The 72089-nt window shown below is 41.9% G+C and overlaps 2 protein-coding genes across 2 annotated transcripts; both read left to right on the top strand.

The window, feature by feature from the left end:
• The first annotated feature begins 4335 nt into the window (after positions 1 to 4335).
• C7H4orf36 (chromosome 7 C4orf36 homolog) lies at positions 4336 to 8856 on the top strand. The gene is made up of 3 exons (XM_068974815.1): positions 4336 to 4400; positions 8337 to 8491; positions 8723 to 8856. The coding sequence occupies exons 1-3, from the start codon at positions 4336 to 4338 to the stop codon at positions 8854 to 8856; spliced, it is 354 nt and encodes a 117-aa protein (XP_068830916.1).
• A 36358-nt stretch (positions 8857 to 45214) lies between these two features.
• Positions 45215 to 71025, top strand: SLC10A6 (solute carrier family 10 member 6). Its single transcript, XM_068975605.1, has 6 exons — positions 45215 to 45591; positions 57453 to 57571; positions 59126 to 59214; positions 62283 to 62458; positions 69353 to 69510; positions 70811 to 71025. Exons 1-6 carry the CDS (start codon positions 45215 to 45217, stop codon positions 71023 to 71025), a joined length of 1134 nt encoding a protein of 377 aa, XP_068831706.1.
• Positions 71026 to 72089: the final 1064 nt, after the last annotated feature.

The raw sequence follows: 72089 nt of genomic DNA, 5'->3' as shown, positions 1-72089 counted from the left end.
CCCTGTGCCCTCTGCACTGGAAATGCAGAGTCTTAACCACTGCACCACCACAGAAGTCCCTGTTAGGATTATGTCTCCTTTGCAGTCCTCCTTGTATTTTATCACTAGATGGCGGCAATGCTCCCTTAACCAATTTAAATGAAAAGGGACAACTTTCTGGAGGAGTTGAAATTAGTGAAGGTTTACCCAATAGGAAGATGTGTGTAAGGCATCAGAAAAATAAGGGGTAGCGGTTATATAGAGTCAGAGAGAGAAGAGGAAGGAAGGGAGTAGGGAGGGAGGGAGGAAGGAAAAAGAGGGCAAGGGAAAGATGGAGAAGAAGAGAGAAATGTTTAGAAATAACTTGATATTACAAAAGAAACAATGAAATAGTGATTATGGGGTGGGGATAGAACCAGATCTTACTGAATATCGTTTCACATTCTATAGGATCTAGTGTTATTTTTGTTTATAAATACACATAGGGAGTGGTGGTTACTATATACTGTTGATCCTTGAACAATGCAGGGGTCAGGGCCACTGATCCCCACACAATCAAATATCTGACTATAACTTACAGTTGGCCCTCCATACCTGTTTCCTCTGTATTCAGAGATTTATTCGTCCTTGGATCATGTGGTACTTATTACTGAAAAAAATCCACAAATAAGTGGATATGCACAGTTCAAACCCATGTTGTTCAAGTTTCAAGTGTATTTTCTGTGTTGACAGTTTTTAAAGATCTATAGTGGTCCTAGGACTTCCCTTAAATAATCTGCCTACAATGCAGGAGACCTAGGTTTGATCCCTGGGTCGGAAAGATCCCTTGGAAAAGGAAATGGCAACCCACTCCAGTATTCTTGCCTGGAAAATTCCATGGACAGAGGAGTCTGTTGGGCTACAATCCATGAGGTCCCGAGTCCGATAAGACTTAGCCACTGGACCACCACCATGGTGGTCCTAAAGAGATTTAGCAATATCAGCTGCCCAGTAAATGTCAGTAAAGCATAATGTGTTTTACTGTTCATTTAAATCATTAACCTCAATTGTAAAAATGTGGCTATTTTCCTCTTGGAAAATATTCCTTCTTCATTCAGACACTTAATGGTACATTAGTTATCTATTGCTCTGTAACAGATATCTGTAAGGTTGGTGGCTTAAAATGATGATTTATTATCTCATTTTTTTCTGAGGGCCAGGAATCCTGAAGTGACTCAGTGAAGTGGTTCTGGCTTAGGCTCTCCCATGAAACTTCAGTGAAGACATGATCTGAGGCTACAATCATCTGAAGACCTGCCTGAGCCTTGGAGGATCTGCTCCCAAGATGGTTCAGTCACATGGTTGGTGTCAAGAGGCCTCAGCTCCTTACCAATTGTTGGCCAGAGGCCTTCATCCCACCGCATATGAATTTCTCCATAAGTTGGCTTGGGCATCCTTCCAACATGCAGCTGACCTCTTCCAGGGTTAGTGATCCAAGAGAGACCACAAGAAGGAAGCCACGACAGCTTTTATGACCTGGTTTCAGAAGTCATGCTCTAACTTCCATCATATTTGTTCAAACTGAGTCACACAGAAAATAACTATGATTGTCAGCAATATATACATATATAAAAGAAATGGGGGTTCCCATATGGAGAAATCACAGTCTGATCTCTCTCAGTATGACCACATCCTCTCTCTACATCTTGATTTGTTCATCTATAAAAAGAATACAGGCCAGGAAACCATGGCCACTTCAACTCTAAGGTACTCTATCCCTGCTCCATCTGGGTGTGACCTTAGTTAACAACTTGGTCCTCTATCAGTGTGTCAACCCTACCAGCTTGTTCTAATTAAGGTGGGAGCTAGAACCAGAAGTGGGCTTCCCAGGTGGCCCTAGTGATAAAGAACCCGCCTGCCAATGAAGGAGATTTAAGAGATGCTGGTTCCATTCCTGGGTCGGGAAGATCTCCTGGAGGATGGCATGGCAATCTACTTCAGTATTACTGCCTGGAGAATAACATGGACAGAGGAGCCCCACGGGCTACAGTCCACAGGGTCCCAGAGAGTCAGACAGTACTTAACACAGTATCAGAAGTAGCTAGTCAAAGTGAAAAGCATACTGGGTTTGGATTCAAAGAGAAAGTTGCTCAGTCGTGTCCGACTCTTTGCGACCCCATGGGCTATACAGTCCATGGGATTCTCCAGGCAAGAATACTGGAATGGGTAGCCTTTCCCTTCTCCAGGGGATCTTCCCAACCCAGGGATTGAACCCAGGTCTCCCGCATTGCAGGCGGATTCTTTACCAGCTGAGCCACAAGGGAAGCCCTTAGCTTCAAAAGTTGGCCCTGAAACTCACTTAGCTACCGGACCCTAGGCAGTCCTTCAGTCTTAGTTCAATCAACTGGAATGCTAATCCCTCGCCCATCCCATAAAGTTGTCAATAGGCTCAAAATTAGGTAATTAGGCATTTACCCTGTGGCAGAGTTTACAGACCCGACCTTTGATCATCGCAACAACCCTGTAAGATATAGAAATATTATACTTGTTTTACCGGAGAAGGCAATGGCACCCCACTCCAGTACTCTTGCCTGGAAAATCCTATGAACGAAGGAGCCTGGTAGGCTGCAGTCCATGGGGTCGCTGAGAGTCGGATACGACTGAGTGACTTCCCTTTCACTTTTTACTTTCATGCATTGGAGAAAGAAATGGCAACCCACTCCAGTGTTCTTGCCTGGAGAATCCTAGAGACGGGGGAGCCTGGTGGGCTGCCGTCTATGGGGTCGCACAGAGTCGGACACGACTGAAGTGACTTAACAGCATACTTGTTTTACAGGTGAAAGAAATTGCGGCGTAGACAATTCACGTAGGCAAGATTAACTTAAAAGTGGCGGAAATAGGAGTCTAACCCAGTTCTGACTCCAAAACCTGCGCGCAAAAGAGGTAAACTACTTTCGTTTGACATTAAGCGGTGACCATCTGACATAGTAATATAGATTCGTCTTGAGTCACCACCCTGTAAGGACTTCAGAAACGTTTCCATCAGACCATGCTTTCGCAAGCCTACTTTGCCCATATGGCTCATCAGATGTCTGGAGTATCACTGTTTGAAGCGGCCCTGACGCATGAGGCGTGCGGGAACTAACGCGGCTTCCGCGCCCTCAGGGCACGCGGGAGACTCACGCAAGTCCACAGGTCAGAACCCGGCACGTTTCTCTAAGTGCTGCCCCCAAGTCCCCCAGGTCGCTGCACTCAACCCCTCCCTGTCAGAAGCGTCATCTTCAGGGAAAGGCCTAGCTTACAAGCGCTCTCGTTCGCTGTGGGCTTGGTTCCGTCAAGCGTGAGCCGGCCGTCGGCTGTGGGACGCCGAGCCCCGGGCCTCTCGCGGGCGGGGCCGGCACCACAAAGCCCTTTATGGAGGCTCTGGCCTGACGCGGGGCCGCCTGCACCTCCAGGCGCGAGCAGGAAGGAGGCCTGTGCGCGCGGCCATGGGCGACTAAATGGGTGTGCGCTCGGCCCTCGACCCACGGGCCCCGAAACGCTCCCACACCCCGGCGAGGGTAATCAGGCGCCGGCGTCCTCTCGGGGGCAGCAGTCTCGCGAGGCTTGGGCGGAGTGGCCGCGCCCGCCGCGTGTGTGGCGTGTGTGGGAGGCGGGGCGGAGCTAGGCGTGGGTGGGGACGGCGCGAGGAGGGCAGGCCCTTCCTCCTCCTCGCAATCTTCCTTCCCTCTCCTCTCTTCCCTCGTCTTCACCCCCTCTTCCCTCCCCTCTTCATCTCTCCTCCCTACCCCGGGCTCTGGAGGACCCGGGTCCTCCCGGGATCCGCGCATCCAGCGGGGAGGATACCCATCCCGAAGCCTGAGCTAGAGGAGGCATGGGAGTGGTGCATGAAGTGGGTCACATTTTAAGCGCAGAAGGGAAAACCTGGGAGGAAGGTCTGCATTCTTTAAAAGGATGGAGGACGGAAAGTCCCTGTGCCCACCCGTGCTTTGTGGCTTAACACTGTCACGTTTGAGACACGTTTTGCTGTTGAGGTTTTTTCAGCCCATTTGGCAGGCTTTAGGCAAGGACAGAGTACGGGGCCAGAATGCTGATGCTGTTTACCTGGCATTTTCTCCTAATGTGGCAAGAAGTGATAAAACGAGTTTGTGGAAAATAGAAGAGAAAAGAGGTTCAGTTCATGAACATCGGTTAGGGAGGTTCTTAGATTCAGACTTTTTTTTTTCTGGATCTTTTTATTATTTGGATATTAAAATAGTCAAGTGAACACTTTATCTTAATTAGGTGCGTTGCAATCATTTCAGGCAAAGTGAACAAGAATATCTGAGTCATTACATCAGGCACCTGTGTTAGGAAATTGGACTGCAATAATTCACCATGGCTTATGGCTTGCAAAGAAAGAATGGAGTAGAAAAGCTTTTGCGGTGCAATTGTTATAAAGTGTAAGTATTTTTATCAGGTAAGCACTGACTCAGGGTAGGGGAGGGGTGTCCTTGTTAAAAGTACTGGACATCCTTATGTTCCCGGTGAGATACTGGACTGTATGAGGCATTTTCTGGTGCCTGGATACTGATTTTTTTTTTTTTTGATACTGATTTTTAGAAAGGAAAATGATTTTATAAGGATTGTTAAGTATTCTTACTTGGTTTTTTACAACAAAACATTTCAAATGAGAAGACTAAAATTTGGTAATATGATCAAAGTCCCTCAGTCATGTAGTAAGGGAGTGACAAGGATTGAAGTCTGAGTTTTCCTACTCCAAAGCAACATTTTTTACTACTGACAACAACCTTAAAATACCTCTTTAGATAGTGTGAATCTAACTAAAAATGCCTTGGTGTCTGATACATCTTAACAGAATACTAGATTAACTGGTACAGAGAGTCAGTTTTGAATTCTGTGTGTTTGGTGGGTAGTAAATGGACAATATGGGCTTTCCAATCAAAAAGACTGGGGCTCTGGAAATGTAAATTGGTACAGTCAATGTGGAGAACAGTATGGAGGTTCCATAAAAAACTAAAAATAGAACTACCATATAATCCTGCAGTCTGACTCCTGGGCATATATCCAGAGAAAAACATGATCTGAAAGTATACGTGCATGCCCCTGTTCACTGCAGCTCTATTTACAATAGCCAAGACATGGAAACAATCTAAATATCCATTGAAAGAGGAATGGATAAAGAAGATGTGGTCCATATATACTCAGCCATTAAAAAGAATGAAATAATGCCATTTGTAGCAACATGGATGGACCTAGAGAGTGTCATGCCGAGTGAAGTAAGTCAGACAGAGGAGGAGAAATGTGTGTGACTGTCCTTATACACGGAATCTAAAAAGAAATAAATTTACAAAACAGAGACTCACAGACTTAGAAAATGAACTTATGGTTGCTGCGGTGGGGGAGTTGAAGGGGGATAATTAAGAACTATCTTAACTATTTTAACTAAGGGATAGTTAACTTTAGGAAATACTTCATGTATACACTGCTGTATTTAAAATGGATAACCAACAATGACCCATTGTTAGTAAGAGGAACTCTGCTCAAAAAAAAAAAAAAAAAACCTACCAAGAAAACCAGGGCTCAAAGCCTGGCTCTGCATCTGGCTGCCCATGCTGCTTTGAGTAAATTACTTAACTTCTTTGTACCTTGGCTTCCACATCTGTGAAATGAACAGATCAATACCAAGCCACATGGTATGGAATACAAAGGAAGTAATGTAGGTAAGATACTTGTATGTTGTCTGAAATAATAGTAAACCCATAGTGAACATTGGTTGCTACTACATGAGAGTTTCACTCTGTAGTACTGTTGTGCTACCTTGTTTTAAATTTTTGAACTTGTTTTTTAACCTCTCTGCCGCAATCTATGATACATTTATCATTGTGAGTCAATTGAATTTTACTTTTTGACAATATTCTAAGAAGGAAATGGAGACATCCACAGGGTTATAAAACCAGAGTTATGGGAAAACTCATTATTGTAACTCTGCTTAGATCTGTTAGTTCAGTATGACTTTAGACCTTGAACTATAGGCGAATAACCACTATAGTCATTGTTGCAAGCATAATTTTCATAACAAAGATATTCCTGTATTTGGAGAATGATTTAAAGCACTGATTCTGTGGTTTTGGCTATATAGCATTTTATATCATGAATAATATTTGCAAAACTAGTGTCTTCTCTGTCAGTCTCACAAGAAAGTATTTGATATCATTCTGTTTATAAAAGCAGCTAAGTTAAGAGGAATAGAATGGTGTTCTGTGTCACTCAGTCGTGTCTGACTCTGTGACCCCATGGGTGGTAGCCTCCCAGGCATCTCTGTCCTTGGGGATTCTCCAGGCAAGAATACTAGAGTGGGTTGCCATGCCCTCCTCCAGGGGATCTTCCTGACCCAGGAATCGGACTGGGGTCTTCTGTATTACAGGCAGATTCTTTCATTTGCTCAGGCAGTTTTTCACTTTGGGCTTTTTTTGGTTAAACAATTTTAGAAGATCAAAACCATTTGACATTTTTATTTTCAAAAGCTTTGAAAGGAAAATAAAAATGTTATCTCTCATATCTCCATTCTCATCCCTATGCCACCTGCCCAGTCCCACTCAGGTAAAATGTTTTATGTTTTCCTACAATTTCTGTCTCTTGTATATGATACACATATGCACACATATGTATATACACACACATTTTTGCACATGGGGGATTATATTAAACTTTGCTCCATCCCCTATTTTATCTTGTGTAGCCTAGTGAGCACAGATTCTAGAATCTGATTTTCTGATTTGAAATTTCAAACTCAAGCCTTGTGATCTTGAGTAAATTGTAGATTTTAGACATTTATGTCTTAGATTTTAGAACACTTTTGTTCTTTTAGTCCATAATGCCATCAGTGTCTCAACTGTATTCACATCATTTATATAAACCTGTAGTATGCATGTGTGCATACATATATGTATATACACACTCCTATATATGTATACATAGATATATCTGTACATGCATGAAAATTTCAAACCCAAGCCTTGTGACCTTGAGTAAATTTTTCTCTGTTCCTGCTTCCCAACCTATAAAATAAGTATAATAGCACCTTGCCTACTTCATGGCAATTAAATGTGTTTATATATGTAAACTGATTAAAAGCATATCTAGCATGTAGTAGGTGCTAGATAAACATTAGCTGTTTGATTGCTCATCTTTCCAAATCCATAGATAAAGATAAACCTCATTCTTTCATTACATATGTGTACTACAGTTTAGCCAGGCTCTTCTTTGTAGACATTAAGACTATTTTGTGAGTTTTTTTGGATAAGCAATGCTTCACTGAGGAGTCTTGTAAATACATCTTTGTGTACTTGTTCAAGTGCATTTATAATAATTGTAGACTTCAAGTCACGCCTTAAGATTAGATGATAAAGTAACAAGGAAGCTGGAGGAGGAAGACAGATGGCATGTATGTAATAAGCTCATTTCATCTAGTTATACCAAAGCAGGTCTTTCCCCTTTCCTCATACATATGAATTCACATTGACTGTAACTGAGAAACATAGCTGATATTTAAAACTTCCAAAGTAGGATACATAAAACAATCCATTAAAATTTCATTGTGATTATTTTTAAATACTGTAGTTTAGGATTTCATTCCTTTTTCCTGTTTTCTAAGGATTCTGTTGATACTTCTAAACACACCTGGGTTACATCTCAGCTCTGGTTCTCAGTTAACTTCTGAGTCTTTGTTCCCTTGTCTTACCTCCATGGTGTTGTAAAGATTAAAATCAGATCATGGACTTCCCTGGTGGTCCAGTGGCTAAGACTCCATGCTCCCAATGCAGGGGGTATGGGTTTGATTCCTGGTCAGAAAACTAGATCCCACATGCCAAAACTAAGAGTTTGCATGCTGGAACTAAGATCCAGCACAGCCAAATAAATAAATATTTCTAAAAAATTAAAAAAAAATCAGATCACACACTCAAAGCTTTACTGTGTGCCAAGCACCATATTCATAATATTCCATTTGTTCCTTCCCTAATGTGATCATATTTTTGATCAACCAAGAAAAACTTGGAGCTTGCAGTTTTTAACTACATCCTCTTTAAAGACATGGAAAGATTGGATTGACTGCATGGAGTCTGTTTTTTGAGCTAAAGTTCCTATCATAATTTATGGTTATTTTTCAATATATTAATATTTCTACATTGAAAGATTATAACATGTTGATTAAAGGCTCCTTCTCCTGGCTAGATTTGCAACTCTGGAAAATCCTGAATACTCCTCTGCAAACCAAAATCTCTAGTGGGAAATGGAACTGAGAACACAAATGTCTTATTTATATCCTGTCATCAATGTCAAGAAATGTTTATTGAATGAGTTAATTTATGCCCCAGACAGGAACCCTGGGAACTTGCACTACTCACACAGACGTGGTACACGAAACTAGCCAACATCAAGTTGCCTTTCTTGGAAGAAATTGCATTTGGTAGCTGTGTACACCTCAAAAAATGCAAAACCATTAAGGATGGTCTGCTCCCTTCAGCAGAATGTAAGTTCTGTAGGACCTACTTTAATAAATTACAAATTTTGTGTGTTATTTTGATTATTGGACATGTGTTTGAATCTGCTCACTCACACCCAGGCTCCCTTCTGTGTAGCTCTGTCTTCTTGTTTGGTATTCAAGAATGTGGATTTTTCTGTGTGATAAATATTCATTTTGGACTAAACTATGCCTGGTAAAAAATGTCAGTTGGATTGCTTCGTGTGTTTTATTTTTCAGCCATCCAGTGTGAAAGGGAGTATGAAATGAAGCGCTTGAATAACCTGAAATGTCAGGAAAATGCAGCTAAGAAAATTCAGTTTGCCCTAAGGAAAAGGCCAATTGGTTTGAGAAGACCTCTTCCACCTAAGTGACTGTCATCTCATAGTTGAATCTGTTCTCTGTGGGTTTTGCATCCAAAGAGGATGAAGGACTCTGACCTTTCCCTGTGTGCAGTCGGATGCATTCATCTGAATGCCCCCTGGTGGATGAGTCAGCTCCTGTGGGTTATGGACAGCTCTTAGCCAACAGCTCTCAAAGATCTGTGTTCCAGCTACGTATTTGTACCGTTGTATCACAGACAACAGCACTGTAAGTAGATGAAAATGTTGCTGGCATTGAGTCACTTGTGCTATTCATTTTGATTTTTGTAAAACTGCACCAAGGTAAGGGGAAACTCCTTGTCAGAGGCATTGCCCCCTGCCCCCAAGAGACATTATTTTGAAGAATATTTTGAATTTTCATCTTTGAGATCCCCAAGGAGGTGCCAAAGAAGGAGAGAGACAAATTATTTTTAAAGCATAAAAAATTTTGTTAAAGAAAAATTGTGGGTTTCATTTTAGTAACCTAGTTTCCAGTTTTCAATGAAACATCATTTATTATTCTCATGTGGTACTTTATTTTTTAAAAAGTATTTATTTGATTGTACCAGGTCTTAGTTGCAGCATGGGGGATCTTTTAGTTGTGGCATATGGGATCTATTAATAATTCCCTAACCAGAGGTCAAACGTCACCCCCCCCTGCATTGAATGGAGCATGGGGTCCTGGCCACTGTACCACTAGGGAAGTCCCTCTCCTGTGGAACTTTAAAGTGGCAAGATTAAAGTTTTTGTTCTCCAAAAAACCATTTTTTTCCTTTTGCCTATTTTCATACTGTCTCTCTGGGATGCCCTCTGGAGCACGTGGAACGCACATACATATGTGAAAATGACATGAAAATACAAAGACAGCATCTGTGAGGAAAACTCACTTGTACAGAGTGGTTGGAGAATGGGGAATTGACTAACTGGAAAGAATTGGATTTGCGTAAACCAATTTTCCTAGAATTTGAATCCAGTAAAGTACACTTGGATATGAAGGCTATATTTAAGCACAATTAAGTGTTTATTGTAGGCTTCTCAGGTGGCTCAGCAGTTGAGAAACTTCCTGCCAATGCAGGAGACCTTGGTTTGATCCCTGGGTATATCACCTGGAGAAGGAAATGGCAACCCACTCCAGTATTCTTATGGGGAAATGGCATGGACAGAGGAACCTGGTGGGCTACAGTCCATGGGGTTGTGAATGAGTCAGACACGACTTAGCAACTCAACAAGAACAAACAATGTGTGCAGTATTTAGCAACTGACTTCAGTCTAGTCGCTCAGTTGTGTCCGACTCTTTGCAACCCATGGACTGCAGCATGCCAGTCTTTCCTGTCCATCACCAACTCCCAGAGCTTGCTCAAACTCATGTCCATCGAGTCGGTAATGCCATCCAACCATCTCATCCTCTGTGGTCCCCTTCTCCTCCTGCCTTAGTCTTTCACAACATCAGAGTCTTTTCCAGTGAGTCAGTTCTTTGCATCAGTGGCCAAAGTATTGGAGCTTCAGCTTCAGCATCAGTCCTTCCAACGAACATTCAGGACTGATTTCCTTTAGGATTGACTGGTTTGATCTCTTTGCAGTCCAAGGGACTCTCAAGAGTCTTCTCCAACACCACAGTTCAAAAGCATCAATTCTTCAGTGCTCTGCTTTCTTTATGGTCCACGTTTCATATCCATACATGACTACTGGAAAAACCATAGCTTTGAGTAGATGGACCTTTGTTGGCAAAGTAATGTCTCTGCTTTTTAAAATACTGTCTAGGTTGATCATAGTTTTTCTTCCAAGGAGCAAGCGTCTTTTAATTTCATGGCTGCAGTCACCATCTGCAGTGATTTTGGAGCCCAAGAGAAGAAAGTCAGTCACTGTTTCTATTGTTTCCCCATCTATATGCCATGAAATGATCGGACCAGATGCCATGATCTTAGTTTTTTAAATGTTGGGTTTTAAGCCAGCTTTTTCACTCTCCTCTTTCACTTTCATCAAGAGGCTCTTTAGTTCCTCATCACTTTCTGCCATAAGAGTGGTGTCATCTGCATATCTGAGGTTACTGATATTTCTCCTGGCAATCTTGATTCTAGCTGTGCTTCATCCAGCCTGGCATTTCACATGATGTACTCTGCATAGAAGTTAAATAAGCAGGGTGACAATATACAGCCTTGACATACTTCTTTTCCTATTTGGAACCAGTCTGTTGTTCCATGTCCAGTTCTAACTCTTGCTTCTTGACCTGCATACAGATTTCTCAGGAGGCAGGTAAGGTGGTTTGGTATTGCCATCTCTTTAAGAATTTTTCACAGTTTGTTATGATCCACACAGTCAAAGGTTTTGGCATAGTCAGTGAAGCAGAAGTAGATGTTTTTCCATAACTCTCTTGCTGTTTCTATGATCCAACAGATGTTGGCAATTTGATCTCTGGTTCCTCTGCCTTTCCTAAATCCAGCTTGACCATTGGAAGTTCTTGATTCATGTACTGTTGAAGACTTGCTTGGAGGATTTTGAGCATTACTTTGCTAGCATGTGAGATGAGTGCAATTGTGCAGTAGTTTGAACATCCTTTGGCTTTGCCTTTCTTTGGGATTGGAATGAAAACTGATCTTTTCCAGTCCTGTGGCCACTGCTGAGTTTTCCAAATTTGTTGGCATGTTGAGTGCATCACTTTCACAGCATCATCTTTTAGGATTTGAAATAGCTCCACTGGAATTCCATCACCTCCATTAGCTTTGTTCGTAGTGATGCTTCCTAAAGCCCACTTGATTTTACATTCCAGGATGTCTGGCTCTAGGTGAGTGATTACACCATCATGGTTATCTGGGTCATTGAGATCTTTTTTGTACAGTTTTTCTGTGTATTCTTGCCACCTCTTCTTAGTATCTTCTGCTTCTGTTAGGTCCCTACCATTTCTGTCCTTTATTGTGACCATCTTTGCATGAAATGTTTTCTTGGTATCTCTGATTTTCTTGAAGAGATCTCTAGTCTTTCCCTGTCTATTGTTTTTCTTCTATTTCTTCGCATTGATCACTTAGGAAGGCTTTCTTATCTCTCTCCTTGCTATTCTTTGGAACTCTGCACTCAAATGGGTATATCTTTCCTTTTCTCCTTTGCCTTTCACTTCTTTTCATTTCTCAGCTATTTGTAAGGCTTCCTCAGACAACCATTTTGCCTTTTTCCATTTCTTTTTCTTGGGGATGGTCTTGATCACTGCCTCCTGTACAATGTCATGAACCTCCGTCCATAGTTCTTCAGGCATTTAAATCTAATCTCTTGAATCTATTTGTCACTTCTGCTGTATAATTGTAAGGGGTTTGATTTAGGTCATACCTGAATGATCTAGTGGTTTTCCTTACTTTCTTTGGTTTGAGTCTGACTTTGGCAATACGGAGTTCATAATCTGAGCCACAGTTAGCTTCCGGTCTTATTTTTGTTGACTGTATAGATCTTCTCCATCTTGGGCTGCAAAGTATATAAACAGTCTAATTTTTGACCATCTGGTGATGTTCATGTATAGAGTTTTCTCTTGTGTTGTTGGTAGAGGGTGTTGGCAAAACTCTGTTTTCCTTTGCCCTGCTTCGTTTTGTACTTCAAGGTCAAATTTGCCTGTTACTCCAGGTATCTCTTAACTTCCTACTTTTGCATTCCAGTACCCTATAATGAAAAAGACATCTGTTTTGGGGTATTAGTTCTAGAAGGTTTTTTAGGTCTTCATAGAACTGTTCAACTTCAGCTTCTTCAGCATTAGTGGTTGGGGCATAGACTTGGATAACTGTGATACTGATTTGTTTGCCTTCGAAACGAACAGGAATCATTCTGTCATTTTTGAGATTGCACCCAAGTACTGCATTTTGGACTCTTGTGTTGACTATGAGGGCTACTCCATTTCTTTTAAGGGGTTCTTGCCCACAGTAGTAGATATAATGATCATCTGAATAAAATTCACCCATTGCAGTCAATTCCTAAAATGTTAATGTTCACTCTTGCCATCTCCTGTTGGACCACTTCCAGTTTAGAGAGTCGTGTCCAGGTCTTTAGCGACCACATGGGCTGGGCCTGCCAGGCTTCTCTGTCCATGGGATTCCCAGGCAAGAATACTGGACTAGGCAGCCATTTCCTTCTCCAGTGGATCTTCCTGACTCAGGGATTAAACCTGCATCTCCTGCATTGGCAGGCAGGTTCTTTACCACTAAGCCAACTGGGAATTGCTTTTCAATGTATTTATCACTCAATCAATCTCAAGCTCTTTGCCAGTTGCTAACGTTCTTAGAACGTTCCTATACAGTCTATCATTTCATCCTTCTGAGAAGTCCTCTGAGAAAGACTTGCTGTAACCTGAGCTGTTAATTTGTACACTCAGAACTAGCTCTCCTGTGGTTTCTACATTACCATCGGGGATCTATTTCATACTCTTAGTGTAGGTACTTTCATTTCCTATGTCCCTCATCATCTTCTTTCTTGCTTTCTTCCTTTATTATCATGGAATATGTCCTCCAGTAGTCACCTGAGAAAGGGTGCATGTGGGTAAAAAATTTAAGGTCTTATTGTCCAAAGTCTTTATTTTACTTAGAATTCACTGACAGATTGGCTTGGTATGGAAGTCTAGGTTGCAAATATGTTCCTGTAATATTTTAAGTGTGCTCATTTCTGTCTGACTCTTTGGGATGCCATAGACTGTAGCCCGCCTGGCTCCTCTGTCCATGGAATTTCCCAGGCAAGAATACTGGAGTGGATTACCATTTCCTCCTCCAGGGGATCTACCTAGGGATCAAACCCAGGTCTCTTACATTTTGAAGGCCTTGTTTAGTTCTGTTTAGTATTTGATATTGTTAGTGAGCATTCCTAAAGCCGGTTTTACTCCAGATCCTTTCCTTAGAACCTGCTTTTTTTTTTTCCTCTCCCTCTCTGCAAAGTATGGCGTCTTCTCCTGGATCCCAGTATTCTGATAGGAATCATGGTGGAAGACTATTTATATCCAATGTAGCATAGATATTTAGAGCACTGAGTGTAGAGCATGGGTCAAATGGGTTTTCATGCCAGCTCCATCACTTATTAGCTGTGTCATCTCAATTTTTTTTTCTTGCTGACTACACCCCAGGGCCATGTGGGGTCTTAGTGCCCTCTTAGTTCCCTGACCGGGGATTGAACCTACATCTCCTGAATTGGAAGTCTGGAGTCAGGCAAATCATTTAACTTCTCTGTCCGTTAGTGACACTTGTGAGAAGTAAATGAGTTAATATGTAATGCACTTAGACCAGTGCCTGGCATAAGAGGAAGCGCTAACACTGACAGCATTAGCTATCAATACTCTTACCAGAACTCACTGTGCTTGGCACCCCACAGGTCTTTCCAAGCTGGAAATTCATGTCCCTGAGTTCTGGGAAATTAAATTATTTCATGGGCAGTTCCATCTTTTCATTTCCTTTTTTATTTTTTAAGATTATTTTTCTTTTAAAAATGTATTTATTTTTAGTTGAAGGCTAATTGCTTTACAGTATTTTGTTGGTTTCTGTCAAACATCAAATAATTCAGTTGGTGTTGGCCATCTTTTCAGTTTATAAATTTTCTTTTTCTTACTTTTTTGTCAAGACTTGCAGCATGCAGGATCTTAGTTCCCTGACCAGGGATCGAACCCACCCCCCTGCAGTAGAAGTGTGGAGTCTTAACCACTGGACTGCCAGGAACTCCCTATTTCTCCTCTCTTATTTCTTATTTTAGTTATTTGGGTCCTCTCTTTTTTCTTCTTGTTGAGCCTGGACAGAAGTTTGTTGATCAAAAAAATTTTTCTATTGAAGTATATTTGATTGAAAAGTTGCCACTTTTGGAGAGTGATCAGGGGATTTGATACCAGTTGTTTTTTCTCTGTATATACTTTGACATTCGTTATTTGTCACTTTTATTGGTGTGTCAATGGCTATACCAGAAACTGTGTATATTTAAAATACAATTTGAGTTTTGACACTTGTAGGATCATCGTCACAGTTAAGACAATGAACATATCCATCTCCTCTAGAGTTTTCTCATGTGCCTTATAATCCATTCTTTCTCACTGCTTGTTTCCCATCTCCAGTCCCAGGAAACCACTGATCTAACTGCTTTCCAGTACTATAGATTGAGTTGTGTTTTTGAAAATTTCCTATACATGCAAAATACAATATGTAATATTTTTTTAGTCTGGCTTCTTTTGCTCAGCATAATTATTTTGAGATTCAGCCATGTTGTTGTGTATATAGTCCTTTTTATTGCTGAGTGGTGTTCTGTTGTATGAATATACCCCTGTGTTTATCCATGAATTCATTGATAAATGTGTGGGTTGTTTCCAGTTTTGCGTGCTTACACATGAAGCTGCTTTGAGTATTGTGTGGGCATATGTTTTAATTTCTCTTGGGTGGAAACTACAAAGAAAGGAATGCCTGGATTGTATAGTAGGTGTATGTTTAACCTGGCACGTTTTCAAGTCCCTATTTTAGTTCTGAAGGAATCAGGGGCTAGATGAAGGATTTGTAACTTCCCCAAAGTGACGCAGCTTTTAAAGGAATGGAATTCAAAGTCCAATATCTTCCAGAAACCTATGCTGTTAAGCCACCTGCTTGGTCCAGTTTGGCCTGGATGCCTGTTTGACCTATTAGTAAAGCTGCGATCAGAGAATATGGCTGGTTTGGGGCAAGTAGGAATTTGGAACGAGACAGGAGCGAATGAGACAGGATGGAATGAGACAGGTTTGATCCCTGCCTCATCTTATTATGGTAGCTCTGGACCACAGCAGGCCTTCTGGGTAGAAGGGTGATTTCCAATAAGTGTGCTGAGTTAAGAATACATATTTTCTAGGATGTTAGCTTCCAACGGGAAGAAAGAAGGAAACAGTTGGATCACATGTACCCACTTTATCCTTCCAGACTTATCAGTCAGCTCCACTTCCCTTGAGGTGGAGTGAATAAGGGGGCAGAAAGAGGCCAGGAGTGTAATGCTGTTGGAATTCCCTTCACATGGAAGGGAACGCCCAGGATAGAGGTGTTCCTTCTCAATACTTTTATGTGTGATAACATACAAGACAGATAAGGTCTTCTCGAGACAGAATAGGTAAAATGATGGTCAGCGTCAAGGTGAAGTTTAGCAGATAAGATCCCTTGACTTTTGTTGTGTATATTTGGACAGTTCCCAGATGGTCTTCTATATGAAGAATATATTGAGGCCATTATTAAATCATTTGGGATGTTTAGGAGAGCCACTTACAGGAGAACTGGCAAGAACCACAGTGTTTTAGATCTCATATGACCCTGAAAGTGAAAAGTGAAAGTTTTAGTCGCTCAGTTGTGTCTGACTCTTTGCGATCCCATGGACTGTAGCCCGCCATGCTTCTATGTCCATGGAATTCTCCAGGCAAGAATATTGGAGTGGGTAGCCATTCTCTTCTTCAGGGGATCTTCCTGGGATCGAACCTGGGTCTCCTGCGTTGGCAGATGGATTCTTTACCGTCTGAGCCACCAGGGAAGCCCCCACATGACCTTTCTTCTAAAGATTCTTTGAGTATTTTGGTCCAGTCTCGTGTATCTTTTTGCTTTTGAACTACTCTCTTGAGAGTCCCTTGGACTGCAAGGAGATCAAACCAGTCTATCCTAAAGGAATCAGTGCTGAATATTCATTGGAAGGCCTGATGCTAAAGCTGAAGCTCCAATACTTTGGCCACTTGATGCAAACAATTGACTCATTAGAAAAGACCCTGAAGCTGGGAAAGATTGAAGGCAGGAGAAGAAGGGGATGACAGAGGACGAGATGGTTGGATGGCATCACTGACTCAGTGGACATGAGTTTTAGCAAGCTCCGAGAGATGGTGAAGGACAGGGAAGCCTGGAGTACTGCAATCCATGGGATCACAGAGTTGGACACAACCCAGAGACTGAACAACAAACCTGTGTATCACTCCCTGGATAATTTCTGACTGGTAATTCATTCAATTGCTGTTCATTTCAACAAGTATTTATTTGGTTCTGATAATTTGTCAGCAGTGCTTGGTACTAGGATTTAAAGATGAACAAGACCCAGTCTTGTCCCTTTGTTAAGTGATAAACCTTTAACTTGTTTCCAGTTCTCATTATTACAGATAATGCTTCTGTGAACATACTTAAACAAGTCTCTTTATGCAGTTGTGTGGGAATTTCAATCCAGACTCTATGCCTAGAAATGGAATTTCTGCATCATAGGATGCACATTTTTGTTCTGCAAAATAACACCAAATTGCTCTCCAAATGGCTATACCAATATATACTTCTAGTGGTTTATGAGTATATTGGACATTTGCCTTTTTGTTTGTTTGTTCATTTTTGGGGCTGCCCAGAACCAAAACCTCATGTCTATGGTTTTGTGAGCTGAAAAGCCAGAGTTTTGCTCTGCCTGATCCCAAGAGCCTGGGCGTAGGCATGCAGCCAAAATATACCAACTGAATGCTTTCTCCTGGGACATTTAATCAGGAGTGAGAAAGGCACAGAAGCCAAGCTGGTCTGGCATTGATTTCAGTGACAGTGTCATGGCATCCAGTGTCCAGAGGCAGAGGTGGAAGTAATATTGATGGCATCAGGTTCATCTTAACAGGCCCTTCCCATGATATTATTTTAGCTGTGATTCTGGGTTTCTTGAAGTTGCTGGACTGACCTGTTTTCTGAATTTGATTCTTCAGCCTTCTTATTCATATAGTTCATACTGTGAGCTCTCCAATAGTCTTTCAAGCTCTCCTACCAGAATTGAGTGTGGTGCACTGTTTTCTAACTGTTTATCTCAATACATCGAGGCTTATGAAATCAGTATAGTGGGTCTTAGCAACATTTAAAAAATGAAACACTATAGAATAGAAATATTGGTATTCATTGACTGTGATAAGGGTAGGGATTGTTTCATGAAACATATACACGTATAAACATGCACTATGTGTCCTAAGTTGCTAAGTAAAATGCTTTTCTTATTTTAGGTTATCATTCAGAGATTTGAAAAATAGTGACCTAGTGTTTAAGATCATGAGCTTTGGAATTGACTTGCCAGCCATATGGCATTGGGCAAGTTACTTAACTCTGTACTTTACTGTCCTAATTTGTAAACTGGTAGTATTCAGAGACTGCTAGTTTTCCACAAAAATTATTTTCCCCTTTTTTCAAAGCTATGGTATTTTTTGAAAGTCAGTTCAAGCTGCTGCAAGAGGATGCCAAAGACTGGGTGGCTTAAACAACAAGCGTTTGTTTCTCACAGTTCTGGAGACTGGAAGTCCAAGATCAGGGTGCCAGCATTGTCAGATTCTTGATGAGTGCCCATGTTCTGGTTTATAGATGGTTACCTTTTGTTCTGTCTCACATGGTAGAGAAAGAGATCAGTTCTCTTGTATCTCTTAAGGGCACTAATCCTATTCATGAGGGCTCCACCATCATGGCCTAAATACCACCCAACGGCCCCACCTCCAAATAATACCATAGTGGGGAATCCCACTTCAACATGAATTTGGGGGGACACAAACATTCAATCCATAGTTGTGTTATGGCTGAGCACATGACTGTACAGGTAGGCCATATTTGCTAGTTGACTTATACTAAGTGTGGGGATGCAGCTAAGTTCTTGCCAATGGAATATGTACCATTTTCACATCTGAACCTTGAAAGGCATTGTGTATACCTCCTCCATTACCCTTTGCCTTTCTTGGTGGGTGAAACCCTGATGTGGTTGTCATCCAGCTTTGGCCATGTAGACAGTGATAATGTAGACCAAATAGACAACAAAATGGAGGGGGCTTGGGTCTTTGAATTCACCAATGTTTGCTACTCACATCAAGATTATTGAATATGAGAGAAATGTCTTTGTTTTCTAAGCAATTGCATTTTGAGTTCTTTTTGTTGTATAAATATTGTCTTTACCCCACCTAGCGCACTATCTCATGGAGCTATTGAGGATTATTTGAGCAATTCCTCATGTATAATAAGTGGTGCTGCTGCTGCTGCTGCTAAGTATGGTTAAAGTCAAAACGTTAGTCGCTCAGTCATGTCCGACTCTTTGCAACCCCATGGACTATATAGCCTGCTAGCGTTCTCTGTTCTTGGAATTTTCCAGGCAAGAATACTGGAGTGGGTAGCCATTCCCTTCTTTTGGGGATCTTCCCAACCCAGGGATCTAACGTGGGTCTCCCACACTGCAGGCAGATTATTTTACTGTCTGAGACACCAGTAAAGACTCAATAATTAATAAATAAGGTATACCTGTTATTAATTTTTTTGAAATCAAGAACTCTGATTAGTAAGATGAAGGGTAAATTTAGCTCAGTGGTTCCTTATGAGGGGTGATTTTCTTTCCTCCTCCCTCTCCCCCTCAGGGGATGTTGGCAATGCCTAGAAACATTTTTGGTTACTTTAACTGAAGGATATTACAAAGGCCTCTAGAGAGTGGGTAGAGTTCAGTGACGCTGCTAAATATTCTACAATATACAGGACAGCACCCCTCCCCCAGCCCCCACACATAGTATAGAGCTCCAAATGTCAATAGTTTCAAGGCTAAAACCCTGATCTGGCTGATTGGTTTAAGCCATTCTGAATACAGCAACAGAAGTTTGGGTCAAATTGTGTGACTGAGAATTACGAGGTGGGGTATTTCCCCCAAAGAAATGCTGTGCTCTTTTACCACGGCAGGAGGAAAATGACAGCTGGGCAGCAGTGAATAGATGTCTCCAGTTACCTTTTTGACCACTCTCGTTCATTTACACCCTTCTTTTTATATATAAACCCACTCACTTATTCCTCAAAATGATAACCAGTTCCAAGTCCAGGATTTCAGAGTGATACACAGTTGTTGTCTTTAGCATGGATCTTGTGACCAATAGCTAAGTAATATTCCATTAACTCTAACATAATTGTTATATCATGATGGAGAGAGAACAGAATGGATACATATAAGACCAGCTTTCATCCTACAGATAGACAGTCTTGGATCATAGCACTGCCATTCCTTCCTTGGTGTTTGGGGGCAGATAGCAAGGAAGTTGCTGAATCTATTCAGACTTCACTGAGCCACCAATCCACCATTAGGGAGCCCAAGGTGAAACTGAATTACAATTTTCTTTTGCTTCACTTGGGAGTTAAAGGGGCAGGAAGCAAGACAACAGAGGCACTGACAGGAAGGCTTAGTGATGTTTTCATTGTCTCTCAGAACAGATATACCCTATGAAAAGAACCTAGTGACCATGGTTTATTTTATTTTTAATCATGGGCATATTCTTCCCATGTAGCTTAGTTGGTAAAGAATCTGCCTGAAATGCTGGAGACCTGGGTTTGATCCCTGGGTTGGGAAGATCCCCTGGAGATGGAAATGGCAACCTACTCCAGTATTCTTGCCTGGAGAATCCCATGGACAGAGGAGCCTGGCAGGCTACAGTCCACGGGGTTGCCAAGAGTCAGACATGACTTAGCACTGTCTTAGAGAAGGAAAAAGTTGCCGGTGTATCAGGCATCTCAGTCTGTTTTGGATTTCCTACTAATAGGCTCGTGTCCTCCATTCATGTACTCCTTTCAGTTTCAATCTCTCTCCTTCTCTTCAAGTCATCTACTTTCACTCTAAAGACTTGTTTTTCACTTTGAGACGTTCCCAGTATTGGAATGTAGGTGTAGCCTCCTTCATACACTGCAGTTGTAGGTGCCATTTTTCCTACATCAAATCAACTCTGTCAGAACGACTCCTTCCAAGTGCCGGAAGCAAACTCCCTCTCGTCATTTTAGAGATTGCTCACCCAGTGGGCATTTCCGTTGGGATTTACTCTCTGGCTCTCACCACATGTGTAGAACAGCTATGAAGAGAATAACCTGAACCCAACAAATAACCAAACATTTCCTGAGCTTCATTACCTGAGCCACCTCCTTCCCCAGGAGCTCTGTTGCATCAAACTTTGGGTGTTCCCACGAGAGTGACTGTCAGAACTCGAGCACTGCAGTTTTGTTGTTGTTGCTCAGTTGCTATGTCGTGTCCAACTCTTTGTGATCCCATGGCAGCCCAACAGGCTCCTGTGTCCTCCACTGTCTCCTGGAGTTTGTTCACATCGATGTCCATTGAGTCAGAGATGCTGTCTAACCATCTAGACAGAGTGCCTGAAGAACTATGGATGGAGTTTGTAGCATCATACAGGAGGCAGTGACTAAAATCATCCCAAAGAAAAAGAAATGCAGGAAGGCAACGTTGGTTGTCTGATGGAGGCTTTACAAATAGCTGAGAAAAGAAAAGCAAAAGGCAAAGGAGAAAGGGAAAGATACACCCAATTGAATGCACTGCAGTTGAACAATATCAAAATTACTTTACATACATTAAAATTACATACATAGCTGACTTCATTTCGTTCAAGAGAAAAGGCAGGTAGTTTCATAATGATGGTCTCCTTTCATCATGGAATTGCATGACTCTTGGTGGCTCAGACGGTAAAGCGTCTATCTACAATGCAGTAGACCCGGGTTCGATCCCTGGGTTGGGAAGATCCCCTGGAGAAGGAAATGGCAACCCACTTCAGGGCTATTGCCTGGAAAATCCCATGGTCAGAAGAGCCTGGTAGGCTACAGTCCATGGGGTTGCAAAGAATAGGACACAACTGAGCTACTTCACTTTCCTTAGCATTTGAAAGAAATTATTAAATTTTATTAACAAAAGTCTTTGAAAAGCAAATCAGAAAACTGTAAGCAGGAGCAAAGAACTATTTATTTTTGGTACTGACATAGTTATTTTTCTCAGATGTAACAGATGTTAGTAATAATAATAACTAATAATAATTACAAAAATAATTACAAAAATTATAAAAGCTAATATTTAATGAGCACTTAAATGTCCCAGACATGGTAGCTAAAAATGGTCTGATCAAAAAACCTAGAAATTTATACCAGATGCTTGAGATTGATCCCTGGTTGTCCTACAAAATACTTGAACTCAGCGGCACTGTATATTTTTATTAATTTTGGCTACTGTACTATGTATGTGAGCTCCTGGTTGAGCAGTTAAAGGAAGAGAAAAAATAGCCATGGCTTTAGGGTTTAACCTCTGCTAAAAGTGTTGAAGGAAAAGATAAATGGCCACTTTCATCATGACTGTAGAATGTCTGACTTTTCTGCTTCCACCCATTTTTGGTAGTTGATTGCTGAGTTTTGCTAATGTGTTTTTTTTAGGAAGACCTCTATAAAGTAACTTACAACCTACAGTGAGTGCTAGGAAATAGTCTTTATATTTAAGATCATGAATGTTTGAATCATGTAATTTCTTCAAAACAAAGGAGTTATTCAGACATGTAAATTAGGACATTACCTTTTTAGTAACATTTGTATCATTTATATCATTACCTTTTCATAAACATTTATATCAGTTAGCAGATGTTTACTGTGCACCTGTATTTCAGCACCTGAATTAAGGGTTTAAGAAAGTGAATAACAGCAACCAGGATGTGATTTTATTTTATTTAACTTTTTTTCTTTTATTTTTTCGGCTGCATTGGGTCTAGTTGCGGCATGTGGGATCTTTTGTTGCAACATGCAGGCTTCTCTCTGGTTGTGGCATGTGGATTCCAGACTGGGCTTGCTTAGTGGTAGCGTATGGTGCTTGGGGTTAGTTGCCCTACAGCATGTGGGGTCCCAGTTTCCCGACCAGGGATTGAGTCCACGTCCCCTGTATTGGAGGGTGGATTCTTAATCACTGGACCACCAGGTAAGTCCCCAGGATGTGATATTTTGTTTCAATAGCAAGAATAATATTTTGTACAAAGGAAGTTCATGAACTTTTATTATTTTATTTTTCATATGTAGTATGGACCCTGAAGTCAATTCCCATCATCTTGCCTTGTCATTTATTAGCTTAGCCCACGGTAGGTTGTTTAACTTCTATAAATCTCTCTAAATTCATGGGTAAATGAGACTAAAAAATGGTACCTACATGACAGGATTGTTGAAAAGACTAAATGAGATGTATAGGGGAGGAAAAAATTATCTTTTTCTCTCCCCATCTTTGAGTTCTCCAGCTGGAACCTTGTAAATTAGACTTAGGCAAGACTAATGAGAGAAAAACAAGTTTATTAACATACGTGTCACACGTACACATGGGAGTACTCAAAAATTAGTGACTCAAAGAAGTGGTTAGAACTTTGCCTTATGTACCACCTTAAAGGAACAATATGTTGTTAGAGACATGACAAAACAAAGGAAAAGGACTTTTAGCTTCTAGAGGTGGAAAGGCAAACATATGGGGAAACCAGTGGTAGCTAAGGTTTGTTAGGTAGGTTCCTCGAGGCTTAAAAGGGCCTAGAGTTGTCTCCAGCGACTAACTCCTGTCCTACTGGTAGAGAGGGGAGAGGAAACACTTTTATCACTTTATGTCCTGCTTTTAGGCAAATAGCAGGAATGCAAGGAACTCTTCTTGTATCTGCTTCTTCTTAATTGATTTCTGCTCAAAATAATCTTTATGCCAAAGTGGTATATTTGGGGGTGTCAGATTTTGTTCATCTTCATATAACAGAAGGCTTGACACTTATAGGAAAACCTAAATGGTGGCTACTTTTACTGTTATTATCATGGAAAATCAGAATCAGTCATTTACTTTCATGGCTGACAAACTCCATTAATCACATTTGTTACAATTTGTGGATTTTCTTCTTATAATTCTAGGGTTTAGACTGGCTATAAGAATGTATGGTTATAATCTTAACTACATCTGATTTGATGAGCTGAGGCCAGAAAAGATCCTAGGAAAAGGACTGTCAGTACTATTATAAATAGCAGGGCACCAGTGCAGGGTAAACAGGTATTTCCAGTTGGTTTTGAGATGCTTCATTTTCCCTTTGGGTTATTTTATTCTGAAGGTGGAGCAGGTGCGGTTTCAGGCTAACCCCATTACCATCCTTCTCTAGGTCCTGACTCTGCCCATCAGTCCTTCCCACACCCTTGCATTCCATTTTCTGCAGGTATCTCTTACCTGGAAGCTTCGGTATTTATTAGGTTTTCTTATAAAAACCTATGAACAAAGACAATGGTTGAGTCATCTCAACAATCTGGCTCCTCATGGAGTCATCAACTTTTAGAAAGCTGTCTGAAATAACCACAGCTTCAGATATAGGGAACAAATTTAGAGTTACCAAGTGGGGAGGGGAAGGCGGGATGGACTGAGAGATTGGGATTGACATACACACACTACTATGTGTAAGTGAAAGTCGCTCAGTTGGGTCCAACTCTTTGAGATCCCATGAAATAGTCCATGGAATTCTCCAGGCCAGAATATTGGAGTGGGTAGCCGTTCCCTTCTCCAGGGGATCTTCCCAACGCAGTGAAATAGATAAATAATGAGAATCTACTGTATAGCACTGGGAGCTCTACTCAGTGATCTGTGGTGACCTAAATGGGAAGGAAATCCCCAAAAAGAGGGGGTATATCTATACGTATAGTTGGCTGCCGTCTATGGGGTCGCACAGAGTCAGACACGACTGAAGCGGCTTAGCAGCAGCAGCAGCAGCAGCAACATAGTGGATTCACTTTATTGTACAGCAGAAACAAACACAACATAGTAAAGCGACTCTACTCCAATAAAATTTTTTTTAAAGGGGGGAGGTTGGGAGAGGGTTGGATTGGGAGTTTGGGGTTAGCAGATGCAAACTGGTGTATATAGAATAGGTAAACAGCAAAGTCCTACTGTATAGCATGGGAAACCATATTCAGTACCCTGTGATAAACCACAATGGAAAAGAATATGAAGAAGAATGTATATATATGTATAATTGAGCCACTTTGTTGTGCAGCAGTACTTAACACAACGTGGTAGTTGAACTTTATGTTGATTAAAAAGTAAATTAAAAAAAAAAAAAGAAAATCATATTACCCCGTCCCTCTCATATAATAGATTTTCTGGAATTTTTTACACAAGGCCTGATTAGATTAATTGTTGATTAAAATAATCTTCATGTAAAACATCTATGTGTGCCATTCTAAATTCTCTGTAATTCACCTACCTGCTCTGTTTATAAAACAAAGAATGTCTTCTTAAACAAACAAACAAACAACCACAACTCACTCTTCTTTTACTCTTCTTTTCTTTCAGTTCCCTTTCTCTTGATTATACAAATAGTAATTCATAGTTATTTCAAAGATGTTAGATGGTAGAAAAATAAAGAAGAAGAAAGATCTTACATGTAGAAGCCATCACTGTGAAGGTTTTAGAGCCTTTCCATGTGGTCTCTTTTGGTGTTGTTTAACATGGCTGGGAGCATTCTGTCTATGTCACTTGATCTAGATTTGTTTTGCTTAACCTCCTAACATAAACATTTCTCACTGTTAGAATGTTTACATTTTAAGAACTCCATCTGTCTCATTGTACTGTAAACTTACTTAAATTAGACTCACTTTGGGCATTTAAGTTGTTCTCAGTTTTCAGCTTTTATAAATAAGAATGCTATTATGAATAAGAATATATTTATAAATAACAGTGCTATTATAAACAGGAACATTTATAATAATAATAAAATTTTGCCAGTATTTCAGCTTATGTATTACAACACCTGCTTTTGTTTTGTTTGTTGGAAGATTTTTAACCACAGTTTCAATTTCATTATTTGTGATTGGTCTATTCATATTTCCTGTTTCTTCCTAGGTCAGTCTGAGAAGCGTGTACCTTTCTAAGAATTTGTCCATTTCTTCCAAGTTGTCCATTTTATTGGCATATAGTTGTTTGTAGTGGTCTCTTATGATCCTTTGTATTTTTGCGGTGTTGTAACTTCTCTTATTTATTTCTATTTTTATTGATTTGAGTCCTCTTCCTTTGTTTCCTTGATGAATCTGACTAAAAGTTTATCAATTTTGTCAGTCTTCTCAAAGAAACAGCATTTCGTTTCATTGATCTTTGCTATTGTTTTCTTGGTCTCTGTTTCATTTATGACAACTCCTTAGACTTACAGTGATGAGGCTGTCAGTACATTATTGCCAGACATTTTCCTGAAAAATTGTATGAGTTTTCACTCCTACCTGCAGCATATGAGAATGTCTTTTTCACTCAACTCTTATTTACTAACAAGTGACATTCATTTTAAAATAGTTTTGTTTTCTTAGGAAACACAAAGTTATCTTTCTTTTTTTCAATTAAAAAAATTTTTTTTCAGCCGGACTACATGTCATGTAGGATCTTAGTTCCCTGACCAGGGATCAAACCCGTGCACCCTGCACTTCCAGCATGAAATCTGAATCACTGGACCACCAGGGAAGTCCCTACATGTTAATTTAATGTACTTAAAAAATTACTAGTGATTTCTATGTGTGTTAACTCTTTTCTGAATTTTCTTTTCAAGTATTGGGTTCTTTTTTTCTCTGCTAGTATGTTTTTCCACTGGTTTCTGCAACCTTATTGAAGAAAAATAAATCAATTACTAGCAAAGCTATTAGTTGATCACTCATCCATTGACAACTTGCATTATTTATTCTGGGCTGTATTAAACAGTATATTATTGGAAGAATAGATTAATAGCTTCAAGCGTCCTATAATTTAAATGAAAATTACAAGATGTTTGAGGCCCTATTTTGGAATACAAAGGATGTTTGACTTCCAATTTGCACTGTCTGTAGAATAAAAACAGGTCATTCCTTTATTGACATATATAAAATATATCTCATTTTCTGTTCTGCTGATGCTACCAGCTCAATACCAATTCTCCAGCCACATCTGTGATGGGCATAAAGTATATCATGTTATCAGGTCTCTAACAGTGGAAGGTTTAAACAAGAATGGCATGGATGCTGCTGGAATAATGCTGCTTCATTTGACGTGACAACCAAGCCTCCATCTCTCTCTCCCTCAGATGATTCTTCAGCATGTTGGAACCGTGAAGAATGGTTTTAGCCTCATAGCCACATTAGAGTGAAGACTTTGGCCATATAATATGCATCTTCCATTTTTTATAAAACTCCGACTCTTGGGCAAGTGTTCTCTTGTAACTACTTCACAGTTTGTAAGAGCAGTTATTGTCCAAAGCTGGGAGGACTTATAAGTCTTCTCAGGTGAGTATGTGAATGAATGGAGGGAGATAAATAAAAAAGAAAATTAAAAAAGACAAGGTCTGAGAGGGGAGCAGCTGATAAGAAAATTTTTTAAAAAAATGTAACAACTTTATTCCATCTATCATGTGGGTTATTCTGACCTTAAGGCAGCATCACATGGCATACTTCTGAGTTTATTCCTGAGATACTCTGTTTTGCTTATCTCTGTGTAGATCCATGCAGGGATCTATAGTACTCAGGAATTTAGTTCAATTCAGTTTAGTCGCTCAGTCATGTCCGACTCTTTGCGACCCCATGGACTGCAGCACACAAGGCCTCCCTGTTCATCACCAACTCCCGGAGTTTACTCAAACTCATGTCCATTGAGTCGGTGATGCCATCCAACCATCTCATCCTCTGTTGTCCCCTTCTCCTCCTGCCTTCAATCTTTCCCAGCATCAGGGTCTTTTCAAATGAATCAGTTCTTCGCATCAGGTGGCCGAAGTATTGGAGTTTCATCTTTAGCATCAGTCCTTCCAATGAACACCCAGGACTGATCTCCTTTAGGATTGACTGGTTTGATCTCTTTGCAGTCCAAGGGACTCTCAGGAGTCTTCTCCAACACCACTGTTCAAAAGCATCAATTCTTCTGTGCTCAGCTTTCTTTATAGTCCAACTCTCACATCCATACATGACTGCTGGAAAAACCATAGCTTTGCCTAGATGAACCTTTGTCGGCAAAGTAACGTCTCTCCTTTTTAACATGCTGTCTAGGTTGGTCATAGTTTTTCTTCCAAGGAGCAAGAATCTTTTAATTTCATGGCTGCAGTCACCGTCTGCAGTGATTTTGGAGCGCCCCAAAATAAAGTCTGTCACTGTTTCCATTGTTTCCCCATCTATTTGCCATGAAGTGGTGGGACCAGATGCCATGATCTTAGTTTTCTGAATGTTGAGTTTTAAGCCAACTTTTTCACTCTCCTCTTTCACTTTCATCAAGAGGGTCTCTAGTTCTTCTTCACTTTCTGCCATAAGGATGGTGTCATCTGCATATCTGAGGTTATTGATATTTCTCCTGGCAATCTTGATTCCAACTTGTGCTTCTTCCAGCCCAGCATTTCTCATGATGTACTCTGCATATAAGTTAAATAAGCAGGCTGACAGTATACAACCTTGACATACTCCTTTCCTGATTTGGAACCAGTATGTTGTTTCATGTCCAGTTCTAGCTGTTGCTTCTTGACCTGCACACAGATTTCTCAGGAGGCAGGTCAGTTGGTCTGGTATTCCCATCTCTTTAAGAATTTTCCATAGTTTTTTGTGATCCACACAGTAAAAGGCTTTGGCATAGTCAATAAAGCAGAAGTAGATGTTTTTCTCGAACTTTCTTGCTTTTTTGATGATCAAATGGATATTGGCAACTTGATCTCTGTTTCCTCTGCCTTTTCCAAATCCAGCTTGAACATCTGGAAGTTCATGGTTCATGTACTGTTGAAACCTGGCTTGGAGAATTTTGAGCATTACTTTGCTAGCGTGTGAGATGAGTAGAATTGTGCAGTAGTTTGAGCATTCTTTGGCATTGGGGATTAGTACTCAGGATATTAGTACTCAGGGATCATCTGGGTTTCGATCTCAGAGCAGTGAACAAGTGAGTAAAAGAACTTAAGAACAGTCAAAGCAGGTGACCACTGTAATCTTAGGATTTTGAGACAAGGGCTGCCATTCCTGTTGATGTTTGGATGATAAAGTCTTTTTTGGAAAAAACATTTATTCTTTTGGCTACCTCAGTTTTATTGATAGTTGCAGCTCTCAGGTTCCTTGCTACGTCATGTGTATCCTTTGTTGCGGTGTACACGGTCTCTAGCTGTGGCACACAGACTCCAGAGCACCCAGCGTTCACTGGTTGTGGCATGTGGGCTCCCTAGTTGGGGCTCACGGGCTCCAGAGTACATGGACTCTGTTGCTCTATGACATGTGGGATCTTAGTTCTCTGACCAGGAATCAAACATGTGTCCCCTGTATTGCAAGGTGGATCCTCAACCACTGGATCACCAGGGAAGATCTCGATGATAAATTCTTAGGGTAAATGTAGCCTTAGGTGGTTTGAAGAGGTAGTGTTAGGAAAATGAATTGTCAAAAAGAATATACCACCTTGATATGGACTGTCATTAGGTCCCATAATTGTGGCTTGCCAATGAAACATCATCCCCAGCTTGACCTGCCGAACATTGTGCTGGAGGGTCATGGGCCAGATCACTAAAGTGAAAGTTGCTCAGTCATGTCCTGCTCTTTGTGATCCCATGGCTGTAGCCCGCCAGGCTCCAATGTCCATGTGATTCTCCAGGCAAGAATAATGGAGTGGGTAGCTGTTCCCTTCTCCAGGGGATCTTCCCAACCCAGGGATTAAATCCAAGTCTCCTGCATTGCAGGCACATTCTTTACCATCTGAGCCACGAGGGAAGCCCCCAAATCACTAAGTTCCTTATTAATTCATTACCTTAGTCTGTGCTTTTTGTCTGGCTCCTCAGTGTCAGTGTCTGACAGTGTCTCCTCCTATCTCAGTGTCTGCTCAAAGGTCTGGCCCAAACTCTTAATTATCTGGGTGCTAGGGTTGTCTTTTCGTCTCACACCGGCTCTGCCAGACACAGGCACAGAGGGCCTTGGAACCTCCTCAAACTGCGGCTGTAGCCTCCTCCCTGCCCGCCTGACATCTGGTGTCTCCCTGGCCCTATGTACTCATACACACAACACGAGGTGATAGTATTTTTATTTTTAAGGTTTGTTTTTTTGGTCATACCATGTGGCTTGTGGGATCTTAGTTCCCTGACCAGGGACTGAACCCAGGCCACAGAAGTGAAAGCCTGGAATCCTAACCACTAGGCTACCAGGGCACTCTCTGTAGGATTATCTCAGTTCAGTTCGGTCGCTCAGTCATGTCCGACTCTTTGTGACCCCATGAATCGCAGCACGCCAGGCCTCCCTGTCCATCACCATCTCCCGGAGTTCACTCAGACTCACGTCCATCGAGTCCGTGATGCCATCCAGCCATCTCATCCTCGGTCGTCCCCTTCTCCTCCTGCCCCCAATCCCTCCCAGCATCAGAGTCTTTTCCAATGAGTCACCTCTTCGCATGAGGTGTCCAAAGTACTGGAGCTTCAGCTTTAGCATCATTCCTTCCAAAGAAATCCCAGGGCTGATCTCCTTCAGAATGGACTGGTTGGATCTCCTTGCAGTCCAGGGGACCCTCAAGAGTCTTCTCCACACCACAGTTCAAAAGCATCAATTCTTCGGCACTCAGCCTTCTTCATAGTCCAACTTTCACATCCATACATGACCACAGGAAAACCATAGCCTTGACTAGATGGACCTTAGTCGGCAAAGTAATGTCTCTGCTTTTGAATATGCTATCTAGGTTGGTCATAACTTTTCTTCCAAGGAGTAAGCGTCTTTTAATTTCCTGGCTGCAGCCACCATCTGCAGTGATTTTGGAGCCCCCCAAAAAAGTCTGACACTGTTTCTACTGTTTCCCCATCTATTTCCCATGAAGTGATGGGACCAGATGTCATGATCTTCGTTTTCTGAATTTTGAGCTTTAAGCCAACTTTTTCACTCTCCTTTTTCACTTTCATCAAGAGGCTTTTTAGCTCCTCTTCACTTTCTACCATAAGGGTGGTGTCATCTGCATAACTGAGGTTATTGATATTTCTCCCGGCTATCTTGATTCCAGCTTGTGTTTTTTCCAGTCCAGCGTTTCTCATGATGTACTCTGCATAGAAGTTAAATAAGCAGGGTGACAATATACAGCCTTGACGTACTCCTTTTCCTATTTGGAACCAGTCTGTTGTTCCATGTCCAGTTCTAACTGTTGCTTCCTGACCTGCATACAGATTTCTCAAGAGGCAGGTCAGGTGGTCTGGTATTCCCATCTCTTTCAGAATTTTCCACAGTTTATTGTGATCCACACAGTCAAAGGCTTTGGCATAGTTAATAAAGCAGAAATAGATGTGTTTCTGGAACTCTCTTGCTTTTTCCATGATCCAGTGGATGTTGGCAATTTGATCTCTGGTTCCTCTGCCTTTTCTAAAACCAGCTTGAACATCAGGGAGTTCACGGTTCACGTATTGCTGAAGCCTGGCTTGGAGAATTTTGAGCATTACTTTACCAGCGTGTAAGATGAGTGCAATTGTGTGGTAGTTTGAGCATTCTTTTGCATTTCCTTTCTTTGGAATTGGAATGAAAACTGACCTTTTCCAGTCCTGTGACCACTGCTGAGTTTTCCAAACTTGCTGGCATATTGAGTGCAGCACTTTCACAGCATCATCTTTCAGGATTTGAAACAGCTCAACTGGCATTCCATCACCTCCACTAGCTTTTTTCGTAGTGATGGTTTCTAAGGCCCACTTGACTTCACATTCCAAGATGTCTGGCTCTGGATTAGTGATCACATCATCATGATTATCTGGGTCACGAAGATCTTTTTTGTACAGTTCTTCCGTGTATTCTTGCCACCTCTTCTTAATATCTTCTGCTTCTGTTAGGTTCAGACCATTTCTGTCCTTTATCGAGCCCATCTTTGCATGAAATGTTCCCTTGGTATCTCTAATTTTCTTGAAGAGATCTCTAGTCTTTCCCATTCTGTTCTTTTCCTCTATTTCTTTGCATTGATCGCTGAAGAAGGCTTTCTTATCTCTTCTTGCTATTCTTTGGAACTCTGCATTCAGATGCTTATATCTTTCCTTTTCTCCTTTGCTTTTCGCCTCTCTTCTTTTCACAGCTATTTGTAAGGCCTCCTCAGACAGCCATTTTGCTTTTTTGCATTTCTTTTCCATGGGGATGGTCTTGATCCCTGTCTCCTGTACAGTGTCACGAACCTCATTCCATAGTTCATCAGGCACTCTATCTATCAGATCTAGACTCTTAAATCTATTTCTCACTTCCACTGTATAATCATGACGGATTTGATTTAGGTCATACCTGAATGGTCCAGCGGTTTTCCCTATTTTCTTCAATTTAAGTCTGAATTTGGCAATAAGGAGTTCATGATCTGAGCCACAGTCAGCTCCCGGTCTTGTTTTTGTTCACTGTATAGAGCTTCTCCATCTTTGGGTGCAAAGAATATAATCAATCTGATTTTGGTGTTGACCATCTGGTGATGTCCATGTGTAGAGTCTTCTCTTGTGTTGTTGGAAGAGGGTGTTTGCTATGACCAGTGCATTTTCCTGGCAAAACTCTATTAGTCTTTGCCCTGCTTCATTCCGCATTCCAAGGCCAAATTTTCCTGTTACTCCAGGTGTTTCTTGACTTCCTACTTTTGCATTCCAGTCCCCTATAATGAAAAGGACATCTTTTTTGGGTGTTAGTTCTAAAAGATTTTGTAGGTCTTCATAAAACCGTTCAACTTCAGTTTCTTCAGCGTTACTGGTTGGGGCATAGACTTGGATAACTGTGATATTGAATGGTTTGCCTTGGAGATGAACAGAGATCATTAATTGATTTTATTAAAGTACAGTTGATTTACAGTGTTGTATATCAGGATTCTTCCATGTCTGCGTGCACATCTCTCAGCCAAGATGAATTCCACCAAAGAGGCCTATGGGTAGTTAGCATCATTTAGCATCACTGCCCTTTTGACCTCCAAGGAGCAGTTCTGCACATATGTAGTCAGGGAGGTCTTCTGACGTACAGAATGAGAAATATGTGGTCTCCCATCTGGGTAGGGCACAACCTCCTCCCTAATCATCCTATTTTCATATTGGATTGTCTACCCTGAGGGGGCCCATCTACCTCCTGCCTCAAATCTCTGAGAGACGTAGACCCTGAGAAATCTTTATTGGGAAGACTTGAGGTCTGTTTTCTGTAGCTTCTTCAGGCTGGCAAGGGGCTTTAGACCCTACCTAGTTGGGGGTCATGGAGCTCTTTCCCTGTCTCATTAAAGGCCCCCAGGGTGAATTACATTGTTATTTTGACAAGATCTGCTCTGGGGAGTGTCTGGAGTCCCTGTATCACCATTGTCCTGTGATGCCCAAGAGAAAACAAAGTAAATAGTTTGATTGGAGAGGCAGGAGCTAAAGACTAGTAAAAGATTATTATAATCAGAGACTCAAATAAGGGTAGATATCTGGTTATACAAGGTCAGCATATGTTTGTTAATCTCAGGCTTAAAATTTTAGTATTTTTCTATTTTTCTAGTAATTCTCTATTTCTAAAATGGAAGGTCTGATCCTGTTGGTCCCAGGCCTTCTTCTTGGACTGAAAGGTCTTAGTTTCAAATTTGCAACAAGTATGGAAGACAGAAGAGCATTAGGCAAAATGTAACATAAATTAGTGTATTAAAAAGCAGAGACATAACTTTGTTGACAAAGGTCCATATAGTCAAAACTATGGTTTTTCCAGTAGTCTTGTACGGATATGAGAGTTGGACCGTTGAGAAGGCTGAGCACTGAAGAATTGATGCTTTCGAACTGTGGTGCTGGAGAAGAGTCTTGAGAGTTTCTTGAAGGAGATCAACCAGTCAATTCTAAAGAAAGTCAACCCTGAATTTTCACTGGAAGGACTGATACTGAAACTGAAACGCTGCCAATACTTTGGCCACCTGATGTGAAGAGCTGACTCATTTGAAAAGACTCTCATGCTAGGAAAGATTGAGGGCAGGAGGAGAAGCGGGCAACAGAGGATGAGATGGCTGAATGGTATTACCTACTTAATGGACATGAGTTTGAGCAAACTCTGGGAGACAGTGGAGAAGAGGGAAGCCTGGCTTGCTGCAGTCCATGAGGTTGCAAAGAGCTGGACATGACTTAGTGAACAACAAGGCATAGAAAAACCAAGGCAATCAATAGCTTCATAGCACCAGTCAGGGACATATTTAAATCACCCACCATGGACACAGAAGCTCAGTCAATTCTCAGAGCAAGGGTCAGAGCAAAGAAGAGAATAATTATCTAAATCTACCAGAGCATGTCAAATATTCTGTAAGTGGATTGAAGTACTGAGAGGCAAAAGGAAGATAGTAGCTATGGATACTCAGCCTAGGGTCTTAAGGTTTTTTTTTTTCCTTTTTTCTTTTGTCCTTTTTGAACAGTAGTTTCAGGAATTTTCAGGTTCTGGGTCCTCTGGATCCTGGAGAAAGGGGTGGATATTTATATCAACTATATCACAGAGATAGTTGGAATGTGGGTCTTCAGCTTCCTGTAATATATCAGCAGAGAACAGGTTTAACCCTGGACAGATGAGCCCAGCTGGAAGCCCCTGGAGTTTAACTGTCATAGGAGCGCATAACAGGCCTTGCTAAGGACCTTTCCATTTTGGGAGTAGCTAGTCGCTGGGGGACTCATTTTTCCAGGTCTATAAGAGTACCCAGTCTCCAGGTTTTACAACAGGGTGACTCAGACGGTCATCTGCAGCAGGCTGTACTTGGTTGCCATATTCTTTTGTGGCCTTCTGGACCTGGTCCAGATTTATAATGTGTTAATATTTAAGATGAGCCGGGGTTTCTTAATCAGTTAGCATGTCCAGAGTAAGGAATGGCCTTCTGTCGGTCATTTCAAAAGGGCTTAACTTGGTGGTGGTTCTAGGAGCTGCCCTGATCCTTAAGTGGGCTGTTGGCAGCAGGTGATACCACAACTCTGACATATCTTGACAGAGTTTGCCCAAGGTTTTCTTTAGTGTGTGATTAACCTATTCCACTTTTCCTGAGGACTGAGGTCTCCAGGATAAATGGAAGTGGTATTTAATTCCTAAAGCCTGTGAAAGCTCTTGCGTGACCTTTGTTACAAATGAAGGTTCATTGTTGCTCTGAAGGTGATGAGGCAACCCGACTCTAGGAATAATTTCCTTTAGGAGCAACTTAGCCACTTCAATTGCCTTCTCTGTTCTAATGGGGACAGCCTCTATCCATCCAGTAAAGGCATCCGTAAAGACTAGTAAGTATGTGAAGCCCTGAAAAGAGGGCATCTGAGTGAAATCTAATTGCCTGTCCTCTCCTGGGTGAGTCCCTCATCACTGGACTGGGCTAGCAAGAAGGGGAGGCTTGAGGGTACCTCCTGGATTATGGGTCGCACAAAGGGCACAGGCTCGAGTAACTCTTACCGTTGTCACCAGGAGCCCTTTCCCTGTAAAACGTTGGAAAACAATCATAGACCTTGCATCTCCCCCAGATGGAGAGAATCATGTAGCCCTTTACTAATTTTCCACTGGTCAGAGAGAGAGAAGAGCGATTTCTGATCTATGTGCCGCCAGCCATCTGCTTCCTTAGTTCCTTTTCTAGGGCCTGGGTGAACAAGTGTGGGCTGTCCTGAAACCCCTGAAGCAATACTGTGCAGGTCTATTGTGGTATTTGACCTCAGTTGCGGTTGATCCACTTGAAGACAAACAGATAGATGATGAGGAATGAACTGGGATGCAAAAGAAGGCATCCTTAAGGTCGAGTACAATAAACCATTTAGCGTCCTTAGGGATTTGCGTTAATATGATGAAAGTGAAAGAGGAGAGTGAAAAAGTTGGGTTAAAGCTTAACATTAAGAAATCTAAGATCATGGCATCTGGTCCCATCACTTCATGGCAAATAGATGGGGAAACAGTAGAAACAGTATCAGACTTTATTTTGGGGGGCTCCAAAATCACTGCAGATGGTGACCGAAGCTATGAAATTAAAAGACGCTTACTCTTTGGAAGGAAAGTTATGACCACGCTAGATGGGATATTCAAAAACAGAGACATTACTTTGCCAACAAAGGTCCATCTAGTCAAGGCTATGGTTTCTCCAGTGGTCATGTATGGATGTGAGAGTTGGACTGTGAAGAACGCTGAGCACCAAAGAATTGATGCTTTTGAACTGTGGTGTTGGAGAAGACTCTTGAGAGTCCCTTGGACTGCAAGGAGATCAGTCCTGGGTGTTCATTGGAAGGACTGATGCTGAAGCTGAAACTCCAATACTTTGGCCACCTCATGTGAAGAGCTGACTCATTGGAAAAGACTCTGATGCTGGGAGGGATTGAGGGCAGGAGGAGAAGGGGATGACAGGGGATGAGATGGCTGCATGGCATCACTGACTCGATGGACATGAGTTTGGGTAAACTGTGGGAGTTGGTGATGGACAGGGAGGCCTGGCGTGCTGTGATTCACGGGGTCACAAAGAGTTGGACACGACTGAGTGACTGAACTGAACTGAACTGGAGGATTGGCCATGAGGGATGTATAGGGACCACCACTTGGTTTACTGCTGTCAGGTCTTGTACCATCCCGTATTCCCTGTTTGGCTTAACAACTCATAGAGTAGGAGTGTTGTACAGAGATGGCAGAGCACCAAGAGGCCATGCCTTAGGAATTTATCTATGAGGGGGGTTGTAAACCCTTCTTCATTTTCAACTTTATAGGATATTGTCTGTTGTTAGGATAGGCAGTTTCTGGCCTAAGGCTAATTCTTACAGGTTGAGTGTTCATGGCCCTTCCAGGGGTTCCTTTGTCCCATACAGAAGCGTCTACTGCCTATAGGATATGGCTGGAAGTAGAATCTTGCTCTTCTGGCTGGTGTGTCTTAGAGTCAAGATAAGGGGCTGCTTAGGACCTTTTAACCAGAGAGTGACCCCGAGGGAGCTCAGAAGGTCCTTTCCCAGGAGTGGGGTAGGACACTGAGGCACAGCTGGAAAGTCATACAAAATCAACCGTTGCTCAAATTGGCAAGTGAGAGGCCCAGTAAAGTCATGAGTGCCCGGCTTTCTGTCGACACCAGTCACAGTACAGCTTTTGGAGCAAAGAGGTCCAGTGTTAGAAATTAAGACAGAGTAAGTGGCTTCCATATCAATTAGGAAATCGATTTTCATATCTGTCATGTCAAGGACTACCCAGTGCTCCTCAATGGATATAGATGTCTTGTTGGGGAGAAATACCAGAATCCCCAGGCCACCTCACTCCTATAGCATGGCCATCTCGGGAGCATCCTGCTTCCCCTTCAGGACTGGGGGCACTCCCTCTTCCAGTGATCTGTTTGTTTGCATGTTGGGCATGGCCCCGGGAGTTCCTTCTGCCAATCTCAGCGGGCTGTTGGCTTGCATTTTAGCATTCTCCCTTGTTGGTCTTATCTCCAGACGGATAGTCAGACTTTCTTGGCCCCCTTGGGTTGTTCTGAAGTCACAAGGCATGACTGACAGCAACAACTATCAATTTTGCATGAACCCTGGCCTGTCTTTCTTCATGTTGGGTTCTATCCTTCTCTGAGCTTGATCTTGATTATTAAAACCCCAAAGGTCACTCTAAGAGCTGGGGGATGGGCGTTTGTGGGCCAAACTGTAACTTTTGGAGCTTCTGCCTAATATCAGGGGAGGCCTGGCCCAGCAAGGACTGACCTTCAGCAGAGGAGGGGGTCTGTGTTAGTATATTTCCTTAAATGGCTCCGCAAGCCACCCATGAAAGAGGGCTGGATTTTCTCTTTTTTCTTAGGTCATTTCTTTAATCTTTTCATAGTTAACTGACTTTTTGATATACTTTCTCATCCTTTCTAATGCACACTGGATCATGTACTTCCTGATTTCTATTCCCTCCTGGGAATTATAATTCCAAGAGAGGCTTTTCAGGGTGACCAAGACAGGGATCTATACGGCATTGTTCTGGATTCCCGTTGTAACTTAAAAGGGAAATATTCACTGTGTCCAGAACTCTTGATATCTTGTGAACAGATGATCAGGGTGTCCCTCAAATTCCTTGCAGCAGGAAGCCCCTTAGGTGGCACCAACCTTGACTTCCTCAGCCTGCCACTGAAGACTGGTTTGCATCTCACACTGTGGAGGCCACTGCATGGGTAGGAAGAACCACTGAGTGATCTTAAGCTGTTCAAATACAAACTCTTAAAATGAAAATTCAGTTGATGGAAAATAAGCAGTTTCTGAAAAAAAAAAATTCTAAGAGGGTTCCTGATTTGAGACTGCTTCTCCACCCATAGCATAATGTTTGGGTTGGTCTTTGGCAAGCTGGTCAGCCTACCCCTGGGCTGCTTCCAGATTCTCCATTTTCCCTCATGGGTACAAGTAGATAGATAGGACTACCCGAACATCCTTCCAGGTTAAATCATAGACCAGCCTTAGGACATGAAACCCTTCAACAAACTTACTAGGGTCTTCAGTTTCTGTGTGCATTGGACTAAGCCAGTTAAAGAGAAAGGCACATGTAATCTGATTGGCCCTTTGCCATTCACCACTTCCCTAAGAGGGGCATACTTCCCCTTATCCTGGTGATAGGAAGCTCCACTGTGAATTACCCCAGAGGGCCTAGTCTCTCTTTTTTGGGATAACAATGTATGGAAGGACATTGGGAAGGTGGAGTTTGGGTCAGTCAGAGGGACCAGGAGAAGTAGGTGGCTCCCGAGATGCAGAGATACTGTCAGAAGTAGGAGGAGCTCGGTTTTCCCCCTGAAAGATAAGAGAGCTGAGAAGAGGATCATCTGAAATGTCAAGAGTGTCTTCTGCTTGTTCCCAGGCTTTAAATTACAAGAGTTGTATAGGGCAGGGTTTGGGTAAAGGATGATGGAAGCCTTTATAGAGAACCTGACCTCACCCATTTTCCCATCCTGTGGCAAAGATCCAGTTGCAGAATGGTATTGTAATTGAGAGATCAACTTTCAGGCCATTTTTCTACATTTCCCAACTTACACAAGGCCAAGCCCTGTTAGAGTAGAATTTAAGTTTTTCCTTTTTTGGCCCATCCATTAAAATATTTCCAATTCTTAAGGATATACTGCAGAGGTGTCTCTTCTGGCTTGGAGGGGGATTCTCCCATGTTGAGAAACCTACAACAAAGAGTGAGAGAGCACTCTGAAAATGGAATCCAGTGTCCCAGAAACAGTTAACAGGAGGCTTTAACCTGAAGGAGTTCCGGGTGTCCCTCAAATTCCCTTTGAATTTGGTGGAGGTTCAGGCATCCTTTACTCTCCCACTGATTGCTGACCAGACACGTCTGGCCTTCCTTGTGTATATGCAAAGCTCCTCCCTCAGCACGGCCAGAGAGGGGCTTTTGAACCAATTCAGACTGGTTGCCTGGACTTTCCTTAGGAAGGATCCATAATCTATAGAGTTCATGTCCTGTGATAAGTTTTCCTGTGCTGGGGTGTATTCCTCGTGACTGAGCATCTGTGATGTTTATGATTTGGGATTCTGGGTAGCAGCCAGTCTGATAGGCTGTCCATAATAGGGTATGTAGACTGCCAAGGCCTGGCTTGTAGAGACCCAATAGATGCAAAGAAGAACCCTTGATGAAATTGGAGTTGGGCGCAATAGAAGATGGCACGGGGTTCAAGACTTGAGGGCTGAAAGGCAGAGAAATTCTCAACGTAGATTTCTGGGCATTGAGTGAGGTGAGAGACTAAACAACAGAAGAACCCCAAATCATTTTCTCTGTCTTCCTGGCAGCTGAGATACGATCAAGAATCATCTGATGATTTTGTCTGACATAGAGAGCACCAGGGATGCAGTTAAGGAATGATATCTAGGAAATCCTTCCCTAGAAGGGCACGGCAATAGGAGTGAGAAAGAGACCTTGTTGTGGGAATAATGTGGAAAAGAAAACTGTAGTGGAGGGTTCCATATGGGACAGTGAGAGAGAGAGACCCCCTCGGGCTCCTGCACTGTTGGAAATCATGTTTCCACCATGTCTCAGAGGACAGCATCAGCTATCACCCACGTATTATTAGAATCAGCATGGCCTGGGGAATTAGCCTGCCACCCCCATGTTGGGGGATACCCATAATGCTGTGAATGGGCAGAGATTATGCCCTTGGGTCTTGAAAGCAAAGTGGAGAGTGAGAATCAGAAAGCAAGAGCAGAAGTTGGGGGCCTCAAGCCGCAGCTGGGCAACGCCTGTGGTTTACCTTGACTTTCTGAATTCCCAGATTTTGGTACCAAATATGATCTTAGGTGGTCTTGTCCTGCAGTAGCTTGAAGCCAGGCTGGGTTTCCCCGCTAGAGACTGAGGCTGGGTCACGGCAGTGAAAGCACCAGGTCCTAGCCACTAGATCAGTGGTTAGTGACAAGGCCCTGGCTCCTTGGCTTTCAGTTCAGTTCAGTTGCTCAGTCATGTCTGACTCTTTGCAAACCCATGGACTGCAGCACGCCAGGCTTCCCTGTCCCTCACCAACTCCTGGTGCTTACTCAGACTCATGTGCATCAAGTCAGTGATGCCATCGAACCATTTCATCCTCTGTTCCTTTCTCCTCCTGCTTTCAGTCTTGCCCAGCATCAAGGTCTTTTCCAGTGAGTCAGTTCTTCACATCAGGTGGCCAGACTATTGGGGTTTCAGCTTCAGCATCAGTCCTTCCAATGAATATTCAGGATTGATTTCCTTTAGGATGAACTGGTTGGGTCTCCTTGTGGTCCAAGGGACTCTCAAGAGTCTTCTCCAACACCACATTTCAAAAGCATCAATTCTTTAGCACTCAGCTTTGTTTATAGCTTTCACATCCACACATGACTACTGGAAAAACCATAGTTTTGAGTAGATGGACCTTTGTTGGCGAAGTAATGTCTCTGCTTTTTAATATACTGTCTAGGTTGGTCATAACGTTTCTTCCAAGGAGCAAGCGTCTTTTGATTTCATGGCTGCAGTCACCATCTGCAGTTATTTTGGGGCCAAAGAAAATAAAGTCTGTCCCTGTTTTCATTGTTTCCCCATCTATTTTCCATGAAGTGATGGGACCACATGCCATGATCTTAGTTTTCTGAATGTTGAGTTTTAAACCAACTTTTTCACTCTACTCTTTCACTTTCATCAATAGGCTCTTTAGTTCTTCACTTTCTGCCATAAGGGTGGTGTCATCTGCATATCTGAGGTTATTGATATTCCTTCTGGCAATCTTGATTCCAGCTTGTGCTTCTTCCAGCCCAGCATTTCTCATGATGTACTCTGCATATAAGTTAAATAGGGTGAAAATATACAGCCTTGATGTACTCCTTTCCCGATTTGGAACCACTGTGGTGTTCCATGTCCAGTTTTAACTGTTGCTTCTTGACCTGCATACAGAGTTCTCAGGAGGCAGGTAAGGTGGTCTGGTATTCCCATCTCTTTAAGAATTTTCCAGTTTGTTGTGATCCACACAGTCAAAACTTTGGCATAGTCAATAAAGCAGAAGTAGGTGTTTTTCTGGGACCCACTTGCTTTTTTGATGATCCAGCAGATGTTGGCAATTTGATCTCTGGTTTCTCTGCCTTTTCTAAATCCAGTTTGAACATATGGAAGTTCATGGTTCACATACTATTGAAGTCTGGCTTGGAGAATTTTGAGCATTACTTTGCTAGTATGTGAGATGAGTGCAGTTGTACAGTAGTTTGAGCATTCTTTGGCATTGCCTTTCTTTAGGATTAGAATGAAAACTGACCTTTTCCAGTCCTGTGGCCACTGCTGAGTTTTCCAAATTTGCTGACATATTGAGTGCATCACTTTCACAGCATCATCTTTTAGGATTTGAAATAGCTCAACTGGAATTCCATCACCTCCACTAGCTTTGTTCATAGTGATGCTTCCTAAGGCCCACTTGACTTCACATTCCAGGATGTCTGGCTCTAGGTGAGTGATCACACCATCATGGTTATCTGGGTCATGAAGATCTTTTTTGTACAGTTCGTCTGTGTATTCTTGCTACTTCTTCTTAATATCTTCTGCTTATGTTAGGTCCATACCATTTCTGTCCGTTATTGAGCCCATCTTTGCATGAGATGTTCCCTTGGTGTCTCTAATTTTTTTGAAGAGATCTCTAGTCTTTCCCATTCTATTGTTTTTCTCTATTTCTTTGCATTGATCACTTAGGAAGGCTTTCTTATCTCTCCTTGCTGTTCTTTGGAACTCTGCATTCAAATGGGTATATCTTTCCTTTTCTCCTTGGCTTTGCAGAAAAGAATTCCCACAAAGACAGAAGTTGTGAAACCAGAAAAGTGTTTATTTAGGAGGCAAAAGAGTACAGTACCTGTAAATAGACTTGGGTCGACTCAGAGAGTTGAGCCCTTGTGGTAGTTTGAATCACTTTTATGGGGCATTTCTTCTGACTTTTTCTTTGGCCAGTCACTTTGATTTGCCTGGCTCAGAGTTCATATTTGGTATATCTCAGGATCCTCACGTATCTCTTGGCCAAGATGGATCCCACAAAAGAGGCCTATGTGTAGTTAGCATCACTTAGCATCACTCCTCTTTTGACCTCCAAGGAGTCTTTCTGCACATGTGTAGACAGAGAGGTCTCCTGACTTTGAGAAGGAGAAATATGTGATCTCTTATCTTCTCTCTGGGCAGGGCTCAGCCTCCTCCCTGATTGTCCTGCTATTTTCATCCTGGACTATCTATACTGTGGTTGGGGGGCCCATCTACTTCCTGCCTCAGGATGTTTTGAATAAGTTGGTTCTACCAAGGCCAGTGGGTCCTCTCTCACTGCTGCCTTGCACACATCATGGTGGTGCCCAAGCTTGACCTCTCAAGGCTACTTCTTTTCCAGCTGCATCCATGTACTCAATCACCAGTCCAGACATCCCTTTCTAGGTGTGTAATTAGATTTTAATATCTATTCCTGTCAATGGACCTCAGTTGGAATCATCCTAATTCATTTGAGAAATTCAGATAACACTATATTTTAAAAGGCAAGTGGCCAAGGTCACCTTCGCCTTTGGAGACTACTTAAGTTTACTTTGCAAATTTAGCTCTCTCTTCAGGGCTTCCCTTGTGGCTAAGACAGTAAAGCTTCTGCCTGCAATTCAGGAGACTCGGGTTAGTTCAATCCCTGGGTCAAGAAGGGAATGGCAACCCACTCCAGTATTCTTGCCTGGAGAATTCCATGGGCAGAGGAGCCTGGCAGGCTACAGCCCAGGGAGTGGCAGAGAGTCAGACATGACTGAGCAACTAACATTTCATTTCATTTTCCAGCTATTAGAGCTGAGTAGCAAAACCAATCACTATTGGGTATGGCTTACTAAACTTAAATTTGTATAACTAAGAAGAGTTGTTCAAGTGAATCTTTCAGTAAGAAAGGTCTACCAAGGGACTTTTTGACATTATCCAAACAGAAATAATCTGATACTTTCTTATTCAGATGGTAAAGCATCTGCCTGCAATGCGGGAGACCTGGGTTCGATCCCTGGGTTGGGAAGATCTCCTGGAGAAGGAAATGGCAACCCACTCCAGTACTCTTGCCTGGAGAATCCCACGGATGGAGGAGCCTGGTAGGCTATAGTCCATGGGGTCTCAAAGAGTCGGACACGACTGAGCAACTTCACTTTCACTTTCTTACTAAATAAGGTTAGAAAAATGTTCTGCTTCACCAGACACAGCCACATATGTGCAAATAACCTAGCGTGTGTCTGTCACTTTTTTGTTGAGTTGCTCCGTCGTGTCCGACTCTTTTGTAACCACATGGACTGTAGCCCACCAGCCTCCTCTGTCCTTTGGGTTTCCCAGGCAAGAATACTGGAGTGGGTTACCATTTCCTCTTCCAGGGGATCTTCCTGACCCAGGGATCAAACCTGCATTTCCTGCTTGGTAGGTGGATTCTTTTCCACTGAGCCACCTGGGAAACCCCCTGTCACTTAGTCGGTGCTCAAAAAAATGTTAATTCTTTCCTTCCTCCATTCCTCTTCAGCTTGACCACACCTTAACATCTTTCAGCTGAGAATACCAGCTTTCCAGAGTCCTAACCCACTCCTAAATATCCATTTCTCTGCTTGTGAGTGAAAGTCACTCAGTCGTGTCCAACTCTTTGGTACCCCCATGGACTATACAGTCCATGGAATTCTCCAGGCCAGAATAATGGAGTGGGCAGCCTTTCCCTTTCCCAGGGGATCTTCCCAACCCAGGGATCGAACCCAGGTCTCCCTCATTGCAGGCAGATTCTTTACCAGCTGAGCCACAGGGAAGCCCATTTCTTTGCTTGACTCTGCATAAACACAATGCAGATGGTTCTGGATTGTCTCCTGATAAGCTCACCAAGCTTGCTGTAGATGTTAGCTTGTTCTTGGGCATAAAACAAGCCCTGTGAATGGCCTCCAGCAAGGTTCTCCCTTCAGAGCTGCTTTTGGGGTGTATTGCCTGCGTCAGTTTATACTTCCTGCAGATAGTGAGATTTCATTTCACATTTGCATTCAGCTTGTTTTTGTATACAGCAAGCATGCCCAGAACATTTTGTCATGGAAAGTAATTTGCTAATCTAGAAATAATGCGGAGCTAGTGTCACTCTGAAGACACGTGGGACCATTTATAAAGTGTTCCCTGTCCTCAGCCTCTGTGCCACAAATATACTTCCTGCTTTCAGTGAGAAAGGGTGTGGTGTCTGCTGTTTTGGAGCCTAAGTTTCATGGGACCATTCTTTTCTCGCCTGGTTTTGCCAACAAAACATGTGATTGTGTGGTTAAGACACACAGAGAGGCCCCAGGCCATTTGCGGTCACAGGCTGACCTCAGACTCTGTCTCGAGCCTTCCCCAGACAAGCTCTGTATCACATTTCATTGCTGAATTCCCAGACCTCACCTCAAGACCGAGGGGTGGGGCATATCAAAGCCGACTCTATTCTCCGAAGGAAAGTGACATTTCTCTTGAATTATTTTGGGTTCAGATCAGAAATGAGTTTCCACATGTTTCATGTGATGCAGCAGGTGCTTAACACCGTATTACTCTCCCAGGCATTTAACCACTGGTTTTAGACATGCATTCTAGTAGAAACAGAAAGAACGAAAAGTGAGACTAATTCCAAAGCTCTCTTGAAATGATCTTTATTCCCTCCTGACATTTCTTTAACTGGCCTTCTTTTGTTTTAATTTCTTCAACAGAAATTGAAAGTGTTAGTCACTCAATTGTGTCCGCCTCTTTGTGACTCCATGGACTGTAGCCTGCCAGGCTCCTCTATGCTCCTCATAGAATTCTCTAGGCTGAAGTATTTTGCTCATGCTATGAGGTGTGGCTTTGGCTTAGCTGCCTTTGTTTTCTTCTTTTCCCCCAGAGTTAGCCTTTCTCTCTGCAAAACATTGCATCTTGGCTCTTGGAAATCCCCACTGAATCTGGAGAAATTATGTCTTGTCAACCAGCCTCCTTTCCTGGAACCCGACATGATTGCTGATGGTACACCAGTTGCTCCACTTGACAGTAAGTTTGCTTGTCTCATTTTGCTTGAATGTTCACCGGTAAATATCAGTAGATGTGGAAAGCCTTCCTTACCACAGTTTATTATGTTTCCTGGCCATGATAATTACTGTTATAATACTACTTGTGAATAAATTGACCAATTCAGGATGAATCACCTGGCTGGCCCTTGGCCCCTGGAATGATCTTCCACGTGTGACTTGGTGGCATTATTACAAAATACAGCAGGATAGACCTGCCCAGCCATTACAGCAGGACGTTCATTTGTGATGCTGCCTTAAGGAGATAAGGAGATGAGAGCAAATTGTTCCAGCAGCTCGGCCTGCCCGGCCAACAGTTCGGTGGAGGAGCTGCCAGAGGGGTTGAAGGCCTACGGGAACCTGGAACTCGTATTCACAGTGGTGTTGGCCCTGATGATCGGCCTACTGATGTTCTCCTTGGGATGCTCTGTGGAGGTCCGGAAGCTCTGGGGACACATCAGGAGACCCTGGGGCATCGCTGTGGGACTGCTCTGCCAGTTTGGGCTCATGCCTCTCATCGCCTACCTCCTGATCATCAGCTTCTCTCTGAAGCCGCTCCAAGCTATAGCTGTCCTCATCATGGGGTGTTGCCCAGGGGGAACTGTCTCAAACATTTTCACCTTCTGGGTGGATGGAGATATGGATCTCAGGTAAGTTACATGAGGGAAGCTCAGCTGTCTTCCCCTTCCTGGGGTGGGTGTGGGAGGCTTACATGGTTGTGTTAAAAACTCTGCCAATCTAGATAGAGTTTCCAGTGGGAAACATTTTACAGAGACTTGTTCAGTCCCAGAAGGACTTTCATTTTTTTTCCGCCTTGATTTTTGGCCACACCACACAGCATGTGGGATCTTAGTTCCCAGACCTCAGATCGAACCCACACCTCCTGCAGTGGAAGTGGGGGGTCTAAGCCCCTAAACCACCAGGGAGTCCCCAGGACGTTCCTTTTTGAATTTAAGATTAACTTTGCTGTGACTGTCCTCTGTTTTACTGGCAACTGTTATTCTTTTCTGAGTAAAGGGGTTGGGCTCATACACAGTAGTGAAGTCACGTCTCCTCCTTACCCAGTGGCCCTTCCTAGGCATGAACTCATTCTCACCCACGCTGGTGGCTTTAACAACAGTCCTAATTTCACAATAGGATCAGACTCCCAGGAAGCGGTTGCTATTGTAGTGGTGGTGATGGTGGTGTCCGCACCAGCACAATGAGGGCCTCGGGACCCTCATGAGCATCTACTTTGTGAGATCAGTATTTTGGGGGATTGGATAAGGGCGCTTCAGGGGTATCCTGTTTTAAGAGGCCTGTTGAGTTGCCTTGTGGAGTAACACAAAGATTCTTATGACTAAAACTTTTTTGTGGCTTAGCATTCACTACTAGAATCTCATTCCTTCCATTTAGGTCAATGACCTTGTTTCCAGTTACAGTGTAGTTGAATACCCCCGGGGGAGTATCCTTCATTTACATTTTAATGAAAATGAGTTAATCACATATATTTCGGAGTACTTGTTTCGATGAGGGGGAGAAAAAGGGCATTTGAGGAAATGATGGAGTCACAATTATAAAAATGAAAGGGCTACAAAGCAGTGGTCTTTCTAGAATCTTTGCTTACTTATGAACAAGCTGTTTCACCTTTTGTCCTGGGAAAGACCTACTTATAAATTAAAATCTTTGTTCGATATCTATGCCATTTAGTTGAAATTTATTATACAATGAATGAATGAATCAGAGGTGCTGACTTTGCTGGGAGTTGCCGTGAGTGAGTCAGCTGCAGGTATGGGTTTCTAGTTTCCTGCATGTGCTCAATGTTTAGCATTTGGAACTTATTTCACCTATAAATCTTAATGGGTTCATGCCAAGCAGACCAATAATTAATTTTCATATGGTTATGTTTTTAGTTACCCACTTACCAAAGATTTAAAATGAATCACTTGCCTCGCTCATTTAAACCCTCCCCCCTCAATGTGCACTGCTAATTGAAATTCAATAAAGCTAACCATTAACATAATAATTGGGAAATGATAAATATTCTTTACACAGAGTCTATATAACAGTGATAAATTCCAGGGACTGCAAGTTTTGGGAAAGAAAAAGGACACATATTTATTAAGTACCCTGAACAGGCATGGGATTGATGCTTTCATATATGCTCTTTCTCTTCTTCTTTGGCCCTCAAAATAACCTTGTAAATGACCTTTTATAATTCTGAATTTTATAGCTGAGAAAATTGTGTCTCAGATTGGTTAAGTAGATTGCCAAATGCTACAAATTGAATATGGCAAAATTCAGATTTAAAGTCACAGCTGTTTCTCATCAGTCTGCAATTTGGGCACTTTCTTCAATGCTATTTATTAGCACAACTAGATCTTCTGAGTATGAGCATAAATCTTTGGAAACAATTTTTATTGAAGTATAGTTCTTTTACAGTGTTGTGTTAGTTCCTGTATATAGCACAGTGAGTCAGCTATATGTTTACCTGAATCACCACTGTTTTGAATTTCCTTCCCATTTAGGTCACTTAGAGCACTTTAGGTCATTTAGAGCATCGAGTAGCGTTCCCTATGCCCTACAGTTTGTTCTCATTAGTTATCTATTTATACATAGTAGTGTATGTCAATCCCAATCTCCCAGTCCATCCTAAACCCCTTCTTTCCTGCTTAGTATCTGTACCTTTGTTCGCTACATCTGTGTCTCTGTGTCTGCTTTGCAAACAAGTTCACCTGTACTATTTTGCTAAATTCCACATATATGTGTTAATACAGTATTTGTTTTTTCTCTTTCTGACTTACTTCACTCTGTGTGATTGTCTCTAGGGCCATCCATCTCTCTGCAAATGGCACAATTTTGTTCCTTTCTGTGGCTGAGCAGTATTCCATAGTATGTATGTACCACATCTTTACGCGCTCCTCTGTTGATGGACAGTTAGGTAGGAGCATACATCTTTAAACAGTCTTCTTAAAATACCTCTGGGAAAGAGAACATTTATCTTCATCTCTTATTAGCCAACATTATAATAAAAGCACCAATAATAGGAAGTCTGTAAAAGGTAAAGCTCATTTTACTTTGCTTAATTAGCTTTTAACTTTGGTCCTATTATTTAACCTGTAAGCCTCATTTGTCAAATGAGGTTAAAATCACCTATTCCCCATGAGATTGTATTTTAAGTAGGAAATACATATACAGGGTGCCAGGCACATAGTAGGTACACAGTGAATATTAGCTATTTCCCCCTTTTTCTTATAAAATTTTGATTTCAAGCCTCACAAACAAAGAAACAAAACAAAAGTCAAGTAAAAAAATTTTTAATTCCAAGAAATGAACTTTTAAAATGGGGACTAAATACTAGATTTTCAAAAGCTTATAGATACAAGAGTAATAAATCTTAATTTTCTGTAAAAATTATAAATTGGAAACTCAGTATTGTTGACTGAAACAGTATCCAAGTTCATTGCTTTTCTTACTTGATTACCAACAAAAATAATTTTTAAGCAAAACTCAGTAAACAATCATTGATAGGAATTCTGTTTTTCATACTGGATGAAATCCAAGAGCATTTAATCCAGCATCTTGTAGCTCAGATGGTAAAGAACCCACCTGCAATGAAGGAGACCCGGGTTTGATCCCTTGGTTGGGAAGATCCTTTGGAGAAGAGCATGGCTACACACTCCAGTCTTCTTGTCTGGAGAATTCCGTGGACAGAGGAGCCTGGTGGGCTGTAGTCCATGAGGTTGCAAAGAGTCAGACACAGCTGAGTTTCTGTATTCTGAGCGTCTGATGCTGACCTCAGTCCTCTTCCCAGTCACTTGGGCTCATCCTGTTAGCAGCCCCCTGTGACTCCGTCCATGCTTCTGCTCCTCCGCTCAGCCCTGTGGCTCGTACTGTAGCCCAGCCTCTTGGTGTCACGCAGCGCGTGGCTTCCTATCTCTCCACTGTCGTCACCTCTATTCAGGTCCCAGAGTTCCTTTCTTGGCCAGTTGCAGCACTTTCGCAATGTACTCTGTGCCTTCCATCTCTCCATCGTGGTTTTGTAGTAAGTGGTTCAGATAGGCTCTGAGATTTGACTGCTTGACTTTATATCCTGACTTGGGACCTCTTTTTTATAACTAGAAATCCTAGTAGTTCCTTTGTGGTATTGTGAGGAGAAAAGGAATATATACATATAAAGGCTTTTCAACACCTGCTAAATTGAATAGAACCTAATTCAAGTCTAATGGACTTCTGTAGGTTTATTTCCCATTAACCCCTTAAGCACAGCTGGTCTGTTGTAAGAATGGACTACTAACTGTTCTTTAAACATATCCCACGCATAAAAAAGTTTTTTTTCAATTTATTTATTTAGCTGTGCCTGGTCCTTTTGCAGCGTGTGGGATCTTTAGTTGCAACATGTGGGATCCCGTTCTCCAGTTCAGTTCAGTTCAGTAGCACAGTCATGTCCAACTCTTTTTGACCCCATGAATCACAGCATGCCAGGCCTCCATGTCCATTACCAAACCCATGTCCATTGAATCGGTGATGCCATCCAACCATCTCATCCTCTGTCGTCCCCTTCTCCTCCTGCCCCTATCCCTTCCAGCATCAGGGTCTTTTCAAATGAGTCAGCTCTTCACATCAGGTAGCCAAAGTATTGGAGTTTCAGCTTCAACATCAGTCCTTCCAATGAACACTCAGGACTGATCTCCTTTAGGATGGACTGGTTGGATCTCCTTGCAGTCCAAGGGACTCTCAAGAGTCTTCTCCAATACCACAGTTCAAAAGCATCAATTCTTTGGTGCTCAGGTTTCTTTATAGTCCAACTCTCACATCCATACAAGACTACTGGAAAAACCATAGCCTTGACTAGATGTACCTTTGTTGGAAAAGTAATGTCTCTGCTTTTGAATATGCTGTCTAGGTTGGTCATAACTTTCCTTTCAGTTCTCCAACCTGGATTGAATCTGGGCCTCCCACGTTGGGAGCTTGAAGTCCTAGTCACTTACTAACTCGGTCATGTTGACAGGTCATGTAAATTTTGTATGCTTTAATTTCATCAGGGAAACTCACTTCTAAAATAGGGGAAAACATAAGCTACCTCACTGGTTGTTGCATGGATTGAATGAGACAATATATACACACACACACACATATATGTATATATATAAAGTTATTATTATTATTATTATTATTATATAGGTTAGGCAAAAGAGCACTGTGTCAGAGGTCTGTGTTTTAGGTGCTGCTCAAGGAGCTGTGTGTCTTTGAGCAATTTGCATTTCTGGACTGTTTCCTCATTTGTGAAAGTAATGGGTTAGACTCTCTGAGGTCCCTTTTTCTTTTCTTTTCATTGTAGTTTATTGCAGGATATTGAATATAGTTCCCTGTTCTATACAGTAGGACCTTGGTTACCCATTCTATACATAATAGTTTGCATCGGCTAATCCCAAACTCCCAATCTGGCCCTTCCTTGCTGCCTCCCCCTTGGCAGCCACAGGTCTGTTCTCCGTGTCTGTGACTCGTCTTCTGTTTCATAGGTAAGTTCGTGTCATATGAGGTCCTTTTTTCCATTGTGGTCAATATAGATAGCATAGCAGTTACCATTTTAACATTTTTAAGTGTACATGCAGTGGCATTAAGTACATTCAGGATATTGCAGGATCTGTTCCCCAACCAGGGACTGAATCTGGCTCCTGGCCTCAATAGCCTGGGATCCTAGCCACTAGGCCACCTGGGAACTCTAGTTTGATAACTTTTGATGTATGAAGTCTCTTCTTCCCTGAGGACGTGTTTTTGTCCTCAGCAGCAAAGAAAGAATTCTGGGCACTCATAGTGGTAGAGCCTAGAGAGTCAGCGGCCAATTTTGACTTTAAAGAAGCTCTTGATCCTTCAGCAGAGACCCTGAAGATAGGACTTCAGATTCTTCAGGTCTGCTTAACAGGGCCTGGTGGAGAACTGAAGAGAAGAGAGACAGAACTGAGATTGAATCCATGTGACTTAGTATAAGGTTCTGTCTGTAACTCTTCATACTTTAGTATTTTTTTCCTAATGAAAATAATACCCACACATAGAGTTGTTTTACAGATGAAAAGAGAAAAATGTATGTAATGAAGTCTTAGCATGTAGTACTCAATAAATGCTGATTACTGTTCTTGAGAAGCAGCAGACAGGAGTAATGTTTATATTTGGGGATGAAAAACCTGGCCTGGAACCTATCTCTAGGGTCCAGTCTATTGATCTGATCTTATAGTATATTCCATGTCCATCTGGCTAGCTAGATAATTTTATAAGTGTTTTTTTTTCATTGGGAAAGCAAAGGTATTCTCTCACAGTTTTGAGTGTCAGTGTCCTAGAGTTTATTGGTTTCAAGCTAAAAACCACTGAATAATTTAAACTCATTGCAAAGTAGTATACCCATGGACACTACACTTTAGTATAATGTACAGATATGTAATTTCCATGTTTTAAAGGAGGTTCAGGATTTCCCTGTTTGTCTGGACTTGTTGAATCTGTCTCATTATTCTGTATAATAGTTTGTGGACGGTGATGCCATTCTGCTTAGTGCAAGCGGAATCTTGTTATACTGCAGTCAGATTTTGCCAACAATTTTCCTCGGTGAATAGCTGAGAGACCCAGTTGGCCACATCCTCTGTTTATGCTGCATTGGAATTTCATGGCAGTAAAACAAAAGGTATGACTATGCATCGCACTCATGCACATTCACTGTGTGCTTTTCCAAGCTTTGCTGGTATTTATAATTGTTGGCAGAGCACCAGGGTCATGGATTGCCATCCATCCTTGACTGTTGCTGTGCATGCGATGGGCGTGAGTTGTGTAAAGGGTGGAAATCGTCACCTGTGTAATCAAGGGTCTAGACTGAGTCTGATAGAATCTCACAGTTTGCTTCCCACAGCCATCAATCCTACCTTTTTGGTGCATGCATCATGCTCACTGTCTTCAGTCATGTCTGACTCTTTGCGACCCCATGGACTGTAGCCCACCAGGCTCCTCGGTCCATGGGATTTGCCAGGCAAAAGTACTGGAGTGGGTTGCCATTCCCTTCTCCAGGGGATCTTCCCAACCCAGGGATAGAACCTGTGCTTCCTGCCTTACAGACAGATTCTTTAACCCATGCACCCCCTGGGAAACCCTACCTTTCTGGGATTTGATCCAAAGTTACACAGGTGGAAAACGCTATGCTAGTTCTCCAGAAGTTCAAGATCAAAGTGATGTAGTATGGACTTCCTTTCAGCATGTGGTGGTAGGAAGAGCCGGAAATGTAGCACGATCATAGACTAGGAGTTAACAAGTGTCCCAGACACACTCTTCGTGGATACAGAGATTTGAAAGCTGTGGCAAACTGCTTTTCTTCCTTAATTTGCTCTTCAGTTAGGAAGAAGACTTTGCCCAACTCAAACATTCATTGTTTTTTTTAATTTTATTTCATTAATTTATTTAGGTTGTGCTGGGTCTTCATTGCTGCAAAGGTTTTTCTCTAGTTGCGGCAAGTGGAGGCTACTCTAATTGGAGAGCATAGGCTTCTGACTGTGGTGGCTTCTTGTGGCGAACAGGCCTTAGAGCAAAGATCCCAAGGGCTGCAACTAAGACCCAGCACAGCCAAATAAATAAAAGAAGACAATAGATCAGTTTCATACCTTATACAATATAAAATATAAATGTTAGATGAGCTGAAAATATAAATGTAGAATATAAACCTATGAAAAAGTAAAAAGTGGGGGCAATCTTTGAAAAACCTCAGGAGAAGGGGGGATCGCTAATAAAACAGGGAACTCAGAAGCTGGGTGGGGGGGGCAATGGACAGATTTGACTACCTCTGTGTTCATTATTGTGGCAAAAGTCATAAGCGTAGTTAAAATATAAGCTTGGAAAAATGTTTGTATTACATTTGATGATATGAAATCAACCCTGAATATTCATTGGAAAGACTGATGCTGAAGCTGAAGCTCCAGTACTTTGGGCACCTGATGCGAAGAGATGACTCATTGGAAAAGACAGTTATGCTGGGAAAGATTGAAGGCAAAAGGAGAAGAGGGCAGCAGAGGATGAGATGGTTAGACAGCGTCACTGACTCAATGGACATGAATCTGGGCAAACTCAGGGAAATAGTGCAGGACCAGGAAGCCTGATGTACAGCAGTCCATGGGGTCACCAAGAGTTGAACATAGGTTAGCAACTGAACAACAACCCTACTTTTAAAATAGCTCCTGCAAATTGAGAAAAGAAAAATCGGACAAGCAGGGCTGTTGTGAGGGGGTTTCCAAGAGGCTAGTAAACATTGGAAAGCACAACCTCATAGAGAATCAGATGTATAAAAAAGAAGAGTGAGATGCATTATTCAGTGTTCTCATGGGAAGTAGAAGGGACTGATCACCTCCAATGTAGGGAAGACTGTGAAGTATAATAAAATTTTTTGAAAGTAATCTGGTAGTATCTATTAAAATGAAAAACAGGCTTTTGACATAGTGATTCAACTTTGGAGAATCTATTCTACAGAAGGAAAAGAATTATTCAAGTGAAATATGTGTAAGAATGCTTATTATAACCTTGTTTATAACAGAAGAAAACTCAAAGCAATTTTTCATCATTAATGGAGTAATTGAGGAAATTTTGGCATATTTATGTTGCAGTTCTTTTGAAAAAAAAAGAAAAGTGAGTTTCTTATATCTGCTGTCCTGAAAATGACTGTGAAATTAAGTGGAAAAGAATGCAGAAGCAACCATGGTACAGAGTAAGTTGTATTGTGTGATTGCTCTAAAAAGAAAAAAGAATAAACCTCTATTCAATGAACAAGCAACCATGAAATAGGAATGTTTAAATGAAAACAGAGAGGAGAAGGATGATATATACAAATACTTGTGAATTAAGTCTAGTTTTCTGAAAGGGTCATCAGTCAGCCAAATATTTGACGGTGCATCTTTGGGTTAGATTCCCAGATGGGGGGTTGTTGAATCAAAGGGTAAACACATGTGTAATTTTGCTTGCTGTTGTAATTCAGTCACTAAGTTGTTCCAACTCTTTGCAATCCCATGAACTACAGCACTCCAGGCTTCTCTGTCCTTCACTATTTCCCGGAGTTTGCTCAAACTCATGTCCATTGAGTCATTGATGCCAACCAACCATCTCATCCTCTGTCCCCTTCTCCTCTTGCCCTCAATCTTCCCCAGCATCATGGTCTTTTCCAATGAGTCAGCTCTTTGCAAGTGGCCAAAGTTTTGCTAACCTAACTCCTTCCAGGTTTTGTGCCATTTTGCATTTTTACTGGCAATGATTGAGAGTATAGAAGGAGTATTTACTTTGCGATGCCACTTGGCATGTGGGATCTTAATTCCCTGACCAGAGCTTGAACCTGGGCCCCCTGCATTAGAAGCATGGAGTCATAACCACTGGACCATCAGGGAAGTTGCCAGAAGGAGTACTTTTAATATCACTGAAGTATAATGATTGCTGCTTTTCTGGGAGTATAAGCATTCTTCTGATTGTTGTTGTTCAGTCACCCAGTCATGTCCAACTCTTTGCGACCCCATGGACTGCAGCACGCCAGGCCTGCCTGTCCCTCACCATCTTCTGGAGTTTGCTCAAGTTCATGTCCATTGCATTGGTGATGCCATCCAGCCATCTCATCCTCTGTTTCCCTCTTCTCCTTCTGCCTTCAGTCTTTCTCGGCATCAGGGTCTTTTCCAATGGAGTTTGCAGAAGGTGACCAAAGTATTGGAGCTTCAGCATCCTTCCGATGAGTATTCAGGGTTGATTTCCTTTAAGATGGACTGGTTTGATCTCCTTGCTGTCCAAGGAACTCTCAAGAGTCTTCTCCAGCACCACGGTTCGAAAGCATCAATTCTTCAGCACTATGCCTTCTTTACCATCTGGCTCTCACAACTGTTCTTTTGATAGAAAATGTCAAAGTCATCACAGGCAGATTATTTTATAGGCAGGGTACTTAATTAAATGGAAACATTGGTGATTCGTAGTATGGGGAGGAATGATGGTTGACCTGCTGGCCTGATCAAGTGCTGAGGACCCTTGCTTTCTCTGCAGCTGACCTTAGCCATGCGAAGGGTCTCTTCCCCCTCTCCTTGGTGGGGTGGGAGGTAGTAAGCCTTAGTCTCTCAGCCATCTGCACCACAGACACAGGTTAGGCATGTACTACGTGCAAGACAGGTTGCTCTGAGAACCTAAATAGTGAATATTAAAACATTCTCTGACTTTTGAGGGCTAACGTTAAAGTGAACAAATTCTAGCTTTATCCCTGGTTTGTGTTGTATGATGTTTCCTGTGCCTCAATTTATCAGTAGAGCAGCAGTATTTGTGTCTATAGACAGTTTGTACATTCATAAACAGATTGTATAATTTTCCTAGCAGTTTTAAAGATAAAGTATTTTGTTGACCTGAAGGATATCTCATTTCCATTTATCTTGCATCCATGCCAAGTTGCTTCAGTTGTGTCCAACTCTTTGCAACCCTATGGAATGTAGCCCATCAGGTTCCTCTGTCCATGGGATTCTCCAGACAAGAATACTGGAGTGGGCTGCCATGCCCTTCTGCAGGGGATCTTCCCGACCCAGGAATCAAACCCATGTCTCTTATGACTCCTGCATTGGCAGGCAGTTTCTTTTACCATAGGTGCCACCTGGGAGGCCCTTCCATTTATCTTATTTCCCCTAACTTGGAGCTTCCCAGGTGATGCTAGTGGTAAGGAACCTGCCTGCCAATGCAGGAGATGTAAGAGACGTGGGTTCTATCCCTGAGTTGAGAAGATCTCCTGGAGGAGGGCATGGCAACCCACTCCAGTATTCTTGCCTGGAGAATCCCATGGTCAGAGGAGCCTGGCAGGCTACAGTCCACAGGGTCACAAAGAGTCAGACGTGACTTAGCCCAGTTTGGTTCAGTTCAGTTCAGTTGATCAGTCGTGTCCGACTCTTTGTGACCCCAAGAACTGCAGCACGCCAGTCCTCCCTGTCCATCACAAATTCCTGGAGTTCACTCAAACTCATGTCCATAGAGTTGGTCATGCCATCCAGCCATCTCATCCTCTGTTGTCCCCTTCTCCTCCTGCCCCCAGTCCCTCCCAGCTTCAGAATCTTTTCCAATGACTCAACTCTTTGCATGAGGTGGCCAAAGTATTGGAGTTTCAGCTTTAGCATCAGTCCTTCCAAAGAACACCCAGGACTGATCTCCTTTAGAATGGACTGGTTGGATCTCCTTGCAGTCCAAGGGACTCTCAAGAGTCTTCTCCAACACCACAGTCCAAAAGCATCAATTCTTCATCACTCAGCTTTCTTCACAGTCCAACTCTCACATCCATACATGACTACTGGAAAAACCATAGCCTTGACTAGACAGACCTTTGTAGGCAAAGTAATGTCTCTGCTTTTGAATATGCTATCTAGGTAGGTCATAACTTTTCTTCCAAGGAGTAAGCGTCTTTTAATTTCATGGCTGCAGTCACCATCTGCAGTGATTTTGGAGCCCCCCAAAATAAAGTCTGACACTGTTTCCACTGTTTCGCCATCTATTTGCCATGAAGTGATGGAACCAGATGCCATGATCTTAGTTTTCTGAATTGAGCTTTAAGCCAACTTTTTCATTCTCTTCTTTCACTTTCATCAAGAGGCTTTTTAGTTCCTCTTCACTTTCTGCCACTCACCTCTAATTTTACTGATTCATTTTCTTGTTGATTTTATCACCCAAATAGGGACAAAATCCTATAGACAGAAAGAGTAAGCCAGTGCGAAGACCATTGGTCAGAAGGAATAAGCAATCTTGAATATAGCCTGGCATCTTTTGGCTCCGTCCCTGTTTTTTGAAACATTATAACTTCAGGACCCAGATAAGACTTCTTGGCTCCCTCTCTGAATTGATATAAAAGTGGGAAAATTTTGACATATTAAACCATAGATTAGAAAGTAGATTCCTGGTTGTCAGGGAAGGAGGAAGAAAGGAATGGGGAGGGACTGCTAATGGGGTGGAGCTTCTTTTGGAGGTGATGAAAATATTCTGGAAATAGAATAGCATAGCCACATTTACTAAAGATACTTTTTTTTTAATTGGCTGTGTTGGGTCTTAGTTGCAGCACGTGGGATCTATAGTTGTGACACGTGGGAACTAGTTCCTTGTCCAGGGATCAAACGTGGGGCCTGTACATTGGGAGCTCAGTCTCAGCCGGTGGACCACCAGGGAATTCCCCACTAAAGATACTTTAAAATGAAATCTTATTGTCTATGGGTTATGTATAAATAAAGAAGAACTGTATGAGGAAAAAAATGAATCCTTACAGTGACTACCAGAACATTTAGAACAAGAAAATGTTCATAAAATATGAATTAATTGATAGATGACAAGAACTGCCAGAAATCTTTTTCTAGACCACAAATCCAGCCATCGTTTGTTGAATAAGACAGGAGGGAGTTTCAAGTAAATTACCTTATATCATGTGTAAGAAGTTGTGCCCCAGAAGTTGTTTTGGTTAAGGATTAAATCCTTTATTTCAAAACCTCCCTTGTAAGCATGACTTTAATTTTACTTTCAGCATCAGTATGACAGCCTGTTCCACAGTGGCTGCCCTGGGAATGATGCCACTCTCCCTTTATCTCTACACCTTGTCCTGGAACCTCGAGCAGAATCTCACGATTCCATATCAGAACATAGGTCTGTATTGGGCTTGTGACATGAAGTAGTAATAGTGATGGTAATAATAACAGCTGTGTTTAGTGTGTGTCTGCTTTAGACAGGGGATTCTACATATATCTAATTTAATTCTCCACATAACCCAACAGTATAGATTCTATTACCAGTTCCACTTCTTGTATTTTCAGAAACAGGTGAACTCACTTCACCAAGGTTGTGCACCTGCTAAGTGTAGAACTTGATTTCTGACTCTGGAATCTGACTGCAAAGTCCAAGTTCTTAACACCTACAAGTGTTTAGTTTTGAAAATAAAGTCAGAAAACTCACTTATTAAAAACAAACAAACTCTCCTTATATAATTCACTAGAAAGTAGTTTGACTCCTTGTGACCCACAGGTTGACTGCATCTCAGTGACTCTTATGAGACCTTAGTTCCCCCAGTTTCATCTGTCACATTGCCTGTGAGCCTCGACTTCTTTACTGATCAACACAAACGATTCTTATTAACTGTTAAAGCATATCCACACATCACAACCACACCCATATCTCCTTCATCATCTCCTTAAACTCTGTCCTTTTTTAAGAGAGCTCTGTGAACTTACTCAGCTTGGAGGAAAAACTTGGTGAGATGATATGTCTATCCTGGTTTGATCAGAATTTTTGAAGAATTGTTAGAAAATGTGGTTCTTGAACTCCAAAGTGTCAATCTGGAGTTTCAAGGGCTTACAACCCATTGCTTATAGTTCAAAACAGAGCCACATCCTGACAGCTGAAGCCCATTGAATTGTAAAATTTGAGTGAAATCTTAATTTAGAAATCATAGTTTTATGTGTAACTTTTTCATATTACTAAGATTTAATAGATTTCTGTTTTGATAATATATAATAATAGGCACTTGCATACAGTTTAAGCCCCAGATATTATAAGCGACTTATGTGGCTTTGGCTAGTATTTCAAGTGAGCAGATTTGGAACGTGGCCCTGGAAAATGTCAGTGTATGGCTTCTGTCTGGCAAGTAGACGTCTGCTGTATTGAGCCTGCCTTCAATGTCTTCATTTGCTTGTGTTCATGAAACGATGTATTGATGTATTTCTCTACCTGCCTATGGGTTACCTGGTTACAAGTGAAAGTATGAGAACTTGCTTTGGTTTCTAAAACAGGTGGTGTGTTTGTTTTGCAATAGGGATTCTTTGCAAAGCAAATCACTCATTGGCTTCAAATAGGAGAAAAAATAGCTGTAGCTGTAGAGTGGTGACCCCATACATAGCAACCAAAGAATTTTGAAGACACAAAAGGGTCCATCTGTTTTCTAATCTTTACGTTTTCAGTTGTCACTCAAATCCCATATGCTTGTTGAAGGATCCGAGAGAAATATATGATGGCATTCAGTGCTATCATATGCCCTTCAAAGACTGTCTTTCAAAGATTAAAAAATTTTTTGGAGGTGGATGCAGAAACAAAATGTTGCTTTAATTAAAGTTTTTATATAAATGAAACAGACATAAATTGCTGAGGCCTGGGAGGTAAGGGTAGAGAAAGGATACCTATTGTCTGACAGATGTTTCTTCTCTTCAGGAATCACTCTTGTGTGCCTGATCATTCCTGTGGCCTTTGGTATCTATGTGAATTATAGGTGGCCAAAACAATCCAAAATTATTATTAAGGTAAGGAATCCCATGGGACATTTCAGACACCGAGACTTGACAAACAGATGTAGGCAACGACCAGAACAAACAGACCAGTAGAATACAGCCCACACCCAGTATTTTTCTTTACATGCCCTGCATTTTTGTATCCAGTCGCCCTATTTCCTCCAGTCTAAGAAAGGCTTGCCTTATCACTTCGGTGGGCCCCTACATTGAGGCTTATGACATCCTGCAAAGCATGGAACTCATGCTTCAGGGGCAGAAAAGCTTAGGCCTGTGTGTGGACTGAGAGTGCCCATTCACTCATAAGAGTTCACATGGTGCTCTCCAGCGAAGGCTGCTCAAGGCTGCATGAAATGGGGCCCAATGTTTAGGATGTGGCTGGTTTCCTGGAAGAGCAGGGAGCAGCGCTGTCTTTCAGACGCATTCCTGGGGGAGCCTCTAAAGATGGAGTTTGTACACACAAGCAATGACTTCTGACCACACAAATCACTGTCAAAATGAAATCATCCAGAATGTGTTGAGGAATGATGGGAAATGGGATCTCTTACCTCCTCTTGACTTTCCAGGGTTGTCTTTTTTTTGTTTTTTTGATTGAAGTATAGTTGATTTATGATGTTGTGTTAATTTCTGGTGTACAGCAGAATGACTCAGTTTTACATATATATATATTCATTTTTATATTCTTTTTCATTATGGGTTATTCAAGGACATTAAATATAGTTCCTTAGGGTTGTCTTTAGTTTATTGGAGAAACAAGCAAATGTCCTCGTTAAATGGCTTTTAAAAATTATCTGGCTTGAAAGAAGGCATTCTCAACAATGGTGTCCCTCCCCTAGGATTCCAAGTATGTATTGTTTTAGAAGATATATGCTTTTACCCTTTTATTATATGCTGCTTCCATGAAGATTTAAAAAATGTTTTAGTTATTTTTTGTATTTATAAAGAAAGAAACATTTGGAGCTAAAGAAAGAATTTGGAGCTAATTGGACTTTCAGCAAATGAAACCTCAGCTCCTTTTAGTTTGAGGATTATGCGTTGGTTCAGCTTAAGCTTGGTTTTGCTGTACCTGGCAGAACATGCCACTCCGTTCGCCTGCATGGATGCTCTTCTCCACTTTGGCGTGAGACTGAACCACTCCCACCCTTCCTCCAGGGGGTGGAGAATGAGAGAAGAGAGGTTGAGAGGCAGACAACTCAATCGGGCACAGGGAACTGGGGGAAGGATGAAATGGTACGCGTGTGGATTGGACATGGTGACTTTACTGTTATTTCTGTAGGAGAAGATTTCCAGGGTGGCAGTGGGTGGTTATAATTTTGTTTACAAAACCACAGGAAAGAGTATGATCACAGGAACCTCTTCCTTTTTATTTTTGGCCATGTCGGTTCTTAGTTGTGACACGTGGGTTGCTCTCTAGTTGTGGCACACAGGCTCAGCAGTTGCCCTGTGGAATGTAGGATCTTAGTTCCCTGACCAGGGGGTCAAACCTGTGTCCCCTGCATTGGAAGGCAGATTCTTAACCAATGGACCACCAGAGGAGTCCCAGGAACCTCTTACTTTTCAAGTACTCTATTTTGAATTACTTCCTTAAAAGAGTACCTAACAAAAAAAAAATAATGATTTTGGCATTTCCAAATCCTCTACTAGTTCATCGGTGTCATTGGAGACAATAATATTACAAAAATATTTTCTATATGTTTGTAAAGAGCAAATTCAAAACGCTTTGGCTGTTCCATAGGAGTTGTGGCAGAAAATATTTAATAATGTGCATAACTATATTTTAGAGTATCTTCATTAAAATTAGGATACTTTAATCATTATTTTGGGATGTCTTCATTCTCTGTTCCTAGTCTTCTTTTCATTTTAGGTCTGATTCATTTTCTTTTAATTTTAAATTTATTTATTTTTTAATTGAAGGATAATTGCTTTATAGATTTGTGTTGGTTTCTGCCAGACATCAACATAGATCTGATTCATTTGCTGGACAAGTTGCTTTTGGTAAATTTTAAACTCTGAGATCCCTCTCTTGGTAGAAAGTTCAGAGGCCTTTGTGTGTTGCAGCATCTTCAGTTAAGCAGAGGCCCAGTGTTTCCTGATTTTGACCCCAGGACACACCTAAGGTACACTGGGTTGTTTTTATTTTGTTTTGGTTCTCCACACCATGAATCATTTAAAATCAAGGTTGATGCTGTCGCTGGGCGCAGAGTTTGTTGTGTACATGATGTGAGTGGGAACTTGCCAAGATCCTGACTTTCCGCCAATATTCTGGGTCTCGCTTCCTTTCTTGGAAAAAAATTTTGTTTCATTTTTATTTCTGTTGGACAACAAAAGTATGAGAGTATTCATTTGGGAGAGGATAGAGATATCTGTCAGTACCTCTCATATTACATTAATATTAGCTCAGGTGGTCTAATGAAGCATTGGTAAGTTTCATTTGGCGGAGAGAAGCACAGGAGTCAATGCTGTAAGAAGTCTCTGGCAGTTGAGGGGGTGGTGGGAAAACAGTGGTGGATGGTCAGGCAGGGCAAATCTCAGACAACAGATTCCAGGGTGGGGTCCGAGAGGCTGTGTGCAGAGGAGCTCAGTCTGTCCATGGAATGCTTCAGGCAAGGATACTGGAGTGGGTTGCCATTTCCTCCTCCAGGGGATCTTCCCGACCCAGGGATCGAACGTCTCTCATGTCTCCTGCACTGCAGGCAGATTCTTTACTGCTAGTGCCGCCAGGGAAGCCCGGTGTGTAGAGGTGTTGGATGCTTATTAACAGATTTTTCCCTTATTTCACAAATTTGTCCTATCCATGAAAAATCTCACTACCCAATTCTTCTGGCAAAATCCTCCACTGGAAAGGAAAAAGGTACCGATCATAAAATAAGAAGACGTCAGTTTGTGTTGAGCTTCATTGAATCCTAGCTCCTCAGCTAAGTCACTTGACCACGTTGGACCTCTGTAAAATGACATAGGATTTGGTGGTTCTCTAAGTCCTCTCTTTGTTCCTCTCTTCTAGGTTTCAAGGCTTTTAGAGCAGTGATGGACTTTGCAAAAAGACCGTGATGTTCATGCATACCTCTTTTATTGATTTGTCTTAGATTGGGGCCATTGCTGGTGGACTCCTCTTTTTGGTCGTCACAGTGGCTGGTGTGGTGCTGATAAAAGAATTTTGGAGTACAGACATCATTCTTCTGACGATCAGTTTCATCTTTCCTTTGATTGGCCATGTCACAGGCTTTCTCCTGGCACTTCTTACGCACCAATCTTGGCAGAGGTACAGTTAAATTATCCATAAACTTTTATAAAGAGGACAAATTAAACACACTGCTGTTGGCAGACTTTGTTGCCTGTCTGTCTGGAAGCACAAAAAGTTTTGCCTTATAAAGTGGATGGAACAGGACAACTCACCGTAAAGACAGTGGAAAGATCTTAGTAATTCTTCACATAAATGAAAAAGTGAAATTGAAAGTCGTTCAGTTGTGTCCGACTTTATAGTCCATGGAATTCGCCTGGCCAGAATACTGGAGTGGGTAGCCTTTCCCTTCTCCAGGGGATCTTCCCAACCCAGGGATCATTCATTAATGGTGTCAATATGCCAATCCTAATTTCAAAAATTACAACTTCCCATCAATTTGGCCTTGGTTTCAAACCACTTGTTGCAATCTGGACATACTTCTCTTCTTAGTCTGATAGTTTAAGAGGATGGGTGAGATGGTTTCACTAAATATAGAGATCATTCTAGAGGATGAGCAAGGATTCAAAGATTAAGCATATATCTGTTGTTTGTGCTAAATTTTTAAAAAGTGCTGTTTATAAAGGCAAGAGGAGATAGGACAAATTCGAGAAATACAATAGGAATTTATCTTAAATATTATCATTACAATATGGGGCATATAATACATAAATACTGTTGTTCTTGTTCAGTCACTAAGTTGTGTCTGACTGTTTGCAACTCCATAGACTACACCATGTCAGGCTTCCCTGTCCTCCACTATCTCCCAGAGTTTGCTCAAACTTATGTACCATGAATCAGTGATGCCATCTAACTGTCTTATCCTCTGTCATCTCCTCCTCCTGCCTTCAATCTTTCTCAATATCAGGTTCTTTTCGAATGAATCAGTTCTTTGCATCGGGTGGCCAGAGTATTGGAACTTCAACATCAGTTCAGTTCAGTTCAGTTCACTCAGTCATGTCCGATTCTTTGCGACCCCATGAACGGCAGCACACCAGGCCTCCCTGTCCATCACCAAGTCCTGGAGTCCACCCAAACCCATGTCCATTGAGTCAGTGATGACATCTAACTATCTCATCCTCTGTCATCCCCTTCTCCTCCTGCCCTCAATCTTTCCCAGCATCAGGGTCTTTTCAAATGAGTCAGCTCTTTGCATCAGGTGGCCAAAGTATTGGAGTTTCAGCTTTAACATCAGTCCTTCTAATGAATATTCATGACTGATTTCCTTTAGGATGGACTGGTTGCATCTCCTTGCAGTCCAAGGGACTCTCAAGAGTCTTCTCCAACACCACAGTTCAAAAGCATCAGTTCTTTGGCACTCAGCTTTCTTTATAGTCCAACTCTCACATCCATACATGACTACTGGAAAAACCATAGCCTTGACTAGACAGACCTTTACTGACAAAGTGATATCTCTGCTTTTCAATATGCTATCTGGTTTGGTCATAACTTTCCTTCCAAGGAGTAAGCGTCTTTTAATTTCATGGCTGTAGTCACCATCTGCAGTGATTTTGGAGCCCAGAAAAATAAAGTCTGACACTGTTTCCACTGTTTTCCCATCTATTTGCCATGAAGTGATGGGACCAGATGCCATGCTCTTAGTTTTTTGAATGTTGAGTTTTAAGCCAGCTTTTTCACTCTCCTCTTTCACCCTCATTAAGAAATCTTAGTTCCTCTTTACTTTTTGCCATTAGAGTGGTATCATTTGCATATCTGAAGTTGTTGAAAGTTCTCCTGGCAATCATGATTCCAGCTTGTGATTCACCCAGTCAGGCATTTCACATGATGTACTCTGCATATAAGTTAAATAAGCAGGGTAAAAATATACAGCCTTGTCATATTCCTTTCCCAACTTTGAACCATTTCATTATTCCATATCTGGTCCTAACTGTTGCTTCTTGACCTACATACAGGTTTCTAAGGAGGCAGGTAAGGTGGTCTGGTATTCCCATCTCTTAAAGAATTTTCCAGTTGGTTGTGATCCACACAGTCAAAAGTTTTAGTATAGTCAGTGAAACAGAGTAGCCTTTTTTTCTGGAATTCTCTTTCTTTTTCTGTGATCCAGTGAATGTTGGCAAATTGATCTCTGGCTCCTCTGCCTTTTCTGAATCCAGCTTGTACACCTGGAAGTTCTTGATTCATATACTACTGAAGCCAAGCTTGAAGGATTTTGAACATAACCTTGCTAGCATGTGAAATGAGTGCAATTGTATGGTTTGAACATTTTTTGGCATTGTCTTTCTTTGGGATTGGAGAAGGCAATGGCACCCCACTCCAGTACTCTTGCCTGGAAAATCCCATGGACGGAGGAGCCTGGTAGGCTGCAGTCCATGGGGTCGCTGAGGGTTGGACACAACTGAGCGACTTCCCTTTCACTTTTCACTTTCATGCATTGGAGAAGAAAATGGCAACCCACTCCAGTGTTCCTGCCTGGAGAATCCCAGAGACGGGAGAGCCTGGTGGGCTGCTGTCTATGGGGTCGCACAGAGTCGGACACGACTGAGGTGACTTAGCAGTAGTTCTTTGGGGTTGGAATGAAAACTGACCCAGTGGCCACTGCTGAGTTTTCCAAATTTGCTCACATAAAGTGCAGCACTTTAACAGCATCATCTTTTAGGATTTTAAATAGCTTCAACTGGAATTCCATCACCTCTATTAGCTTTAAGAGTAGTAGTGCTTCCTAAGGTCCACTTGATTTCACATTCCAGGATGTCTGGTTCTAGGTGAGTGACCATACCATTGTGGTTATTTGGGTAATTAAGATTTTTTTGTATAGTTCTTCTGTGTATTCTTGCTCCCTCTTCTTAATCTCTTCTGCTTCTGTTAGGTCCTTACCATTTCTGGCCTTTATCATGCCCATCCTTACATGAAATAAACATTATAAAATATTACAAATGATAACACTCCATACTGTTTTGCCTGTCGATGAGATGAACATTATCATACAGTGTTGGTTGGAACATAATTTGGCACAAACTCTCTGGAAGGCTATTTAGTCATATCAACAGCCTTATAAATATTTATAGCTATTAATTCAGTGACTTTATTTCTAGAAATCTGTCCTTAAGCTAGCAAATCAGATAAATACACAAATACTGATGTGCAAGGATATTAATTTCAGTGTTATGTGTGAATATAAAAAATAGAGACAGTTTAAATATCTGACAAAAGAGAGATATTTAATTCATGACTATGTCTATGTAAGTACTATAATTCATCCATTTAATGCTTTTGGAAAATACTAGAAATAAGTTTAAAAAGAGCAGGAAACAATATGCATTTTGATTCCCATTTGTAGAAGAAAATAGAAGAATTTTATGCTTAAAAAATACTGGACGAAATATACCATAGGCTAATTGGACTTCCCTGGCTGTCCAGTGGCTAATACTCCTCACTCCCAATGCAGAGGGCCTGGGTTCAATCCCTGGCCAGGGAACTAGATCCTACAAGCTGCAGCCTAAAGTTTACATGTCACTACTAAAATTCTGTGCAGACACATAAACAAATAAATATTTTGGCTTCCCTCATGGCTCAGTCAGTAAAGAATCTGCCTACAATGCAGGAGACCGCCTGCAATGCAGGAGAAATGGGTTTTGGTCCCTGGGTTAGGAAGATCCCCTGGAGAAGGAAATGGCAACCCACTCCAGTATTCTTGCCTGGAAAATTCCATGGTCAGCAGAGCTTGGAAGGCAGGCTATAGTTCATGGGCTCTTAAAGAGTCAGACACAACTGAGTGACTAAACCACCACAACGATAAGTGTTTAATTTTGAGTAGTGGGATGGAGAGTAATTTTAGTTTCTTAATATTTCCTTGGTATATTATCTAACTTTTTTGATGAATAATGAATATGTACTACTTTTAAAATCAGAAAATTATTATTGAAAAATAAATTGTGCCGTTAAATTCCCAAAGTGACATTTGGGAATTTTTTTTTTTTTCATGTTAACTGGTACTTTGTTTACAACCTAAACATTGTTGGGGATTCCCAGGTGGTGCTAGTGGTAAAGAATCTGCCTGCCAATGCAGGAGAGCAGAGTGACATGGGTTTGATCCCTGGGTCGGGAAGATCCCCTGGAGTAGGTAATGGCAACCCACTCCAGTATTCTTGCCTGGAGAATTCCATGGACAGAGGAGCCTGGCAGGCTACTGTCCATAGGGTTACAAAGAGTCAGACACGACTGAAGCAACTTAGCACAGCACATTGTCAGTTTAAGACGAAATCCACTGTGATATGTAGATCTTCCCATTTAAATTCTAGGGTTTCTTCTTTTGATCCTTGGTAAAATTTTATTCAAGAAACAGAATAGACATATATATGTATTTAAAAACATGAAGTGGGAGATTTTTAATCAGCTTTACATTTTTGTCTACTTGGGAAACATTCCGGATGGTACCAAATCCTTGGTGAGGCTCTGCCAAGTGTATCTCATTTACTTCTTGCTGCAAGTCTAAGAGGTAGATACTCTTGGTTACCCATTCTACAGATGAGCAAATCCTTTGGAGAAGTAACCTGACCCAGTTCATAGAACCAGAATGTGGCGGAGTTAAGATTCGGACCTGGGTTTATTTACAAGGTCAGTACAGCCCTATCTGCAGGGGGCTGGTTCCAAGATCCCCTGAAGATACCAGACTCCAAGGATGCTCAACTTCCTTATATAAAAGAACACAGTATTTGCGTTTAACCTATGTACATCTTCCATAGGTCTTCCCAGGTGGCCCAATGGTAAGGGATCCGCCTGCAGTACAGGAAACGCGGGTTCAATTCCTCGGTCGGGAATATCCCCTGGAGGAGGGCATGGCAACCCCCTCCAGTATTTTTGCTTGAGAAATCCCATGGACAGAGGAGCCTGGTGGGTTACAGTCCATGAGATTGCAAAAGACTTGGATACAACTTAGTCACTGAGCACGCACGCACATCTTCCATATACTTGTCTCTAGATTACTTATAGTACCTAATACAATGTAAATGCTATATAAATAGTTGCCTGCAAGGCAAATTCAAGTTTTGCTTTTAGAAACCTTGCAGAATTTTTCTTTTCCAAAATATTTTTGATCTGAGGTTGGTTGAATCCATGGGCTGACTGTCCTTAGGAACACAGACTGTTGAGGATTTGAAATATAGTTGAGTCTGGAGAGAAGGATTCCTATGGCAGAGTGTAGTCAACAGTCTTGTTTTTTTTTCTCCACACTTGATGGCTTGAGAAATATCAGGACTGAGATACTGCATTTGCTTTGTGAATGGTCCAGGTGTGAGGTACAGCTGTGTCACTTAATCATGTCAAGTTATGGACAAGGTCTTTGAAAGAAGTGAGAGTAATCTGGAGAAAGCATAACAAGGAACAGGATAATTAGAAATAAAATCAGGGCCACTGAATTTGCCCTGTACTAGTGATAATAGGTTTACTCCCACATTACACACCCTTGTTACCGTCACATCTCAGTCCAGTTTGCATAGCGTACTAAGTCGCATCCATCATGTTTGATTCTTTGCAACCCCATGGACCACAGCCCACCAGGATCCTCTGTCCATGGGATTCTCCAGACAAGAATACTGGAGCGAGTTGCCGTGCCCTTCTCCACGGGATCTTCCGGACCCAGGGATTGAACCCTTGTCTCTAAGTCTCCTGAATTGGCAGGCAGGTTCTTTGCCACTACAGCCACCTGGGAAGCCAGTTTGTGTCGAGGCGCGGCCTTATCAAATGCCTCTGTCCTCTCTTCTGCCATCTGTGAAAACCTCAAGGCGCCCTTTGGAAATTGGAAAAGATGAAACTGCCTAACCCAGCCTCCAAGGTCCTGCCTAGATTTTTCTTTTTTCTCCTTCCTGCTCTTCCTTTCTTCCTCTCTTCCTTTGAAAATAAATCAAACAGAGAAAAGTAGACAAAACTTATTACTAAAGCCTTTCGCCAAAGACTTCATTGCAGACATTTTGTTTTCACATAGGATTTTTATGTTTCTTTTTTAGAAAAATAATTGTATTTCTTTATTTGGCCATGCTGGGTCTTCGTTGCCTTGAGGGCTACTCTCTAGTTGCGGAGCATGGGCTTCTCAGCGTGGTGGGTTCCCTTGTTGTGGAGCACAGACTCTGGGGGGAGTGGGTTTCAGCAGTTGTGGCTCCTGGGCTCTAAAGCACTGGCTCAGTAGTCGTGACTCACAGGCTTAGTTGTCCCGCAGCACGTGGGATCTTCCTGACGCAGGGATTGAACCCACATCACCTGCACTGGCAGGCAGATTCTTCACTGAGACACTGGAGAAGCCCTGTTTATTTTCAAGTGTCATTTATTTCGCTGTTTAGTTGCTGAGTCGTGTCCGACTCTGCGATCCCATAGGCTGTTGCTTGCCAGGCTTCTCTGCCCATGGGATTTTGTAGGCAAGAATCCTGGAGTGGGTTGCCATTTCCTTCTCCAGGGGATTTCCCCAACCCAGGGATGGAGGCTGAGTCTGCTGCATTGGCAGGCAGATTCTTTAGTTTACGCTGTTTTGTCTCTGACTCAATTTTCCATCCTCACCTCCTCGTCCTTCACTTCCCACAGGCTGGCATAGAGCACAAGCAGTGCTTACTGACCAGGCCACACTCATACTTGTCCCCGAACAACCATTTTCCCACATTAAACGCCTCTTTCTCTCTTTCCACCCTTTAATCCCACCCTTCTGTGAAGCCTTCTCTAATTTACTGGTGAATTTCTACACCATCTCCCTGACCGGTCATCATGCTTGGTCGTGTGTTGTTTCTGTGTATCTTGTCTTTTCACCCAGATCCCCAGGGGAAGCATTCAAGAGGTGCTTCTTAAGAGACCACCTACAGAGTAGGTACTCAGCAAATAATTATTGAAGCATTTTTAGTAGTCTCAGCTCATGGCTTGCACTTATTACTATACATAAGAGAAGATTTTTTGTATAGTCCTTATTGCTGGTGCATACAATTTTTGTCTTGGTAGGTGCAGGACAATTGCCTTAGAAACTGGAACTCAGAATGTTCAGATGTGCTTAACCATGCTGCAGTTATCCTTCACTGCAGAGCAACTGGCCCAGATATTTAACTTCACATCGGCCTATGGTCTTTTCCAGCTGCTGGATGGGTTTCTCATGGTTGCTGGTACGTAAAGCCCCCAGTGAGTAGGCTTGACTGAAAATTGTTCACGCAGTTCACAAACTCCTTTTTCAACATGAATCTACATGGACTGCCCTTGTGATACATTTTTAGCGTGACATTTCTAGGGAACATAAAATGTGTAAATGAGATCCTGTGCTACAGGTGGAAGTTTCACAGGAAAATATTAAAAAAAAACCTGTAAAGTGAGCTTATAAACCAATATGCTTTGCAAAAAACAATGCACTCTCAGAACTGTCCATGAGCAATTATTTAATCTCAAAAATGACATTTGTTATGTTTTATTAAGAAATATTCCAAATGTTATTTCACAGTGCTTCTGTGACTAAGAATTGTGCCAAATGGCTGTGAAATATAATGCATACACATATATTTTTAAAAAACATATACATATATGTCCTTGGGCTTCCCGGGTGGCTCAGACGGGTAAAGAATCTGCTTGCAATGTGGGAAACCCAGGTTTGATCCCTGGGTTGAGAAAATCCCCTGGAGGAAAGCATGGCAACCCACTGCAATATTCTTGCCTGGAGAGTCCCATGGACAGAGGAGCCTGGCAGGCTACAGTCCAGAGGCTGCAAAGAGTTGGACATGACTGAGCAACTAAGCACAGCACAGCACATATGTGCTTACCTATCCCTATCATTATACAGGTTCACAGAAGTTAAATTTAAAATATGTAGATTGATAGATTAATCTTAGCCATTGTAAATTTTTTTTTATTGTTGTCACAGAACGAATTTGACTAAGACTCAAAGATTACTGATATAACTGATTATATACTGATTACTGATAGAATAATCAGTATAAGGAACACCAGGGTTTAATTTTCCACAAGATATATTCTAGAAGAGTAAAACCCTGGTCTTAGATCCAAATTTTAATAACGTCTCATGGTGAGACTGATTTTGAAGGAATATGCTTGGTCCATTCCCAGTCACAAAAGCACCAGGGGAGCACCTGATCCATAGTAAGCAATCCACAGGAGTTGCTGACTAACTGAATGAATGACTGACTGGATAAACGGACGGATAGATGGATGTATGGATGCGTTGTCAGCAATCTGCTGAGCATTTCAATCACAGAAGTTTTATTCCAGACAGAAATAGCATCCTGATACACTGAATTATTTTGTTCTAGTTTTCTCTTCTTCCTCTTTTTCTCCATGTGTTTATACATACGTGATCCAAAGCAAACAAACCCCCAAAGTTTTGACCCGTGTACAATGTTACCAAATTATAGTCTTTGCCAAAGTGATTTTTAAATACTGGTGTGTTTTAACATTTAGCATATAAGATGTACAAGAGGAGATTGAAGAACAAACATGGAAACGAGAAGGCAGGTTGTCAAGAAGCCCGCCGTAGGAAGAAATCCACTTCTTCCAAAGAGACCACTGCTTTCTTGGAGATGAATGAAGAAGCCACTCTAAGTCCTGGGCCATCAGGACCCATGGATCTCCATGGGGCTCCGACGCCAACTGGTGACATCTCACATGCCAAGTAGGGGCTTGTTGGTTTGACTACTCCTTGCCTTCCTCAGCGGCCAGCAGACAGTGCAGAGCTGATGAGTGAATCCTGTTGGCAGGGCTTATGGGAATGTGTGTGTATGATGTTAACATATTTATATTTTCATGTGGATTGTGAGTTGTCATAGGATCCCCTTGGAGAATATGTTCTGCCTATTTCTGGTTCTTCCTTTGGGGGTTTACACAACATGTTTACTAGTTGCTATGTGTGTTCTTGTCTCCCGTGCAGTGAAGCGTGATTCCCACCGTTACATGAAGTCGTCAAGCTGTGAATTTTAATCTCACAAGAGTTAAGCCTCTGGATAGAGATGTCACCTCACACTGCAGGGCAAGTACAGTCTGGACCCACTTGACTTCTTGACTTTGGGCAAGTGCTTTGGGATAGTGGGGAGAAAGCATACAGCTCTTATAAAAATGGGGTCTTTTCTCAAATGCTGATTGTTTTTTAAGGGCTTGAAAATCCTCTTAGATTTATAGATGTAATATGAGGGATTACATTACATTCCCTAGAGGGAATCTAATGAACCCTTGAGGGTAATATTTTTACTCCCTAGAGATAGCCACATGTTTATTCTTCAAATATATAGATTTATGAGATGTATAATTTAAAAAGTGCATTCCATGTATACTGTTTCATAAATCACTAAATGATTAATTACTGACTCAATGGACATGAGTTTGAGCAACCTCCAGGAGATGGTGAAGGACAGGGGAGCCTGGGGTGCTGCGGTCCATGGGATTGCAGAGTTGGACATGACTTAGTGACTGAACAGCAAAAACCAACACTATATTACAGACATCTTTACATGTCAGTCTGTGTTGACCTACCTCATTCTTTAGAACAGTAGCTTCATAGAAGTATTCTAGTGTATGGAAGGATTGTAATTTATTTCACCAATTCTTATTCAAGGACATTTAGATAGCTTTCAGCTTCTTGGTATTACAGTGCTATTACAAACACCTGTGTCTCCATGCCAGTATTTCTGTAAGATCATTTTCTAGACTTGAATTGCCAGGCTGATTGCACATTAAAATGCTGGGC

This window comes from Capricornis sumatraensis, chromosome 7, assembly GCF_032405125.1.
Source record: "Capricornis sumatraensis isolate serow.1 chromosome 7, serow.2, whole genome shotgun sequence".
Taxonomy (NCBI): Eukaryota; Metazoa; Chordata; class Mammalia; order Artiodactyla; family Bovidae; genus Capricornis; species Capricornis sumatraensis.
Note: the sequence above shows the minus strand (reverse complement) of the source record. Positions and strands in the feature narration are given on the sequence as shown.

Excerpts from the sequence above, each read along its gene's own strand:
- SLC10A6 (XM_068975605.1), top strand. The coding sequence starts at position 45,215 with ATGAGAGCAAATTGTTCCAGCAGCTCGGCCTGCCCGGCCAACAGTTCG. Across the intron at positions 57,572-59,125 it reads GATTCCATATCAGAACATAG|GAATCACTCTTGTGTGCCTG; the intron begins GTCTGTATTGGG and ends TCTTCTCTTCAG. Across the intron at positions 62,459-69,352 it reads ACGCACCAATCTTGGCAGAG|GTGCAGGACAATTGCCTTAG; the intron begins GTACAGTTAAAT and ends TTGTCTTGGTAG.
- C7H4orf36 (XM_068974815.1), top strand. The coding sequence starts at position 4,336 with ATGGCTTATGGCTTGCAAAGAAAGAATGGAGTAGAAAAGCTTTTGCGG. Across the intron at positions 4,401-8,336 it reads CGGTGCAATTGTTATAAAGT|ACAGGAACCCTGGGAACTTG; the intron begins GTAAGTATTTTT and ends TTTATGCCCCAG. Across the intron at positions 8,492-8,722 it reads TCTGCTCCCTTCAGCAGAAT|CCATCCAGTGTGAAAGGGAG; the intron begins GTAAGTTCTGTA and ends TTTATTTTTCAG.